General features: G+C 43.2%; 2 protein-coding genes across 2 annotated transcripts in view; one reads left to right on the forward strand and one right to left on the reverse strand.

Annotated features, from left to right (window-relative positions):
- The window catches only part of Rtca (RNA 3'-terminal phosphate cyclase), a 21,183-nt gene extending 4,328 nt beyond the window's left edge, over nt 1-16,855 (reverse strand). Inside the window, exons 1-9 of the mRNA XM_059266135.1 lie at nt 16,686-16,855; nt 16,495-16,595; nt 15,234-15,377; nt 11,452-11,575; nt 9,007-9,065; nt 7,190-7,331; nt 4,835-4,959; nt 2,839-2,897; nt 406-638 (exon numbers count right to left, since the gene is read on the reverse strand). Of these exons, the coding sequence (XP_059122118.1) occupies nt 406-638; nt 2,839-2,897; nt 4,835-4,959; nt 7,190-7,331; nt 9,007-9,065; nt 11,452-11,575; nt 15,234-15,377; nt 16,495-16,595; nt 16,686-16,730 (1,032 nt within the window). The 5' untranslated portion in view covers nt 16,731-16,855. The remainder of the gene's footprint in view (nt 1-405; nt 639-2,838; nt 2,898-4,834; nt 4,960-7,189; nt 7,332-9,006; nt 9,066-11,451; nt 11,576-15,233; nt 15,378-16,494; nt 16,596-16,685) is intronic.
- A 7,011-nt stretch (nt 16,856-23,866) lies between these two features.
- Nucleotides 23,867-59,082, forward strand: Dbt (dihydrolipoamide branched chain transacylase E2). The gene is made up of 11 exons (XM_059266136.1): nt 23,867-23,954; nt 32,737-32,860; nt 35,459-35,534; nt 41,382-41,563; nt 43,113-43,234; nt 48,141-48,357; nt 49,159-49,325; nt 52,304-52,381; nt 54,100-54,291; nt 54,412-54,483; nt 57,229-59,082. The coding sequence occupies exons 1-11, from the start codon at nt 23,904-23,906 to the stop codon at nt 57,394-57,396; spliced, it is 1,449 nt and encodes a 482-aa protein (XP_059122119.1). The 5' UTR covers nt 23,867-23,903; the 3' UTR covers nt 57,397-59,082.
- The last annotated feature ends 1,557 nt before the right edge of the window (nt 59,083-60,639 follow it).

The raw sequence follows: 60,639 nt of genomic DNA on the forward strand, positions 1-60,639 counted from the left end.
CTGGCTTACCCTGGTAATCATAAAGCCTCCATCCAGTAACTGATGGAAGCAGATGCAGAGATCCACAACCATGCATCAGGCCTAGCTCCAGGGAATTCAGTCGAAGAGAAGGAAGAGAGATTACATGAGCAAGGGGGGGGGGGGGGGTCAAGATCATGATGAGGGAATCTACAGAGACAACTGAGGCCAAGCTTGTAGGAACTCACAATCTTTAGACCTACAGCTGTGGAGCCTGTGAAAAAACTATATTCGAGCCAAGTATGGTGACATATATCTGTAATCCCAGCACTCAAGAGGCAAAGTGTATGCTGAGAATTCAAAATCAGTTTGGGCTAGAAGGCAAGATCCTGTCTCAAAAATAAATAAATAAAAAGTTCCAGGATAGACACATCTGAGCGGAAATACCTTGCATTGAGACCAAGAGAATGAGACAAAAGTGTCTGAATATTTTATGGCACAACTAAAGACATTTGTGTTCAACATAATTATGTTCCAATCCAGCAGGAAGGATGGTTTTGATCCTGTAGATGCCATTGCCATTACCTGGTCTTGTAGATACTCGTCCACAGTGCCACCATGTCTAAGATTTGCTAACAGCATTTCAGCAGCTTCAATCCCAACCTTGTCTGCATTCACACCTAAAACAGCAGGCGTAATCATAAAGAAAATAACAACAAAGTACTCCAAGTCACCAAGTTTAACGGAACTGAATAAGGTGACACATATTTGAAATCCCAGCACTTGGGAACCTACACAGGATTGTTCCAGGTTCAAGGCCAGCCTGGAGTGAAATTCTGTCCCAGAAAAACAAAAAGTTTAATTGGTACATCCCAATTAGCACTGAGGTAACTTTTTTTTAGGCTCTGAACTTAACCAATGCACTTTTTAGGAAGGACCTTATGTTATTTAATCTTCTGAAACTTGAGAAATGCCAGTGCGTCAATGCACAAGTGGAGGAAAAACAGGTTGTGCCTCCTTAAGAAATACCAACTATGGAGCCAGTGAGATGGTTCAGTCAGTAAAGGCACCTGCAGCCAAGCCGGACGCCCCAAGTTCAAGCCTCAAAAATCACACGGTGAAAAAAGAGAACCAACTCCTGAAAGCTGTCTTCTGACCGCCATGTGAGCTCTGTGGCATGTATTTCTTAAAAATACTACTCATGGGCTAGGGATGGGACTCAATGCTTGAGCACCTACCTTGAATGTGTGAGGCCCTCGCTTATCCAAACTATGAAAAATAAATACAAAAACAAAAAAGCAGGGATTGGAGAAGGATACACAGTCAAGAGCATTGGCTGCTCTTCCAGAGGACCCAGGTTCAATTCCCAGCACCCACATGTTAGCTCACAATTGTCTGTAATTCGAGTTCCAGGGGGTCCAACACTGTCTTCTGATCTCCCTGGGTACCAGGCACGAAAGTGGTAAACAGAGGTACATGTAGGCAAAACACTCATTATTTAATTTTTAAAAATTCATTATAAGGCCAGTTTATAACAAAGTTATAACCCAAAGCTATACCTCAGTTTCCAATCTAAAACTTGTGATTTACACAAGTTAGAATTAGTCACAGAAAATTTCATCAGAATATGAAGAATTTTTCCGTATCATCCTAAAAAGAACAGGTGACACTCCCAGAGCAAACATTTAAAGTTTAGTCCTTTCACTGCTGAACCCAGAAGTTAGGGAGGCTGACGCAGGAGGCTTGAGGTTGAGGGCAAGATACCATTCACTGCACACAACAAAACCCAAACAAAAAGATCCAAACAGGTGCTAACCATTCTGAGTACGTCCCTTGTTCTATTACTACTTTTCTATACATCCTAAGTTTTGGTACAAAGATAAAATACAAAATAACTCAATCAGAAGTAACAAAAGTCAAATTCTCCTATATTCTTTAAAAGAAATCCTTGGCTGCAAATAAAAATTTCTTAGGAACTCAGAATAAGGCATTTTGTATTTTATATCTTTACATTTACTGGATCATATATATAAAATAAAGTAAACACACACACACACACACACACACACACACACACACACACACACACACACCTTGAGAAAATTGTCTAGAAAAGCTGTACAGGAAATCATTCTTGCAAGATTCCTCCTCAAAATGTTCACAGGAAAGCCCCAAGCACGAGACAACCAGGCAAACCCAAACCACGAGGAATTCTATTGAGAAAAATGTCCTGAACTTTTCCAAATGTCAGTCTCATGAGAGTTAAAAATAAAAGACAAAGAATTCTGCATTAAAGACAGCCTAAGCTGGGCCCAATGGAAAGCTACCACAGAAGGATTGCCAGGCTGGGCTACGCAATGATTACAGGCCAACAAGGGCTAACCTTGTTTGAAGAAAACCAAATAAACTAATAAAGTAGAATAAAAGAGTCAATGACCATAATGGCTCAACACTATGTGAACATAAATAAATCCCACACTGCTTCTAGGCAACTTGTTTAAGTTAACGTGTGGGCATGTCTGTGCAACAAATTCTTCAGGTGTAAGGTCAGCATTGTGAATCTGTCAGTATTTGGAAATGCATGCTGCAATTTCATGACTGAGGCGTGGCACCCACAATGAATGTTGGAACAGTTCAGAAATGCACATAACATGTAGCTAAACAGTCACAATGTGCACCTAGGAGAAGGTGTATGAAGGACTACTTGAGGTCTGAAATTTTCTCAAAATACAAAGTTGGGAGAGATGAAAAATTTGCTGGCTCTAATAGTTGACTCTATCTTTTATGTCAGTCAGTCATCATTCTCAACAGCCTACCGTGAGGAGATAAAGATTCTTTTAATGACAACGGGAATTATAGACCCCTCTCCTTCATGTATACCTCTTTTGCCAAGTGATGATCCAGCAAACAAGCAGCCAGTGGATGTCTCAGCAACAATGCTACATAAGAGGAAAAAAAGTATAATTACCAACACTGTAATACTCTAAATTCCACGTAAATTACTGTTAAACAGGAAAATTAAATCTGGTCACCACACTGCAGTAGCGAACTCCTCCCATAGACAGTGACGTCGCTAACAATCCCCCACCAGCCCTCTAGGGGCAATGGAATTCCTTTGAGCAAAAATTCAGCAGATTCTACTCTCACACGTACAAGGTATTCATTCTGTCATTAGCACTAAGTGGTTACCCGCACACAGCGTTACAAAGCACTCTATGGTCATCTTAAATAACAAGATCTTCATACAGACTCAGTTCTGGCCGAGGTTTTTATTACACAGTACTAGAGCAAAGAAGGCAAGTGCTTACTTTAAACTTTGTAAACTTCTGAATGAGGTGGTGTGAAATGTAAGGATCCACAAAACATTGTACTTCTGCACCTCAAAAACATCAATTACAGAATTTTTGTAACTTAACTCCTAACTGGGTTAACATAGTATTTTTAAAAGACATCATTACCATACTAAGTATTTGTAAATTAATTTCATACTTGAGGTATCTTTAAAAAACTGGAAAATTTCTACTAGCATTAGCTTCAAAGATTACTTTCTGATTAGCTTAAATATTTACATTCAGGGGGCTGGAAAGACAGCTCAGTGGTTAAGAAAACAGCTCTTACAGAGGACCCAAGTTCAGTACCCAGCACTTACTGAGGGCAGCTCACAAGTGCTTAGAACTCTAGCTCCAAGAGACCTGACGCCCTCTTCTGTACTCCACAGATGCCTGCACTCATATGCACAGACCCACACATACACGTAACTAAAATAATAAATCTTAAAAGAAATTTAAGATCACTACAACTGTCCCTCAGTATTCACGGAGAGTTCATTCCAGGATCTACACAAGGATACTGAAATCCAAGGATGCCTAAGTCCTTTAAATGGTATTGTATCAACTAGTTCACACCTGTAACTCCAGCACTTGAGATGGGAGGCACCAGGAATACTGACAATCTGAGGCCAGCCTGGACTACAGAGTAAGATCTGTCACACCAAACCAAGCAACATGCTGAGCATGTGGCACATCCCTATCCTCCCAGAAAGGAGACAGGAGGATCATGAGTTCAAGGCTATCCTTTAACATACAGAAAGTTCAAAGTCAGGCTACACTACATGAGACCTTGTTTAAAAAACAAAAACAAAAGAGAAATGACGTAACCCTGACACCAAACTTGTAGGCACATCCTCCTTTACACTCTGAATCCTCTCTAGATTCCTTAGACTCCGACTGTAATGTACACACTTTGTTACAGTTGTTACACTGTAGTGTTTAAGGAATGACAAGGGGAAAAAAATGTCTGTATGCATTTAGAATATAAATCTGTTTTTCCCAAATACTTTTTTTTTTTTTTTTGGTTTTTCGAGACAGGGTTTCTCTGTGTAGCTTTGCGCCTTTCCTGGAACTCACTTGGTAGCCCAGGCTGGCCTCGAACTCACAGAGATCCGCCTGGCTCTGCCTCCCGAGTGCTGGGATTAAAGGTGTGCGCCACCACCGCCCGGCCATTTTTCCCAAATACTTTTATCTGGAGTTGCTTGAATTACGGTCATAGGACCCACAGATAAATGCTTACAAAGTGCAAGGATAACAAAATACCTCAGGGGAAAAACCACAATGACCATTTTTTTGGTGTTTTGCTTACGACTAATTTAAGGCAGTATCTTGATAAAAGCCCAGGCTGTCCTCAAACTTGTGACTGTTGGCCCTGTCTCTTGAGTTTGAGAAGTACAGCCACGTGACACCAAGCTTCCGCCAGAAAGTTGTTTTAGGTAGAATGTCCTTACAAATATGTTGTAGAACCCTCAACTGAGCAAACACCCTTCCACTCTGATGGATGAGGACTTCAGGCTTTCTACTAATGTGTAAGTCCACACTCTCACATGATCCCACTGCCGTTGCCGAAGGCTTGGTCCCTGGACTCCTGCAGAGGCTGGATGCTGACGTACAGATCCCTCATCTCCTTCCTGATGCATCGCACAGCTGCCGCCGCCATATCTTTTGCCACCTATTTTGGCAAATTAGAAAACAAGAACAAATTCATCCCTGGTTATTTGGACAATTTGTTTTTCAACTTTGTTGGGGTGTGTGTGTGTTGTTGTTTTGTTTTTTTGTTTTTTGTTTTTTCCGGTTTGTTTTTCAAGATAGGGTGGCCCTGGCTGTCACAATCACTTTCAATCCTTCAAAATTATGTAACATAGTTAACTTCTCCATGCATCATTTTAAAACTGCTGGAGAGAGCACTGACTTAAAAAATTTCAAAAGAAAAGACATTCAAATTAAGTTCTGGAGAACTGGAGTGATCGTTCAGTAGTCAAAAGCACTTGCTACTCTTGCAGAGGACCTGAGTTCAGTTCTCAGCACCCACAATGGGGCTAACAACCATCCCTTCAGTTTCTGAAGATTCCACATCCTCTTCTGACCTCAGTAGGTATAAGGAACACATGTGGTGTACATACATACATGAAGGCAAAACTCATACACATAAAAATAAAATAAATTCAGGACTGGAGCAATAGCTCCGCAGTTAAGAACACTGCCTACTCTTCCAGAGGACCCCCTTTTGATCCCAAGCAGTTTATCACCACTGTAAATCCAGTCCCACCCTCTTCCAGCCTCAGAAGGCACTGCATTGTGGGAGCCCATTTTCAGGTTTCCCAGTGGCTTTATCCAGCAGGTCTACATAGAGAGGATGATTGGACCACGGGCCTGAGTGCAGGTGTCTGAAATGGTCTGCACTTGGCTTTGCTGGGGGAGGTCTTTTGCTCCACCCCTTGGCATTCCTATAAATACCCTAGGGCAGAGACAGTCGAGGCCGGATGGAATAGGTTCCAGGCCCTCTCAAGGCTATCCTGTATTTTCCATCTGTTTCTCCCCCCTCTAAATCCTTCTATCTAATATTTCCTACTGCTCCTACTTAAGAGCACTCTGGGGAAATGTGGGAGTGGTAGGTAACCCACTCCCCACTGCATATACATAGAACAGATATACATGCAGGCAAAATACTCATACACACAAAAATAATAAAATAAAACAAAGTTTAAAAGTTGGGCGGTGGGGCTACACACCTTTAATCCCAGCACTTGGGAAGCAGAGACCAGCCTGGTCTCCAGAGTGAGATCCAAGATAGCCAGGACTACACAGAGAAACCCTGTCTCAAAAACCAAAACCAAAACAAACAAATAAACAAAAATAACAAAGTTAAAAAAACAAAAAGCAAAACAAAAAAGTTCTTCTAGGCAGGGCGGGGCACACCTTTAATGGCAGCATTTGGAAGGCAAAAACAAGTGGAACTCTGAGTTTGAGGTCAGCTGGTGTACCTGGTGAGTTCCAAGCCAGCCAGAGTTACATGGTAAGACCCTGTCTCCAACAAAACAAAACAAACAAAATAAATACGTTTCTTGGGCCATCTTGGTTGAGATGGCTTAGTGGGTAGAAGCACCTGCTGACATGAGCCGGAGCCCCAGAGCTCACATGGAGGAGGGAGAGAAACGCCTCCTGTAGGTTGAGCTCTTTCTCTCCACAAACACACCCTGGTGTGTGCTCCGACCCCTACTTCCACATGTGCACCATGGAATGCAGCCCAATCCCTGCTCACACAAAAGAGATAAATAGAGCTGGGTGGTAGTAGCGCACGCCTTTAATCCCAGCACTTGGGAGGCAGAGCCAGGCAGATCTCTGTGAGTTCGAGGCCAGCCTGGTCTACAGAGCGAGATCCAGGACAGGCACCAAAACAACACAGGGAAACCCTGTCCCAGAAAAACCAAAAATAAATAAGTAAGTAAATAAATAAAAATAAAAGAAAGACATAATTCAAAGCAAAAGTTCTCAGGCTGGGTATATAGCTCCGAGAGTAAGCAGTGAAACAAGTGTTTGCCTAACTCACATAAATCCTGGGGTTTACTGGGCCTGTAAGTTCAAGGCCATCATCAGCTATATCAGAGCTACATGAGTCCCTGTTTTGAAAAAAAGAAACTAACAACATTTTGGAGGCAGAGACAGGAATAACGCTGAAAGTTCAAGACCATCTGGTTTACCCAGTAAGTTCCAGGAAGCCTGGGCTATTTGTGAGACCCTGTTTTAAACAACAAAAACCTCAAAAGAAAGAAAAATAATCCAACAAAACCTCAAATTGTCTGAAACTCTTATTTTGAAAGAAAAGACTATTTTAAAAAAAGTTCAATGTTGCAGTACTATCAATGTGTCCATAGACTTCTAAGAGCACCAAGACAACTTACTTTTAGTGGCAAAACTCCAGCAACAAAAGCTCTCCCATAAATCTTGGTCACAGAGCCACGATCAGTCAGATTTATTGGGTCCAACTGTTTAACTGGTGACATTCGGACAATCACTTCACCGCCCCCCTTCGGGTAATAGCCCCTAGGCAAAGGAGAACAAATACCTACTGAGTACAAGACAAAGTAAAGCTTACAGGAAGGATACCAAAACCATATATAAACTAGAAATTCCATGAGAAGTCTAAAGAATATCTGCAGTCTCGGATGTCCACTCTGCGGTGTTAAGACACAAGTGACTAGTATGTGAACGTGAGGCCCACAGTGCTCAAAGGAATCATCACCCCAGCTACATGAGACCATTTCAAGTGCTCAATGGGTACAGCACAGTGACGCCCACTTCAGATAGCCCAGAGCATTTTCCTCACTATAAGCAACTTCACTCGAAGTGCTGTTTGAGAGCGAGCGTAAGTTCCGCAGCACTGGCTCTGCTAGTTTCTGTTTCCCAGGCCAAACACAGCGCTGGCAGGACAAGCATGCAGATTAATACCTGATGAATATACATGCCACTGAACACTAATAAAATTTTAGCTCAGATCTATTCATTTATTGCAGATGCTGAGAATTGCTGTGCTTCCATCCTCAAGAATCTCCAAGGAGATGACATAGTTTACAATCTACTAAGATTATAAGTATGGCTGCAAAGAGGTACCAACAGATGAGCAAGCGTGTATGCATCCATCAAGAGTCCAAATAGAAATTATTATTTTCCATTTTAAATATGATCCCTAATTTTTAAGTGAGCAGGGGATAAATAACATGAATTTAAAGGGACAAAGTAGTTGAAGACAGTGGGCAACCCACTGAGTTAGATATGACAATTTGAAAGTAGGAGGAAGCTGAAACTAGAGAGGAAAACTGGGGCAAGATCATAAAGCATTAAGCTCCAGGCCCAACACTTTACTCTTGTTACTGAACAGCAGACAGCTTACAGAGACATCCCTAAAGGCTGGACTTTCTTAGGAAGTCAAATGACTACGCTGTGGAGCAGTCTCTTTATGACCCCAGTCTACACAGCTGACCACTTTCCCTGTTCAGAGGCATGGATAACACAGGAGTGGATGACACAGGAGTGGATGATGACACAAGAGTGGATGACACACACATTGATAACACAGGAGTGGATAACACAGGAGTGGATGATGACACAAGAGTGGATGACACACACATTGATAACACAGGAGTGGATGACACTAGGTATGAAAATCCCCTCCGTGTAGAAATTCTCATAAAAAACATTTCTCTGCAGAAACAAATGAACACTGCAGGTGGCTGGTAAGGTCCCACAGCTCTGCAGTTTATCTTGAAGCCACAAAGTACAATTACTTTCTGTAAGAAATGTATCATGAAGCCGGCGGTGGTGCACACTTTAATCCCAGCCCTCAGGAAGCAGAGGCAAGAGGACCTCTGTGAGTTCGAGGTCAGCCCAGTCTACAGAGTGAGTTCCAGGACAGCCATGGCTAGTACACAGAGAAACCCTATCTCAAAAAACAACAAAACAACAACAACAACAAAACAAGCAAACAAACAAAAGAAGAAATTTATCATGAAAGACAATGCATTAACAATATTAGAGTGACAGTTCTCTAAATGTAACTTTTCCACTAATTTTAGAACGTGTAATAGATGAAAAAGGTTAAGGGCTGGGATGTAACTCATCAACAGGGCCCCCCTGGCCTGGCATGCACAAGCCCCTGGGTTGGACCCCCAGCACTGCCATCAGAAGGGTGGGGTGGGGCACTGAGGACTGTGTAACTTACCTCATTTTAATGTCGCAATTAAATTTGAAACCGAATTTCTCAACGATTGGCTTGAAAACCTGAAAAAGTCAATTGTTAGTTTAGCCACCGGTATGCACAGACTCACCAAGTTCAATTTTTAAATGAAAACACTATGCAGTGAGCTAGTCAGTAGGTGCTACAGATAAACAGGAACAACAAACACTGAGATCAATGCTACTGTTCACACGAAAAACCTGTTACACAGCTACTCGGTTAACCTTTAGTTAAGCAGGACTGTGCAAGTCTATCTAATAAGAACCAGCAGCTCCACACACTTGATCCCAGCAATGACAGTATCAACAGTGTGCACTAAAGACGCAAGAGGGCGCTGGTGAACAGCCTTCCATTATGCATTCTGTTTCTCAATGCTGCTAAATCTTAGATGATGCTCTACCCTCACTTTTTCTTATTTCATATTAGAAACATTCTTTTCACAACATCCTAAGTTCTTCCCAAGCAATATTTAAACAACATGATACCTGAGCAGAATTTATTGAACCATCCTCTAAGGCAGTGGTTCTCAACCTTCCTAATGTTGTAACCCTTTAATACAGTTTCAGTGACCCCCCCCATAAAATTACTTCATTACCACTTCATAACTGTAAGTCTGTTACTGTTATGAATTGTTACTATAACTATACAATATGCAGGATATCTGATATTCAGCCCCCAAAAGGGTTGTGACCCACAGGTTGAGAACCACTGCTCTAAGGTAGCATGCCTATGTATGCTCTCCAATGATAATCACAGTTTATACAAGGCTATGCTCAAGGATCTTAACATTCATCTTTCACAGTAGCTTCTATGGAGTAGTTTCCTCTATGTAAATTACTAGGTAAGGAGGAAGTGACTTTCATTACACATCTCACTGACTAAAAAGCTGATGCTGTCTATCAGAACGGAGTGCTTCAGAAGATGGTAATTAAGCCGGAAGCCCACGAAAACACATGCCATCTACTTGAGATTTGCTCCCTTCTATAGAAGGCTATCTCATGTGTGTAGGAGGTATAGACGGCACTAAATTTCTGTTTTACTTTTTCAAAGACAGGAGTGGTGATGTAACCCAGGGCAGAGCACTTGCCTAATGTGTAAAGCCCCGGGTTTTCCCCTCAAACATTTCAAAAACTCAAATGGGGAGGGGGCACTTAAGCACTGGTTCATTCACAGATTAAAACTTGGCCTTTACTGCAGTAACACTGTGAGTCTCAAATTTATTATGTAAGTGAAAAAAACTAGATCCAGGAGCTGGCACGGGAGCTCGGTTGGTAGCCTGCCTGGCTAGCATGCATGCCTGGCTAGCATGCAGGAAGTCATCTTCCAGCATAAACTGGCCATGGTGGTGCACACTTGCAACTCAAGCTCTGCAGGAGGAAGCAGGAGCATTGGAAGCCCAAGGTCACCCTCCCTACACAGCGAATTAAGGCCAGCATGGGATACATAAGACCCTGTTTGAAAAGAGGAAAAAAGACCAAACCTAAGGCTATACAGAGCATCACCACTTTAGATGACATTGTGAAAAAGGGCAAAAGTAAGAGAAAATAGAATAGTGGTCGCCAGGAGTTGGGACAGGACTGGCTACAAAGGTGTGTAATTTATTTATTTTTTTTAAATAAAACTATTCCACATCTTAGCTATGGAAATTGGTTCACAGGTACGTATGTATGTATGTATGTATGTACAAAATTCCTAAAACTACATTTAAAGGAATCAATTTAATTGTAAAGAATTATGCCACAATGAACCTAGAGCAAAAAACCCATTAATACAGATTAAATATCCTTCCGTGAAAATGCTCAGAACCAGAAGTGCTTTGAGCTTCTGACTTTTTCAGATTCTGTAGTATTTGTACACACACAGCAATGGGATGCAAACGTGAAACTCACTCATGTTTCACACCCTTTATACACAGAACCTGAATGAATGAAGTCACCTGTGCAGCGGAACCTGGGCTGTGATCACAGCCCATCCCAGGAAGTCAGGTGGGAACGCTGCACTTGTATTCCCGGGGGAAGGAGGTATGAACACCACTGCACTCAGGTGGAGGTCAAGAGGGCAGCTTTCAGGAGCCAGCTCTGGCCTTCCACCCTGTGCTCTGGGGGCTGAACCAGGTCATCAGGCTTGTATAGCACGTGCTCTGGCTGGCTCACTTAGTATTTCAGATCAGAGGTGCTCAAACTGTACTTTCCCCCCATTAAGCATGCCAATACTAAAATAAAAATAGGCGATTTATAGAATAATTGATACAATTCATATACTTTTAGGTCCTTAAAAAACTCAGTATGAACACTATCTTAATTTATAACACAAACCCTAAAGTGAACCTGATCTGTTCCCTCTCCTACAACAGGACTAGACAACACATCTGACAGGAATGTCCACGCAAATGTTCCAGACACATTTAGAGAGCGTGAGGTCGTCCCTTACCATCAAGGTGTAATCAATCTGCGGCGCCATCTCAGCGTTCGTTCCACCTTTCAAACGAAGTTCCGATGGGGAAGCAGCGAAGAGAACACAAGGCATTGAAACCTGCATCAAGAGGCACACACTCCTAAGGAAAAGGCAGAACACGCTTAACCGCACTGTCTTTGGAGTCTCGGAACAGCTGTTACCGCACACCAGTGACTCGGAGCTCAGACAACGGAGAAGTTAGAAAACAGTTTCTGAAGGGTAAGTCCTGAATCTTAAGGAACTATTTCAAAGTAGAAAGATGATAAGCAAACTGCATTGAGGTAATAAATCAATAGTTTAAGAGGCTTCAGCCTCTCAATTGTGAGGTCTTGGTTGAGTACCCAGCACCAACAAAAATATTAAATTAAAAATAAACACGTGGCAGTTTGCTAGTTCCAGGACAGTCAGGACTACACAAGAGAAAATACTACACAGAACTCTGTCTCAAAAAACCAAAATGAATAAATATAAGTACATGAAAATAAAAATGCGACTGGGTGAACCAAAATGAATAAACATAAGTACATGAAAATAAAAATGTGGCCGAGCAGCGGCGGTGGTGGCGCACGCCTTTAATCCCAGCAGTTGGGAGGCAGAGGCAGTCGGATCTCTGTGAGTTCAAGGCCAGCCTGGGCTACAGGTGAGTTCCAGAAAAGGCACAAAGCTACACAGAGAAACTCTGTCTCGAAAAACCAAATAAATAAATAAATAAATAAATAAATAAATAAATAAATAAATGCAAATCTACGGTTAAATTCAAGGTTAAACACATTATCTGTTTGACTCTGGCTAAGTTCTGATACTTCATGTTATCATTATTATTATTAACAATAAACACATAAAGAATAAAACCTTCAAATGTTTTCTAAAAGTTTTTTTTTTTTTTTTTTTTTTGGTGTTTTGAGACAGGGTTTCTCTGTATAGTTTTGGTGCCTGTCCTGGACCTCACTCTGTAGACCAGGCTGGCCTCGAACTCACAGAGATCCGCCTGGCTCTGCCTCCCTAGTGCTAGGATTAAAGGCAAGCTCCACCACTGCCCAGCTCTAAAAGTATTCTTGAAAGCAGTTTCTGAAAATGCATTCAGAACAGCCAAGACTAGAAATATCCACCTGCTTATACCTGGGTTGTTACCACACACAAGACACTGCTCAGACACCAAGTCACAGCCCATTCCTACAGCACAGAGTTCATGTGAAAGGATGGCCTTTTACAAAGACTGGAAACTGAATGTTTCACATGGAGTTTTCTCTTTATAGTCTACACGAAGAATCACATACAAAAAATTACAGAATGTTAGGTGTTTTTCAAAATGAAGTATTTGGTCAGATTTTTTTAAAATGAATGGTTACTGCCCTTCTTCAAAATGAAAATAATCACATCCCTAAGTAGGTTGCAGTTTTAAAGGAATTACATATATCACCTACAGTCAAAAAAAAATTCTTTAACATCATATAACAAAGATACAAGCACACTAAACTACCAAGTCTCTATTTCTGGGCCCTGACTGCTTCTCAAAGAGACTCTGCTGTCTGTCTGTCCACAGGTGTTAATAACACTTCTAATGAATCTTTTACTCTACAGGATATTATAAAAGTCTCTATTACTGATAAGCAGTTTCGTCAATTCTCTAAATACTCATTGGCTGAGGAATGCATGTAGTATTGGAAAAGAAAATACAGGCAATGTAATCGGTCCTCCTAAGAAGTGGAGTCAAGGAGCAAACAAAAAAGAGATGTTTAGCTTACTTACAAACCATGGTTCTAAGCAATCCAACATGTAAAGTGCTTGAACCAGACACAGGACAAAGCTCACAGGACTGCAATCACAACCAGGGATAAAATGCAGCAAGTGTGATAAAAAGTAAAATGGGCTTTCCTGCTAGGACTCTCCTACTGTTAATCTCCAATGTGGAACCAGACTATCAACTTCAAACTTAAAATTCTCTCACTTGCTAATATATTAGGAGGCAAGAGATGGAGAAATAAATGACTTAGCCAGGAAAGGCTAATGCCACAAGCCTAATGACCTGAGTTCAATTCCTGTAACCAAGACAGTAGAAGGACATAACTGATCCCCACAGGTTGTCCTCTGACCGCCACACACACTCCAAACTGTTCATGCACATATGTGAGCACATTCGCACACATGCACAAACACACAAATACAGATAAGTGAAATGTTTAAAAATCAGGAGGCAAAAGACTTAAATTCTAATGCCAATTCTTATCCTAACTCTAAGACCGTGAGTAAATCACTTAATACCAGTGGGGTTTGACTTCCTAACTCACAACATGGAAGGTCTGGAATAAATGCTGTCTCTTACAGCTTTAAATTCTATGACTGTTTTGGTTAATTTTTAAGAAGATAACTATGACTTTTTCTTCCTTGTTTGTACAGAATAGTAAATAATCTGCTAATGATAAGACACCTCAAATTCTTTCCTTACCTTAGGAAAGTTCTCTCTTGACAGATCTTATTTTAGACCCAATCACAGACTCCTTTGCACAGAAGTCTACTTATACCATAGCTCAGATCTCATGTTTCTAAACATCTTCCTAAAATAATTATAATTCAATTTAAAAGTTATTTCTGAACTGACAAAAGATTTATAATTATCGTGTCTTACTCTGTCAAACTCTTAATAACAGAAAATTACAGTTAAAAAAAAGGCTACTTGAGAAAGCTATCAGGGGCTGGGGATGAACCTCAGTGGCAGAGCACATGCCCAGCATGCTAGAGGCAATGGGTTAAAACTCCAGTACCGGGGGCTGGAGAGATGGCTCAGAGGTTAAGAGCACAGGCTGCTCTTCCAGAGGTCCAGAGTTCAATTCCCAGCAACCACATGATGGCTCACAACCATCTATAATGAGATCTGGTGCCCTCTTCTGGCATGCAGGCATACATGCAAGCAGAACACTCTATATATAATAAATAAATCTTTAAAAAAAAAAAAAAAAAAACTCCAGTACCGGGGGGCGAAGGACGGAAGCAATCAGCCAAACAGCTCACAAAAGCAATCCAAACACTGGTTCCTCTCCACATTCTGCTACTGTCATTCTGTTAATGTGGGATGATATGAGGGATACTTAGAAATTTGCTAAGATCTCCATTTCCCAAAAGGCTGGGTGGGTTTTTGCTGGGGTTTTGTTATTCTTGATTTGTTTGCTTTCTGGTAGTGGGAATTGAACCCCAGGACTTTTACATGCCAATCAAGCACTCCACCACTGAACCAGGCCCCCAGCTCCATTTCCCAAGGGGAAAAGGGAGTAATCAGGATTGCTAAAATGTTTAGACTTGAGCATTTTGCCCCTCCTGCAGTGCTAGAGATTGAACCCAGGGTCTTGAACAAGCAAGGCAAGCCTCGAAAACTACCTACAGTTGCACAGGTATTTATTAAGACAATAAGGGGAAACCAGGTACAGTGACACGTGCCTATAACCTCAGTGACACATACCTGGAACAGGAGAATCATGTTCAACGTCAGTATGGAAGATACAGGAGACCTTGTCTCCAAGAAAAATGATAATAATAATGCCTACAACTGCCAGGTGTGGTGGCACATGCCTTTAATCCCAGCACTCAGGAGGCAGAGGCAGGTAGACCTCTGAGTTTTGAGGCCAGCCTGGTCTACAGAGTGAGTTGCAGGACAGCCAGGGCTACACAGAGAAACCCTGTCTCAATCATCAATCAATCAATCAATCAATCAACCGAACCCACATCTGAATTGCAGTCTGGATGGAGTATTGAGTGAGACATACCCTGCTGTCTTCGTATCAGCTGTGTGGATTCCTCCTCTGATCTTCTCGGGTGTGAAGGTGATCTCTGTTGAGCCGATTTCTGCCCCCTCCAGGTGCCCATCACACAAATCTCGAACCATTTCCAGTCCAGACAAATGCTGAGGCCTTCAGGTCATAATACTGCATCAAAACGTGTGCGATCAGACTGTCTATGCCCCACTCTATGACACAGTTACAGAAGTAATGGCCAGAAAGCAAGCGTGGTGTCTTCAACAGCAGGGCTGCAATTGGCGTTTTTTAATGCACTTGGACTCACTGCTTATAGGCAACTTCTTAAAGGTTTCAAGACTGGATATTTGGGCTACAAACGCACGCTGATAAAATTGTTACAAATTCCAAGTGTGCAAAAAAGGAAAAATAAAACTACCTACGGCCGGGCAGTGGTGGCGCATGCCTTTAATCCCAGCACTTGGGAGGCAGAGTCAGGCGGATCTCTGTGAGTTCGAGGCCAGCCTGGACTACCAAGTGAGTTCCAGGAAAAGGCGCAAAGCTACACAGAGAAACCCTGTCTCGAAAAACCAAAAAAAAAAAAAAAAAAACTACCTACGAACCACCACCTGCCTTGCTTGAATTCCACTGAATAACCGATGGCACCTGTATGGCCTGAATTATGTCTCATCCCCTAAATTCCTATGTTGAGGCCTCAACCCACAAAAATGTGATCCTTTACAAAAGACCTTTTAAAGATATAATTAACTTAAAGGGAGGCTACGAGGGTGTGCGCTAACAATTTGACGGCTACTCTTATAAAGAGAGATTGATTGGTTAGGGCGACAGGGATGTTTGTTGCTCAGTGTGTAGAGTGCTTGCTTTGTATGGAGGGGGCCTTAGGTTTCACCCCCAGAACCACATAAACTGGGCATGGTGGCACACAGTAGTAATTCTAGCATTTAAGAGGTGGAGGCAGGAGAATCAAAAGTTCAAGATTATTCTCCCCATCTCAGGAGCTATGGATTACCCTAGGCTAGATGACATCTTGCAATAAGAAGAAGAGTAAGAATAAGATTAGAATTTACAGGGAAACACCAGTGGACAAACTACCCTGTATCCGTGCGTCCCAAGGACAACCCGCAGCCTGTCCTAGGGACAGGAAAGGAGGGCGAGGGCCGCCCTCTGGACGCTGCCCGGGGCATCCTCCGCCCCACAACCCAGGCTCCAATCGCGGGTCTCCCAGCCCAGCGACCTAGACTCCGGGGCCCGGCTCCCCGCCCGCCCGCGGTACCTGAGGCCCGGCGTGCTGCGGCCCGCGCGGATCTTCTGCACGCGCAAGGGGAGGCCCAGGAGGCAGCTCAGGGCGGTGGAGACCCTGAGGATCTGGCCGCCCTGCAGAGCACCGGGGAGAAGAAACGAGAGACGTTGAATGGAGGCCCCACCGCCCAGGCTCGCCCCGGCCCCACGCAGCCCCGCACTCACCCCTTCCATGATCCCGCCGTCCACCTCCACCCGCTGCCCCTCCATCGCTGGCGCGAGTGAGCCCGGCCCGCAGCGACCGCGCCCCGGTAGCAACGGGGAAAAGACGATGCGCCGCCAAGCCAACAGCCCGGACACTACGCTTCCGGGCCGAGCTGGCCGGAAGGAGAAACAATTAGAGCCTCCGGGGAAATCCCTCCGGCGGGAACGAATCCCGCTGTGGACCTGGCCCGCAATCCGTACGCATGCGCGCTGCCCGACGCGCAAAGAGGCTGCGCAAGGAGTAAGCGGCCAGGATTCCCAAATTCGCAGGGAGCGGGGCTGACCGCCAGGGGGTGACACAGCAAAACCTTCAGGTTCCAGAGACCTTTCCCCAACAGGTACATTCTTCAGTTGTCCCTCAGGCTGGTGTTTTTAATCTCTCTCCACAATCGTGTGTAGCTCAGAGTGTACCCAAAAGACTGGGAAATGAGTCTGAATTGTGTGATGTAAACATCACTCTCTCTTAAACTCAGTACTGTCCTAACTCAATATTCTGAAAACACGTTAATTACTTAAACCCATCTAGAGCATGCTCCAAGATACTAATCAGGGAAGTACTCATAGTTGAGATTTGGAATGTTAGCTATGGTTGTATGGTTACTTGACTTGTTACCGTCAGAGCCTGGGCTCTGGCAGCCCTAACAAATTAGGTTCAGCCATCCCTCCTCAGTAGCCAATCCAAGAAATGAGTAATAATGAAAAGCAGAAAAGGGAGATTTGTTAAATATGGTCCCACAGGGAAGAGGAAGAAATAGACCAAGTTTACCTTCAGGGTCCGGATGTAAAGTTTAGGTTTAAGTAGGGGGCAATAGAGATGCACAACTAAGCAGGCCTGGGCAAGGTGTGGTCCAGGCTAAAACTGACCTGTCATTGGTTCAGTCTCTCCTGAAAAGTGGTCTAGCAGATTTTAGAACTGTGAAATCTCTTCTTGAGAGACAAGCTTCCCACCCCCTCTAGCTGGCTGAGGACCCCAGCTTTTCCCTTGTCACAGAATAAGACTCTTAGAAAAACTAATTTGTCTCATAGTCTGCTAACCAAAGTGAGAGGCACAAGCCCCTCTTAAGTATGAAGAAGACAGATTAGAGGCCTAAGAGCCTACAGGAAGAGATACCAGTGATGTAATTCTACAGGGAATAAATAATGAGAAGTTGAAACAAGGCTGTGGCTTTGGGAAAGGAATATAAATGTTGTACTTTTTTTAAATTAGTTTTTTATGTGTATGGGAATATTACCTACACATGCATCTGTGCACTGTGCTTGGTGCTCACAGAGGCCTGAAGAGGGCATCAAATTCCCTGGGGCTGCAGTTAGATTATGAGCCACCAAGCAAGTGCTAAGGATCTGACCTGAGTCCTAAGGAAAAGCAGCCATCTTCCTAGCCCATGCGGTACCTTGATGATCTTACATATTAGATTCCTATTGCAGAAACATAACCTCCTCTGGAGAAAGCTTATCCTTTTTATTTTTATTTACTTATCACAGTGCTGGGGACTGATGTTGAGGTTTCTTGCATGCCAAACACTCTACCAAAGAGCTGCAGTCTCCGCCCCAGCTTATGCTTTCTAACTTGGCTCTGATCTGTTTGCACCATTTTAGCTTCTTTTGGTGGTAGAAGGAAGTGGAAAAGACAGAAGTAAAGTGTAGAAACCATCCAAGAAACTATAGATAATATTGTAACCGACCTTGCAGGAATGGGTAAAGTCTACAGAGATATTTGGAATTGGGATTTTCCCAGGAGTCTTATGCTGGAAAAAGGAGACTAAAGCCTGATGCCAGCCAGAGAGAGAACTTGTCTGGACAACTCGTCAGACCATCCTGCAGGAGGGACTGGATCTGAGACAATGTTGTATCAGTGATGGGCAGGACCACACCTTGGTGGGACTGCTTAGCTATATGCACTTCCAACCTTCTACTTTAAACCTAAACCACAAAAATGGACTTGGGGGATGTCTTAGTTGGGATTTCTATTGCTGTGAAGAGACACCATGACCATGGCAATGCTTATAAAGGAAAACATTTAATTGAGGTGGCAACTTACAGGTCAGAGGTTCAGTCATCGTGGCAGGGAGAATGATGGCATGCAAGCAGACATGGCACTCGATATATCTTGATTAGAAGGCAACAGGAAGTGGGCTGTGACACTGGGAGCAGCTTGAGCATAGGAGAACCCAAAGCCCACCCCCACGTGACACACTTTTTCCAACAAGGCCACACCTCCTAATAGTGCCACCCTCTTTGGGGGCCATTTTTTTTTCAAACCACCATAGTGGGGGTCTTTGGATTTTCTTATTCCTTATCTCACCCAAATGTGGCCACAATGAAAGAATAAATATCTGTCTCTCTCTCTCTCTCTATCTCTCTCTCTCCCATTTTTGTCCCCCCTCCCCCTCCCCTCTCCCCTCTTAGTCTCTTAAAATGGCAAAATGGCTTATTGAAGATAGGCAGAGCCTGGCTTGTTAGGGCTTCCAGGGCATAAGCTCTGACCCTAATAACTCTTATAATAATAATAATAATAATAATAATAATAATAATAATAATAAGCTTGTAGAGTGCTATGCTAATGACCACAATAAAAGTTGCAGGGTTGGTGTTCCAATAAGGGATCCAGGTCCAGCTCTACATATGCATTCTAAATGAATTTCAAAAGAACAGATGTACAGTCAGACTTGGTAGTGCATGCCTTTAATCACAACACTTGACAAAAGCAGGGATCTCTGAGTTTGAGGTCAGCCTGGTCTACAGAGAAAGTTCCATGACAGCCAGAGGTACACAGAGAAACCTTGTCTCAAAAACCAAAAAAGAAAAAAATGTGCACTTCAGAAACAAAAATTATCCCAGAAGGAAAGTCTGAGACAAGTAAAAAATGATGAGCTGAGAAATTGTAAACATTACATAGGAAAACAAAACAATGTAAGTCGAGATGTGGCTGACAAAAATGAATCCCCTGATCTCTATTTAAAGTCAAAGCATAAGTTCAAACAAACTGATAGAGTTAAGGCTGTACACACTAGCTGGGAGCTCAAGGCTAGTCTGGTCTACAGAAAGTTCCAGGACAGCCAGGGCTAGACAGAGAAACCCTGTCTGGGAAAAAAAATTAAAGAAAGAAAGATTGTTGATACAAAATCTCCAAAGGGAATAAGAAGTTGCCGAAAATTATCATGCTGACCCTGTAACCTGGCTTTATAAGGATCCCATCTGGGTGGATCAGCGGCCACTTACAAAAGAAAAGATAGTAGCTGCCTCAGTGTTAGTCTCGAAATGACTGGAAAAGGGTATAGAGAAGAAGATCACGGGCCATGAAATTCTCCCATTTTTGTGATTAAGAAAAGGTATGGAAAGCAGCATTTGCTGCAGACTTTCTATTGACTTAAACCCAAGTCTGAGCAGTCCTCTCTGGTGAATACCCCACAACACCTTGACTACATGAGCCCTTCTCTCAAATAACTAACTAAATAAATAAATAAATACAATTTGGTATTAGACTTAAATTTTAAAAAAGCATTGTCATTGACTAAAAACAGTCAAAATAGAGGCTACATGATGTTTTTTTTTTTTTTTTAAAGTGGGCTGGAGAGATGGCTAGGAGGTTAAGAGCACTAGCTGTTCTTCCAGAGGTCCTGAGTTCAATTCCCAGCACCCACATGGTAGCTCACAACCATCTATAATGAGATCTGGTGCCCTCTTCTGACATGCAGACAGAACACTGTGTGCACAATAAATAAATAAACCTTTAAAAAAAACGCGCTATGCCATCAGGTAGATAGAAACCAAAGCCATCATGAAACAGTGTGTGAAACCTACCAGGATGACTCATAAGGACCAGTGTTTAAGGATGTGGAGAAACCAGAGAATCTTCATGAACTATTGTGGATGGGAATGCACAATGATACAGTCCCCTTGGAACACAGCCTGGCAAACTCTCAAAAGATTAAACACTGTATTACCCAGGCCTTTAGTGATTCTGTCCCTGGCAGAAGTTAAACGTTTGAGTTTGAGTTCCAGGCCAGCCCGGTCTACAGAGTGAGTTCCAGGATGGCCAGGGCTACGTGGAGAAACCCTGTCTCAAGGAAGGAAGGAAGGAAGGAAGGAAGGAAGGAAGGAAGGAAGGAAGGAAGGAAGGAAGCCTACACAAAAGCTTTTGTTTAAATGTTCAGAAACAGCATTATTTACTACAGTCCAAAGCAGAAATAACACCAATGTTATAAAAACAAAACAAAACAAAACCACACAACAACAAAAACAAAGCAAAAACCAAAAAACCCACAAAATCATTGAAGTTAGAGCTTTCAGGTTATTGTGTATATGAGAACTGGAAATTGTCAAACAAAAACAGCACGGAGTCTCCGTTTTACAGAAGTTATTGCATAGTTTAGTGAGCTCCTGCTCAAGTCAGCAGGAAAAACCACCAAGAAGTCTGGGATGGAGCCCAGTTGGTAGAGTTGGCCTGGCAAGCACAACAGGTCATTTTTGCCACAATGGTGTGTATTCAAGGACCGGGTGCTGCATGAAACCCTGTCCAAAAAAAAAAAGACTAAATCAATAAGAAAACAAGGAAAAAAGGAATACACACAACAGAGAGGAAACAGGCTAAAAGCATGAAGGAAGCGTTTGAAAACTCAGTAGTCAAGGTAGGTGTGGGTGACACATGCCATCAGTCAACCAAGGCAGGTAGATTTCTGGGAGCTTGTTGTACATACCAGTTCCAGGACACCACGGCTACCCAGTGAGACTGTGTCTCAAAAAAACCAAAAGAGAAAAAACAAAGAACCAACAGACATGTTAAACCTGCTCAACTTTATTGATAATTAAGAAACTTTAAATTAGCACCATAATACTATGTTATAATTAAATATTTTAAGTCTGTCAAATGAGAAACAAAGAATAGTCCCACATACAGCTATTACACGAGTTATTTTGTCCAATTACACTGCAAAGCAATCTAGCATTATCTAAGTTAAAGCTGAAGATAAACATTATCTGTCTCAAAATTCCACTTTTTTTTAAAGCTGGGATTGATGGTTCTGGTCTGTAATCCCAGCTACTAACCAGGCCAGGAAAGCAGAATTATAAGTTCAAGGCCACCCAGATAGTTTATAGAGATCCTGTATCAAAATAAAAATAGTAGATAGACAGGCAGTAGCTGGGGATGAGGCTCAGTGGTTGTAGTAGAATATTTGCTTAGCTTGCACAAGACCATAGGTTCAGTCCTTGTCTCTGTCTGTCTCCCTTCCTCCCTCCCTTGGTCCCTCTCTTCCTCTTGGTCTTACTAACCAAAACACTGTTGGCTAGTCCAGAATTGCATCACTTGGTGCTTGTTAGAGATACCCCATTCAGATCTAGTGAATAGGTTCCAAAACACCACTACAAAGAAAGATAAGAACATGATCAGATAGGGAAACAGTGTCTCCTGAGAGATATGATGATAAAGGAAAGAAGTAACCTAGTTGTTTCCTGAAAATAAGATAGAATTAAGAGAAACCCAAGAGGAAGAAAGTTACATAGTTATCAGTCAGAAGTGAATTATTCACGTCATTGGGACAACTACTGCCTCTCATATAAGCAGGAGCATGTGGGATTATCAAGTCTATTCAGTGTGCCAATAAAAAGTTTAATGTGAAAAGTTTTAAAAATTAAGTTCTTTTGATTATTGCAGATTATTTTTGAGTGGGGGCTAGTGTGTAGAGACTTTGTGTAACATCCCTGGCTGTCCTAGAAGGCACTTTGTTGACAAGGCTGGCCTCAAACTCACAAAGATACACCCGCTTCTGCCTCCCAAGGGCTGGGGTTAAAGGCCTGTGGCAGCACATCCAACTGTTGCAGATTCTGATAAAGGCAATGATTTATACTTATTGCCTACAGTAGATGTGCTACACTGATTGACAAAAATAGTGCGTCTGTGTGAAGTTAAACAAGTGTGAAAAACCTGAGATTTTGTTCACAACCACTGATTTTCCAGTGCTGAGGAAACATTGCCCCTGCTTCCTCCCATTTTATTCTCTCGAATCCCTTAGACATCGGTGCAGATTTTTAAGAAGCAAGAACAGTTGAATGTCTCTGGACATTTATACAGATGTATACATGTATATATATACCACCTATTAAAGAAAGCTCTAGTTCCCTCTCATTCTCTCTCCCTCTTTGTTTTGTTTTTAAAGAATGGATCTCACTATGTAGTTCAGGCTGACTCGCCTTTGATTCACAATACTGTATCTCTAACTTCCCTCCCCAGGAGCACCCTCACAGTGCTGGATTTCTGATGTTCCCTTTACCACTCCACTTGTGCTCAATTTGACATTTCCTCAAGAGGCAAAGCAATTCAGGCTTATAAGTTTGTGACTCATTTCTTATGCTAGGCTCTGCATCTGACTACATTCTCTAAGATTGAAAGACAGTGTGACAGCATGTGTATTTTAGATGTGAGAACCCAATTTTGACAACCTCAAGGACATTATACAGGAGGAAGAAATGCTAGGCATGGAGAAGTGTTCCAACATGGACTTATGAAAAAGTCGTGCTTCAGAACATCGCTACAAAATATAGAAACATCCTATTATTCTGCCTTCAGTGTAGTTACAGTGCAACACCAGGAAGGACATTTTGCCACTGACCGCTCAGGTCTTCAATGTGTGTGTGCCCTTAATTAAAATAATAATAATAATGATAATAATAATAAGAAGAAGAAGCATCTGAGTGTGTGTGTGTGTGTGTGTGTGTGTGTGTGTGTGTGTTGCACACATGCATGCAGGTGCTAGAGATGGTCAGAAGAGGGCATCGGATCCCCTGGAACTGGAGTGAGTTGTAGGAGACTGTGAGCCACCTTATTTGGGTGCTAGATATTGGACCTTCGTCCTCTGCAAGAGTCATATCTGCAGCCCTAAACGTGATTTTTCTCCATTATCTGGACTAAAAAGATGATTGTTGGTGCGCGTGTACTTATGCAGCATCACCTGGCCTTTTGAGCCGCCCTCCTCCCCACGTCTACCCTCTCCCCCAATCCTCTTCCACAGAGCCTTGGGGCTGCAACCGGCCCCGCCCCGCGCCCTGGTTGGCTGCTGGGTGGGAGGCTCGTTCCTTCGCTCCCATTGGCCGCTCAGGGAGGTGCGTCTCGCGTCTCGGGATTGGTCGCTCGGAGGAGGTGTCTCTCCTAGCCGGGCGGCTGGTGGCTATTTCCGGAGTAAGATGGCTGCAGCGCGTGTGCTGGGGACCTGGAGCCGGAATGCTGTCAGACTGGTAAGCGGGATCAAGTGGGTCTGAGGTTCGTTAGGAAGGAGTGATTTACTAGATGTCACCCGGAGTGGGGCGTTGCTTTCTTCTTCGAGTGCCACGCGTCCTGTGAGTAAGTGATGGAAAGATGCATGCAAACAGAAGGGCAGCGAAGGCGGCGCGCCAGCCAGGCTGGAAGCAAACTCCCTGCTCTTACCTGGGCGCGCTCCTGTGGCAAATGCCGTTCCTCCCAGCGGTACCCACATCCCTGCCTTTCACCTGCTTACCTTTGCTTGAGCACCTTGATGGCAGGCAATGTCATAGGCACTGCAGACACAGAGCTACATTCTTTCCGGATTTATTGTGTACACACCACGCGCCTGACGTGGGCACTGTTAACCTGACCTCAGGCAATTTTCAGTGGAGAGGAAGAGAAGGGGAAAGGAAACTGTACCCTCTAGCTTGAGATACACTCAGAGCTGTCCTTCTCTCCTTGGTCCACACTATATGCCGTTCCAACTTTTTATCATTGATTACCACCTCCGTTTGCCTGCAGTTTCCCCTACTCAGAAGCCCTCAGCAACAACGGTGGATCTATCTATCCCATTAAATATTCTGTTTCTTCCTAATTCTATAACTTCTTGAATACCCACTTTTCCCATTTCCCTAGATATTTCTGCAGTGGTGGCCTCCTGATCTCAAAACCTTTCCCCAGCCTGCTGTATGTACTGGGCACTGGGGATATAAATACAACACAGACAGACACCATCCCTTTCCTCCTGAGATTGTAATCTAGTGGAGGAGAACAGGGGAGAGGCAGGCCGGGAAAGACAGAAAGCCATGGCTTTAGGACACATCAGAGAAGAACTATTACAGGACAAGTGCTCAGAGCTACAGTGGCACATGGGGGTGACCCCTGTGGAGGAGTGGGGCTCAGAGAGGAATTCCTGGAGGCCAGTGAGTAAGGAGAGTGTGAAGGGGAAGTAGGAGGTAGCCAGCAGTAGAGGACACTTGTCGGCAGCACCTTACTAGGCATTATTAGCAACTCTTCTTTTGAGAGCTCTTGGTTCTTGACTTCTGAGACACCAGCTTCCCAATATTATTCTTCCTACATCATTTGCTGTTTGGTTCCACTGCCCTCTTTCTCCAGTTTCCAGATGCTGTTTTAAATACAGTCATATACTTCACAAAGACATTTCGGTCAACAGTAGTCCCATAAGATTAACGACAGATCTGAACACTTCCTATGACCTTTTCCATGTTTTGATGTGTGTAGATAGACACAATGGTGTTACAATTGCCTACAGAGTTCAGTAGAGTAACATGCTGTACAGGTTTGCAGCATAAGAGCTAGCATATAGCTTAGGTAGGTAATAAGCTAAGCCATTTGGTTTGTGTAAGCATAAGGTGTGCACATAGACTAAACCATCAGATGATGGAGTTCTCACAGTGCTGTCATTAAGTGGTGTATGACGGCTTCCTTTCTAAAAATGCTGGCTTTGGTCCTCTGCACTTTTCCTACTTCCTGCATTATCTCTCCCACTGTGCTAATGGTTTCCTGATGTTCCCCAGTCTTCCAAATGGGTCTATGGAAGGCTGATATAGTCTGCTGTCCAAGAGATCTCCCATTGCATGATATGAGGTGTTTTTCCATTGCAAGTAACACAAATCCAATGAATGAACAGGACATCATCTATGCATACAGATGACAGCTGACAGATGTGACTGTCATGATCAGATCTGATGTTTCATCAGTTCCTTTTGACCTTTCCCATATGGCCATGAGGAAGCTGCAACAACTCATTCAGTATTTAAAGCTGGAAGGAGGAAGGAATACTACCAGGCTGACTTAACCAGCTAGAACAGTGTTACTTGACTACTGCTAGCACAAGGGAGCTTGGAAAAGCTAGCCTTCAGCCATCTCACAGTGTGCCATAATGCCTCAGGGATGCAGACTCTGGACTCCAGAATAGAACTCTCAAACCTGTTTCTCTTGATTGTACCTTCTACCTCTGAAGAAATCTAGCCACTATTCACCACCTCACTCTTAATTGCAGGTGTCTTAGTCTTTCCTAATTGGGGCTCTTGCCTCTGATCTGCTCCTTTTGTAGTTCATTTCCCATAGACTAGGTATAATGAACTTATTAAATAAGATCATGCCATGTTCTTGTTTAAGACAACTCTTTTTTTTTAATGCCCACAAACCACATGGCCTAGGAAATTTATAATCTGGCTTCTCCGACCTCTCAAGCTTCATTCTTTATTAAAAACCTGTCCATTCTACACTTTATTATCTTCTTACCCATCTCTTTTGATTTCCCTTTCCACATCCTTAATTGTTCCTCTTCTAGTTTCATGCCCCCATTTTTTTTGTTTTGTTTTTTGTTTTGTTTTGTTTTGTTTTGTTTTGTTTTGTTTTGTTTTTCCAAGACAGGGTTTTTCTGGATGTCCTGGAACTCACTTTGTAGACCAGGCTGGCCCCAAACTCAGACATCTGCCTGCCTCTGCCTCCCAAGTGCTGGGATTTAAGACATGTGCCACCACTACCACCTGGCTTATGAGACAACATTCTATATTTGCCTTAGTGAGTATAGTTTATTTCACTTAACGTGATGATTGCCAGTACCATCCATTTTTGTGAAAATAATAAAAAAATTTTTTCAATCTACCACTTTGCTGGGCATTAATTAATTATAAACATCAATGAACTAAGATTAGAATAAAAGTAACACTTTTCACACACAAACACACATTACTCATTCAGGCCCCAACTCCAACTGTGCCCACTTGTTGCACACTAATCTGCATGAGAACTCTGAAACAAGGAGTTGAGCACACACTGTGCTCTCTTGAGTCCAGACCTTTGCTCATATATTTTCTCTGCCTTGAAGACTCTTGCCTCATCTGCAGCACTTCTCATCTCCTGGGTTACTCCCACTCAATCTGCAGTCTTACTTCAGACTAACTCTCTCCAGAGGTTACCTTAGCACACCCTGTTGTAGCAGTGTTAATGGCCTGTGTGTTTCATTTTACCTTTCATCTACTAGTGTCTTAGTTAGGGTTTTCTATTGCTGTGAAGAGACACCATGACCATGGCAGCTCTTATAGAGGAAACATTTAACTGGAGTGGCTAGCTTACAGTTCAGAGGTTCAGTACTTTATCATCATGACAGGGAGCATGGCGGCATGCAGGCAGAGGTGGTGCTGCAAGAGTAGCTGAGAGTCCCGCATCTTGCAGGCATCAGGAGGTCAACTGACTCACTGGGCGGTATCCTGAGCATAGAAAACCTCAAAGCCCGCCCCCACAGGGATACACTTCCTCCAAAAAGGCCACACCCCCTCCAACAGCCACACCTCCTAAAAGTTCCACTCCCTATGAGATTATGAGGGCCATTTACAGTCACTACCATAACTAGACATTGCATGTGGGCAGGAATTGCATGTGTTTCCTTCTATATGTAACCCCAGTATTCTGCACACTGTGAGAGCACATAAATATTGGTTGAATGACTCAGTATAAGAAGTTTTTGTTTTGCTTTTTTGTTTTTCAAGACAATTTCTCTATGTAACAGCCTTGGCTGTCATGGAACTCTCTATTTGTAGACCAGGCTGGCCTTGAACTCACAGAGCTTCACCTGCCTCTGCCTCCTGAGTGCTGAGATTGAAGGTGTGCACCACCACACTCGGCATTTGTTGAGTTCTTTGCTTTTTTATCTTACACAAACACTTTTAAGGGAGGGGGGCTTAGTACCTGTGGTAAATTAATCCTATGCAAGGGGTTTTATGTCTAGTTTCCTGCTTCGCTAGGAGTCATACATTTGGTTCCTAATATAGTCAAAGTGCACCATTGAATTTAAATTTTTTCATAGTTATTTATTTGTGTGTGGGGGGGAGAACACACAAGTATCATGACATACACGTGGAAATCAGAGGACAAGTTGCAGGAGTCAGTTTTCTCATTCCACTGCTTGGGTTCTGGGGATCGAACTCACTTTCTCAGGGTTGGCTGCAGGAGCCTTTACTCACTGGACCGTCTCACTGGGTTATATTTTTCAATGGGATTTGTCCTCCTGTTCAAAAGACTAAGTAATTTGAGCTTATTTATTTACTTCTTTATTATGTTAATCAGCTAAAAATCTTCACCTCCCTCTTTTTTTCCTAGTTGTAAATATTAAATTATTGATAATAATGAATCACTAGGTATAAATTGGAATTACCTCAGGCACGTTGGGCCAGATAATCTCAACAGAATTGTGTCTTTTAAGTATTGTTCATGACTCAGTAGCAGAGGTTTTGGTTTTGCTCTTTTATCTTAGTGCCTGTGATAAATTATTCATATGCATGGGGTCTTGCTGTGTCGGGTTTCTGCTTCTCTAGGAGTCATGCATCAGTGCCTCAAATATAAAGCTCTGCAGTATGCCCTTTAAAATCCGAGGCTTTTCTGGGCATGATAGCACATGCTTTTAGTCCCAGAGCTTGAGAGGCAGAGGCAGATTTCTGTGAGTGAGGACAGCCTGGTCTACCCAGGGAGTTCCAGCACCCCAGGGCTACATAATATCTTAAAAAAAAAAAAAAAAAAAAAAAAAAAAAAAAAGAAAGAGTAAGGCACCAAAGACCAGTCTGTTTCTATGGCTTTGCACTGTCTGGAGGAAAACTAACCTCTACCTTCCCGTTCTTTTTTTTTTTTTTTTTTTGGTTTTTTGAGACAGGGTTTCTCTGTGTAGCTTTGCGCCTTTTCCTGGATCTCGCTCTGTAGACCAGGCTGGCCTCGAACTCACAAAGATTCACCTGCCTCTGCCTCCCGAGTGCTGGGATTAAAGGCGTGCGCCACCACCGCCCGGCTACCTTCCCGTTCTTAACTAGTGTGATTCTATGGGGGAGGGGGAGGGGATGCCTCCTCAGGTTTAAAAATTCATTTTTCCTCCTTTCTGTTGCCTTTTAGTCTCTTCACTTTTGCTGATTTTTTTTTTTTTTTTTATCTCTCCTCTTTCTCTTCAAAGCCATCCAGCTGCTGTTAATCACACAACGCCCGTGGCAACTCAGTTGCCATTTCTCAGTCCTTGGTGATTGGCTTCAGGGGCCTGTGTTCCATGTGTCTGTCCACCTTGGTCCTTCTTTTCTCTCCAGACTTTACCTATAGTAACCCAGCCCCGGAGCTAAGTAGACTGTTTGCTAACCCTGTCTGTAATGTGACCCCAAAGCACACATTCCCACTCCTTATCCTGATGTTCACGGATAACTTAGCAACCGTCTTGAGTATGCACTGCTTTCCTTTACAAATCTGATCAAGCCAGAGCAAGCCACTCACTGCTCCTGCAGCCATGCGAATCAAATTCTTGCTGCCGTTTCTGTGTTCACACCGCTTCCTGTGCCTTAGAAGTACCCTTCTGCTCTTCGTTATTCATACTTACTGCGCAAGGCCCATTTGCAATCTTCTCCAAGGTCAAGCTAACCTCCCCCACTACTCTCTTGTTTTGTTTTGTTTGGGTTTTTTTTTTCTTTCTTTTATTTATTTATTTTTTGGCTTAATTTCTTATTACAAATAATAAGAGCATACATGACCATGCTTGGGAGAAAGAAAGAATTGTTTCTCCTACATCATGCCTTGGAAAGAAAGGATTCTTTCTCCTGGCAACATGATATGTTAGGAAGAGCCTAGGCTTTGACATCAGGTTTACTTGTCTTCAAAGCCTGATTTTACCCCTGAATTGCAATATAACCTTGGACAAATAACTTCACCTCTTCCGTCAACTTCTCATGGGAAGGTAATAGTGTACCTCTTCCAGGAGACAGTGTATAGGAAAACTTCCAGTCCCTGGTGCATAGTAAGAAAGCCCTCAGTGCATTCTAACTGGGCAGCTGGTGACCCCTGGTCTGTTAGTAGTTCCTCAGTAAGAGCTGTGTTGTTGAAGGGAGCGCCTTCTGGAGGTAAATGTTCTTTAAGGGTTTTAAAGTGTGAGGTGTATTATTTAAATCAAGATGAATTCATATACTTCATAATTTTCATTAGGCATCTCTACATTTTTTATCTGAAGAAGCAGAGGTGATTATTTCTTTTTTCTTGACCAAGAGCCAGGGTTGAGAACATTGAAGGAAAAAGGAAAGACAAACAAAACTGGGCGTTTGGAGAAGAGAGTCCGGTCACTGCTCAGTTTTTATCTGTCAACTTAAGTGATTTTAGTTAGGCTTTGTAGTTCCTAACTATTACTCTCCATAGGAACTAAATATAGACACTAGAGACTGGGGAGATTGGCTTTGCGGGAAAAGGCACTTGCCACACAGGCCTGAGGACCTGACTTTGATCACCGGAACCCGGGTCAAAAGCTGGATGAAATCATGCACATGTGTAATCCCAGGACTCCTGTGGATAAATGGGAGGCAGAGACAGGAGAATGGCGCAGGAGCCTGCTGGCCAGCTAGCCGGAAGTATGCAGCAGGGCAGAAACAGTAAGAGAGACCTTGCCTCAAAACAAGGCGGAAGGACAGAAGTTTTGACTCCTGAAAGTTGTCCTCTGACCTCCACTTATGTGCACTCACATTACACACTCACCATAGACACACACACACACACACACAATAAAGTTATAAAAGTGAGTTATCAGGTGGGAATGGGAAGCTGCCTGTAATCCCCACATGTGGGAGGCAGACAGGGAATCCCCAGAGCAAGATGGCTAGCCAGACTAACTGAAATGGTGAGCCCTGGGTCCAGTGAGAGACCCTGCTCAAGTATATCAGGTGGACTGCCATTGAGAAAGACAGTCAGTGTCAACCTCAGGCCTCCGTGTGCATATGCACACATACATATGTGGACACTCAAACACATGCATGTGCACACATACATATGGGGGGAAGATAATTTAGGATGAGTTCTTTAAGGTAAAGACAGGCTATGTAATTTAAGAAAGCAACCCTCAGTTTTTCTGTGCCTTCAGAAATCAGAAATAACTGCCACTTAAGAATTTAAATCAAGGAGCTGGAGAGATTGCTCAGCAGTTAAGAGCACTTACTGCTCTTAAAGAGGACTGAGTTTGGTTCCCAGCACCCATGTGGTGGCCCACAACCATCCTTTACTCCAGTTCCAGGGGATCCAACCCCCTCTTCTGTCCTCTATAGGTACCAAGCACACATGTGATACACAGACATACATGCAGGCAAAACACTAATACACATAAAATAAAATAAATAATTTTTAAAATTATAAACTTAAATACATTCCATAGTCAGACTTTTGATTTTATATTGCTTACTATTAGAAAAAGAATAAAATCCTTACTTATAAATACATATTAAAATATGACTTGTAGCCGGGCGGTGGTGGCGCACGCCTTTAATCCCAGCACTCGGGAGGCAGAGCCAGGCGGATCTCTGTGAGTTCGAGGCCAGCCTGGACTACCAAGTGAGTCCCAGGAAAGGCGCAAAGCTACACAGAGAAACCCTGTCTCGAAAAACCAAAAAAAAAAAAAATATATATATATATGACTTGTAAGTATGGTGGCGTGTGCCTATAGTTCCAACTGTCTGGGAGGCTGAGGCAGGAAGATCACTTGAGCCCCAGTGTTCAAGACTAATGTGGGCAGCATAGGGAGACCTGTTGCCACACTGCAAATAACTATTGTACACAACTAATGTGATGTTCTCTAAGCAAAAGTTCCTTCTATATAAATGTAAGTTTTAAATACATAATGGTATTCTCAAAAACAGGCTAGAAATTCTTGTAATTTAAAAGATGAGGTTGTTATTTGATATTAATAACATTGAAAGGTTAACTTTAAGAATAAATTATAAGTTAAGGACATTTAGGTTTTGATATATTAGTTGAGTGTACTTAGGCCTATCATACTAAGACATTATACAAAGTAGTTAACAGAGTCATCTATAAATTAGCATAAGAAAACCAGTGAGTGTGCTGGAGAGTAGGCCTGCAGTTAAGAGCACTGGCTGCTCTTCCAGAGGACTGGGTTTCGATTCCCACATGGCAGCTCACAACTATTTGTAACTCCAGAGGATTCAACACCCTCTTTTGGCTTCTCTAGGCAACAGGCATGCACAGAGTACACATATTATACCTGTAGGCAAACGCTCAGACACATAAAATGGAAGGGAATATCTCTTAAAAAGGAAGAAAACCATCTGGGCTCCTTAGAGAAAAAGTGTGCCAACAAGCCGTGGGTTCAGTCCCCAGTACTGAGAGGAAAAACAAAACTTTTAGACATGTAAGTGTTTTTCATTGTCTTAAATGCTAACAGTGGCTGAGGAGCTTTTGTCGCTGGTTTGTTTGCTTGTTTGTTTCTGCGGTCCTAGGAATTAGGAATGCCCGCTGAGTGCCTTGCCACTGAGCCCCAGCTTTCCCTCATGGCATTGTTCAGGGATTCTTGCAACTGAAGCATGCCCACTCACTGAAGTGTAAGGAGCTGGGGACAGTGTTTTAAACATACAAACATATGTGCCTCAGTGGGTGCAGTATGACTTATGCTCATGTTTTCTCTATGGTAGAGTTTGAGTTCCTTTGATTGCTGGGACAGAAGCAATTTAGAAAATAATCAGTTCCATCAGTTTGATTGTTCCTGCTGCTGAGTATTCTGAATCTGCCTAGATAATTCAATATTGACATGAATATCAGCCTAAAACAGAATGGGATGGATTTCAGTGTGTACTTAAACAGCCATTAAAATAGTTTGTACTTTTATTTGGGGTGTGTGGGGTGAACCCACAGCTTTCTGCATGTGGGGCACACACTCTGCCGATGAGCTTTACTCCCAGCCTCCGAGGATTTATAAATGCTCTTTTTGTTTTGTTCTCTCGTTGATAGGTTTGTGTTCGCTATTTTCAAACATGTAATAACGTACATGTTTTGAAGCCAAAATGTGTGTGTTCCTTCAGTTATCCTTTGCTCAAACATAATCAACCACATCGCTCCCTGAGAACAGCAGCTGGTAAGTACACTCCCCGAATAGCACGTCAAATATTGTTATCTCTGTCGCCTCCTTCTTAGTAATGGAAGACTTCCCAAAGTCAAGAGGTTGATCCTGTACTTCTAGCATGGCTCTCCCCACCTCTCTCCATTTCCTCTTTTCTTTCCCCCTCACTCAATAGCTGCCCTTAATGCTGGCGTCTTTCTACAGTTGGGGCTGGGTTATACCTGGTCGTCTCTTCTTTATTCTCTGATTTTCTAGGTGCATTCATTAGCACTGATGTGACCTTCTCAGCTCAGGTAAATTGCTGACTGAACAGAGCATCTTTATATCCTTGTGCACAATCATTCTGTTTGTGAGGTGAAACTTAATCTGTTGTTACGATGGCATGATGTAATCACCCTGACTGCCCCTGAGTAGAGAGTTCCCTGGCCTTTATCTACTTACCTTTGTCCCAGCTACCCAGCCTCTGTAAAGAACTTGAGGCCTCAAGTATTAGATTTGGCAAAGGCATAAGAGCTTTTTTTTTTTTTTTTTTTTTTTTGGTTTTTTTCGAGGAAGGGTTTCTCTGTGTAGTTTTGGTGCCCGTCCTGGATCTCACTCTATAGCCCAGGCTGACCTCAAGCTCACATAGATCCGCCTGGCTCTGCCTCCCAAGTGCTGGGATTAAAGGTGTGCACCACCACCACCTCCTGGCTGGCATAAGAGCTTTTTTTTGCTGGTCTGTTGAGAACCCTGACAAAGAACCCTAGATTTCAATATGTACTTAAGCATTTGGCAAATACAGGGGCCCTGGCAATGGAAAGCAGGGAAATTCTAGGCAGATTCTGCCAGATTCTCCATGCTTTTAAATGCCATCAGCAATAGTGTTAGACAATGTAAGCTTTCACTCCCCACTGTTTTTAAAAAGATTTGTATCTATTTATACACACACACACACACACACACACACACACACACACACACACACACATATATATATATAAAACGTACTCGCACTACATATTTTTTATCCCTAGCACCACGTATACAATATATATAGTAATTTATTTTGGTAATTGTATAGGTGGAAAGTGTGTATGTGTGTATGTATGTGGTGAGTGTGTGTGTGCGTGTGTATGTGGTGTATGTGTATATATGGGGGGGTGTATGTGGTGTGTATGTATATATATATGTGGGGGGTGTATGTGGTGTGTGTGTGTATATATATATATATATATATATATATATATATATATATGTGGTGTGTGTGTCTATGTGTGTCTGTGTGTCTGTGTGTATGTGTGTGCTCATGGTGCTGGAGATAAAACTACACTCACTCTGCTCAAGCTAAGACTTCATTTTCTATCCCTGATCACTTGTTACTTCCCAGAGGAAGCAGAGACCACTGCAGGAGGAACAGCAACTTCCTGCTTTGTCCTCTGAACACTCCTCATGAACTTTAGGTCTCTCTGTTTATCAGTTGCAGGTTATGTGAGCTGCTGTGTGGTGGGTGTTTGTTTGTTTGTTTGTAGACAGGGTTTCTCTGTGTAGCCCTGGCTAACCTGGAACTCACTCTGTAGAACAGGCTGGCCTCAAACTCCCAGAGATCTGCTGCCTTTGCCTCCTGAGTGCTGGGGTTAAAATGTACACCACCACCCCTTGGCTTCCTGTTTATTCATTTTTAGCTATGAACAATGAGAAAGTTGCTCATCTCTGTTTCATCATCTGGAAAAAGAGAGCAACAACAGCATTTAGTTTAATCTCCCTGCCGCGAGCCTTCATTCAGGAAGTGTGATCACCTGTGTGCAAGGCACTGCCTTAGGGATGTATCAGAAGATGAAACAGAAATCTTTACATTGGGCACACTAAACAAGACAGGGTGTATGTTTAAGTACCTACTGTCTCTGGTCATTCACCTGAGTCTTTTTAGTTTCTTCCACGTTGCCTAATGGAGAGAGGAAAGAAAAGTCTTAGGGATAATTTGGCAGAACATAATTTGGACATATTAGAAATGTTTAGGCACGGTGGTGCATGCCTGTAATCCCAGTACTTGGAGGCAGAGGCAGGGGGATCTCTATGAGTTCAGGTCAGCCTGGTCTACAGAGCGAGATTCAGGATAGCTAGGGCTGCACAGTGAGGTCCTGTCTCAAAAGAACAAACAACAATAATAAAAAAAAACAAAGCCTAAAAAGAAGAAGGAGGAGAAGAAAACTTTTCCAAGCCTTCCTGATAAGCAGTAGCCTGGTTGTAGTCCTAAGTTTGAAGGATGGTTAATAGAAGGGAGAGATCTAGTTGAAAGCAGGGCTTTTTTTATACATCAGTATTGTTTCAAGCTGTCGGAAACTTCTTAGGAGAGACATTGTCACCCTACCAAAGGGCATTATTTGGGAAGCTGAAAACATGAGTTCTGTAGCAATGGATCTGTGTCTTGGAGTAACTTCCGTAATGCTTTAATGGTTATTAAACTTAGAAATTGCTGGGTTGTTTTTTTTAGTTTTGGGGGTTTTGTTTTTTTGTTTGGTTGGTTGTAGGATGGAACAATTTCTGCTCTACTTGAGAACATATTCTAATTTTAGGAATAAAAGTAGCTATTGATAATCCATATTTAATGAGATCATTTCTCATTTATTTTTGAAGTGCTACAGGGACAGGTTGTTCAGTTCAAACTCTCTGACATTGGAGAAGGGATCCGAGAAGTAACTATTAAAGAATGGTAAGTTAGTCCCCAAGTAATTTTAAGTCAATGTAAAATTAATTGAATATGCAAAAAGTAAGACTCAAATTGGGAAACTTCTTTGTGACATACTGGTAGCAGAAGTTATTCCTCAAGTCTCTTTCTTTGATGTGATTTATTAACGACTGTTGCTTTATTTTTTGTGTATGAGTGTTTGTCTGCTTGTGCGTCTGCAGCATGTGCATGCCTGATGCCCTCAGAGGCCCGAAGAGGCTGTAGAATCCTCTGGAGCTGGAGTTACAGATGGTTGGGAGCCACCATGTGGGTGTCAGGAATTGAACCCAGAGCCCTTGATGACTGAGCCCTCTCTCCTGTCTCTTTATCTTTTAAAAAAATCCTTTAACTGTCTATTCTTTGCTTCAGCTAAAAAAGAGATTGCTTTCTAAGAGATGGTTGATACAAAACCAGGACAGAGCAGTAGTCAAATCCAGCGCAGCGAGCCTGCAAACTAGGCACACCACCTCTGAGTTACACCCAGCCCACCATGATTCTGGAAGAATCTAATGTATGAACTAGCTCCCAATTTCCTTCCTAATATCTTAAAAGCAATCCTGTTGTCTAACGCTCTACCACACTGAAAATGGTTTTCAGTAAGAAGGCGTGGTTCATGTTAGCTGATATACCTTGCCTGTAGGCTTATGAGACACTTTACCTGAAAGGCACAAATCAAAAAATACTCCTGAAAACTTAAAAAATTAGGACTGGAGGGATGACTCAGTGGTTAAGAACATGAAATGCTCTTCCAGAGGTCCTGAGTTCAATTCCTGGCGTCTACGTTTGGCAGCTCACAACTGCCTATAACTTCACCTCTGGGGGGAGCCTGCACCTCTGTCTCATACTTACATGCCCCCCCTCCCATTATAACAAAAACTTTAAAATTACATAATATAAATAAATAGATACCTACATACATAGATGCTTGGAACAAAGGAAGAAACCTTCTACTGCCTTTGACATTCTCCGCCCTTTTGTGTCTTTTATCTTTTGAGAAAAAAATACCTCTTGGCACTGAACTAAGTTTTGTTTGTTTGTTTGTTTTTTGTTTTGTTTTCTTTTTTGTTTTTCAAGACACAGGATTTCTCTGTGTAGCCTTGGTGGCTGTCCTGGATCTCGCTCTGTAGACCAGGCTGGCCTCGAACTCACAGAGATCCACCTGCCTCTGCCTCCCGAGTGCTGGGATTAAAGGCATGCACCACCACCACCCGGCACTGAACTAAGTTTTAGAGGTTTTCAGAAGTAGCAGTTATGATGATTAAAGAAAATTCTCCCCCACCGTAGTTCTTCATTTTTCCCCTCAAGATAGGGTTTTGCTCTGTAGCTGAAGCTAGTCTCAAACTTGCCATCCTCTGCCTCAGCCTCCTGTGCCCTCGATGCTGGGATATTGGTTATGTTCCACTGTGCTTGGCTCAAATATTCTTTAAAGAACTGGACTAAGGCCAGTGAATGCCATTTCTTCCACTTAGCATTCTTTGCTTTGTAAGCAGAAGATGTTAGTAACAGTTGTCTTTCCTGGCACTCTGTGATTGTGACTGAGCCATGGACTCAGAAGCGTCTGGCTCTGAAACTTGTCATGCACCTGGTTCTCTGCTGCTGAGCCACTGTGTCTTGTGGTGTGGAATCAGGGAACAGTCATGGCTCTTCCAGCTCACAGTGGCTGTTAACAGTATTAAAATGTAATATGTAGGCAATGTCTTACCTCTCCAAAGGACTGTGCACATTTGATTTATTGATACCTTACTTCAAGACCAAGTTTTCTTCAGACTAAAATAATTTTAACTTATTAATTTCTATCTTATTAATTTTGTAGATCCACGTGCATAGTGAAAGGGTTAAGGCTCTTAGAAGAGGAAATTATTTTTTTCCTAATGAGAATCTTAAGGCCAGGCCTGGTTTTCTCAGCTACTTTGGAGGGTGAGGCTGGAGGATCTCAAGTTTGAGGTAAGCCTGCACTACACAGAGAGGATCTATCACCCTCATTCCAAATTTAAGTTTTTTATTTTTTATTTTTAAGATGGGGGGTATCTCGATACGTAGCCTAGGCTGGCCTTGAACTTGTGATGCTCCTACCTCTGTCTCTTGAGTGATGGGATCACCAGTGTGCCTACCATGCCTGGCTCTCAAACTTTCTTAAATGACAAACATGTCACATGTTTCCCATGAGTTCTTGAATTATTAAGAGCTTTCTTGACTAGTGTTTATTCTCTAACTTAACATATATATATATAAGTGACTCAAGAAAAAAAAATATGCATTATGTTATACTTGGAAAAATGCTTAAAATAGGATTTTATCTGTAGAACAGTGTGCCCTACACTAAAAATCCCAGCATTTAGGAGGCTGAGGCAGGAGGATGGCTCTGAGTTTGAGGCCAGCCTCAGCTATATAGTGAGCTATATAGGACCCTGGAGAGAGAGAGAGAGATCCATACAGTTGAATCACTTAAACAAATCCATTCTACTAATGCTTGCTTTTTTTATTGTCCTGTTTAAACCTTTTATATTTTGTGTAGTTACTGTTAAGGTAAGATTTTTGTCTGCTATTTTGTTGATGTTTTATGTGTTTATGTTTATGTATTTCTTCTCATTGCTACCTTCGTTTGTGTTAATTAGCTATTTCTAGTGCACTGTTTGAATTCCCTTTTAACCTGCCTGTCATTACCTTTATTGTTTTTATTTATTCATGTGAATTTGAGTTACTGTTCCACATTTCTCACTTCAGCCAGAAGGATTCTTAACATTTCTTGAAGGGTGAATGTGTTAGTCACTAGTTTTATCAGTTTTAGTTCTGGAAGATACTAATTTTACAAAAGGTTTATTTCTATTATTTTTAAATGTGTGTGTGTATGCACAAGAGTACAGGTGCCCTCACAGTGAGAATCATCAGAGATCCCTGGAGCTGGAGTTTGTAGTTGTAATTCTGAACGGTCTTATTAAATAAGAAACACAGAGCCAAATGCAGAGTTAAAAGCCCAAGAGGTCAGAGCAGCAGCCAAGAGCTAAGACCAAGACCGACTTCTTACCCTTCGCTGTTGCTGTCGTCCTTCCCCTGAGAAAGAGACCTACTTCCTGTGTGTCTGTATTTTTATTGACTTTCTGTTCTGCCTTCTCATTGGTTGTAAACCCAACCACACGACCTCCTCGTCACTGCCTGTCTATACATACCTCCAGGTCTCTATGGTTGGTATTGAGATTAAAGGCATGTGTCTCCATGCTGGCTGTGTCCTTGAACACACAGAGATCTGCCTGTCATGTGATCGGGATTAAGGGCATGTGCTACCACTGCCAGACTTCTGCTAGATGGCTTGCTATTAGCTCTGACCCCCAGGCAACTTTATTTATTAACATATAAATAAAATCACATTTCTGCACAAAAAAATTTCACCATAGGAGTTATGGGTGGTTATGAAACACCTGATATAGGTGCTGGGAACCAAACTTGGGTCCTCTTAACCACTGAGCCATCTCTTCAACTCCTCCTTAATTTTCTAAAACTAGTTTTGCTAGACGTAAGATATTTTATTTTTTAGACAGGGCCTCCCTATCTAGCCCTAACTGGACTGGAACCCACAGAAATCTGCATGCCTATGCCTCTTGAGTGCCGAGATTGCTACAGCAGCTCAAGATAAATATAACATTAAAAAAAACCTTCTGTATTTATTTACTTAATTTAGTGTCTGTGGCTGTTTTGCCTGCATGTATGTGTGCACCACATCCCTGCTACCCACAGATATCAGGAGATGGTGTCCGATCCCCTGGAACTGTAATTACCTGTTGTCAGCTACCATGTGGGTGCTGGGAACCGAACCTGGACCCGCTGATATATGCTCTTAACCACTGAGCCAAATCTCCAGCCCCCTAATGTAGTGTTGTTAAGGACAGTCTTTTCTTTTCACGCACTCATTGACTGTGCCATCTCTCTGCCTTCTAGAATTCTTGTTTTCTGATTAGAAAGCATCCATTAATCTCAGGAGCCTTCCCTATAAAGATGTGGTTGTTAGCAATAATCTATAATAATCTTTTGGACAACTTTGACCAGCAACTTAAAAGAAGGCTTCTCATGCTGGTGTTGGGCTTTCGTTAGATGGTCTTTGGCTCTTGGAGGGAGTATTGTCAGCCAGAATAGGAAAATGTCATTTAAACTATTTATACACAGACTTGTGTGTATTATAGGTTGGTTGGTTGGTTGGTTTGTAGGTAGGTAGTTAATAGTATGTTCCTTGTGGCCTTTTCTCTTTTTTTTTTTTTTTTTCTGTTTTTTTTTTTCGAGACAGGGTTTCTCTGTGTAGTTTTGGCGCCTGTCCTGGATCTCGCTCTGTAGTCCAGGCTGGCCTCGAACTCACAGAGATCCACCTAGCTCTGCCTCCCGAGTGCTGGGATTAAAGGCGTGCGCCGCTGCCACCGGCCCTTGTGGCCTTTTCACACACCCTTATTTTTATTTTGCCTTTCTCTCTCTTTTGTATTTACCTCCCTTCCACCTCCCCAACTTTTCCTTATGAGATCACTTGTGCTCTGCTATTCCCTTCTCTCCCTGATTTTTTTGCTCCCCAGCTCTCCCACCCCAGCACGGTCCCTCCACAATATGTACTCATTCTGAAGATTTGGATATTGGAGCTTCTGATCAAAGAGAACATAGGATGTTTGTCTTTCTGTGTCTGGTCTACCTTAGTCAATATTTTCTAGTTCCGTCTATTTACCTGCAAAGTCCATAATCTCATTTTCTTCACGGCTGAGTAGTATTCCACAGTGTACATGTACCACGTTTTCACTCTCCTTTCATCGGAGAAAGGACGTTTAGTTCCATTCCCTGGCTATTATGACTAGAGCAGCAGTCAGCAATGAGCTTGCTGAGCAAATACCTGTGACACAGGACCTGACTCCTTTGCGCCTGGACAGGGAGGAGTGTGTCTGGGTCGTACGGGAGATTGACTTTTAGCTTTTTGAAACCTCTCCACAGATTTGAGATTTCCAAAGTGGCCGAACCAGTTTTCAATCCCACCAACAGTGAAGAGGACCCCCTCCCCCACACTCGCTCCAGCAGTTCTTGTCAAGTGTTTCCTTGATTTTTGCCATCTTGACTTGAGTGAGATGAATTCTCACAGTTTTGGGTTGAATTTTCCTAAGTGTTAGGGACATTGTCTAAGTTCTTTATTTCTTAAGGCTACAGCTGTACTAGGCAAAGAAGACGACATTAGGCAAGTTAAAATCACAAAGGATGCATATTGAAGACATCGTCGTCGTCATTATCATTATTGTCATTTATTTCTAAAAACTGTTCATTCTTTAAGTCTGATAAAAAGCTAATACAGGTTGAATATATTTTATCTGAAATGTTTGCTACCAAAATTACTTCAGATTTTGTATTGCAGAGTATAGAATACTGGCTTAGGCTTTATCATTTGAGCATCCAAAATCCAAGATTTTGAGTATCACTGTTTGGACAGAAAGAAATTTCAAATTTTGTATGTTCTAATTTCCTCTAAAGTGATCCTCATTATGTAATATTATGCAACATGAGGAAATACCACTTAAATGTAGCATTTTAAGAACTTATTTTCTCAAAAAAGTGGATCAAGCAGAAAACCTGAAATAAACCTGGAAGTACAGGGTTTAGTTTTGGCTTTTAATTTCAGCATTTCAGTAAGGGGTTTGTTAAAGAAACTCTGAAAGCCATTTCCATCTTTTCTAAAACATTTCTTTGTGCACCCCCTGGGCATCAATGGTGGGCTGGATGGCTTTTTGTGTAACATTGCGGTATTTACATGAACATGCAAGGATGACTTGTAATCGTGACTAGTCATGTAAAAGTGTCCTTGTCTCTTTCTTCCAGGTATGTAAAAGAAGGAGATACTGTCTCTCAGTTTGACAGCATCTGTGAAGTCCAAAGTGACAAGGCCTCTGTCACCATCACCAGCCGTTACGATGGCGTCATTAAGAGGCTCTATTACAATCTAGACGACATCGCTTATGTGGGGAAGCCACTGATAGACATCGAAACCGAAGCCTTAAAGGGTAAATGTGTTCTGCTGCATTTATTACTGCCATCCTTTTGTTGTGGAATCCCAGTAAAGTAGTCCTTCCAGGCTGGCTTGCCGCTTCCTCCTGAGTGCTAGGGTTAAAGACATATGCCATCATGTCCTGCTGTGGACACTTTTGAGGGTGAAAATGTGTTCATTATCGTGATCATGGTAATGATTCATGGGTATATACATATTTAAATTTTACCAAACTCTCTATTTTACATATGCAGTGTATTATCACAATTATATCCCAGCAACAAAATATCTCAGTTATATCCCCAACAAAATTGATGAAATGGGGATCTATGCTGTGAACTTAGGAAGTAGTCTGGACACTTCTGTTGCCTACTGATTTTAGTTTGTGTGTGCATCTTTTCCTTTTGCACTTTTACTCTTTTATAATTTTAATTTTCTTCCTGGCACAGTCTTTTAGAAGCTTGAATTATATTACTTGTGTTTTATGTTATTATTATATTTATATCTATTACCTATGCATGCACATTCAGCCACAGAGGCCAGGGATATCGGATCCTCTAGAAGTGGAGTTACAGGCAGCTGTGAGCTACCTGACATGAATACTAGGAACCGAATTCCAGTCCTGCAAAGCAGTACCTACTCTCAGCTATGAGCTGACTCTCCAGCCTCTAATCTAGCCTTTGAGACGGAGGAGCAGAAGGACCAGGAGTTCAAGGTCATTCTTGGCTACTTAGTGAGTTCAGAGGCCAGCCTGGGCTACATAAAACCCTGTATCAAAAATAAAACACAGGGCTGGAGAGATGGCTCAGCGGTTAAGAACACTGGTTGTTCTTCCAGAGGTCCTGAGTTCAATTCCCAGCAACCACATGGTGGCTCACAGCCATCTATAATGAGATATGGTGCCCTCTTCTGACCTGCAGGCATACATGCAGGCAGAACACTATATACATAATAAAATAAATCTTTAAAATAAATAAATAAATAAATAAAAAATAAAACACAGTGCTGGGTATAATATTCTCTCTCCCAAACTTCACCCCAGCACTGAGATTCTGGATGACCTTTCCCCTAACATCTGTAGTGCTGGGAACTGAACTCAGGGCTCATGCATACCAGGCAAACGGTCTACCACCAAACAATATCCCCCTAGCCCTGTTTTCCCATCTGAAGTAGTCCAGAGTTTTAGTCATAGATTACTCTGTGTGTGTGTGTGTGTGTGTGTTGTATATACTTGTTCATGTGTGTATGTGAGCGTGTATGTGGGTGCCAAAGGTTGATACCAATGTCTTCCTGAGTCGCTTTCCACCTTATTTTGAGGGACTGTGTCTCTCACTGAACCTGGAGCTCATTGATTCATTTCTGCTTTCTGGGGAATGAGCTCCAGGAATGTTTGCCTCCACCCCACTTCCTCCACAGTGCTAGGGTTACATTTCCGTGGGTGCTGAGGATCCAGACTCAGGTCCTTATGCACTCAAGCACTTTACTGACTCAGCCGTCTGGCCAGCCCCAGCGCTGAGCTTTCTAAAGAGATGCTTTTGACTGAAGTTGTCTAATCTTGCTTCCAGATTCAGAAGAAGATGTTGTTGAAACTCCCGCTGTGTCCCACGAAGAACACACTCACCAAGAGATAAAAGGCCAGAAAACACTAGCGACACCTGCCGTTCGTCGTCTGGCGATGGAAAACAACGTAAGTCGTCTTAGAATTGAAGTCTGAGACTACATAGAAAGTATACATTTGTATCTCGGGGGGGGGGGGGGCAGCTCTCTGTAAAGTGGTTCAAGCTGAATAATGGACGTGGTTGCTATAGTAACGTGGTCATGGCACAAAAGCACTTGGGAGGGGACAGGAATGATGGCGCAGCTGTTAAGGGAATTTGCTGCTCTTCCAGAGGACGCAGGTTCTGTTCCCAGCACCCACAGTGGACGGCTCACAGTCATCACCTGCAGCTCCCTCTCTGGAGCATCTGATACCTCTTCTGGCACCTAGGAACACTTCCAACATATGTGACATAAGTTCACACAAACACACACCAATAAAATAAAAATAAATCTTAAAAAAAATAAAGAACTAGGAAGAAGTGACAGGACAGCATGAACTTAGTACTTAATTGAATAATGTGGTATTTTATTCTCTCACAGAGCCCAGTAGCAGTAACAGCTAACTGTTGTTGGTTGTTTTTACCCTTTTGGGGGGCCCACCACCAAACTCCCAAATAAATCACACATGGAGGCTTATTCTTAATTATAGATGCCTGGCCTTAGCTTGGCTTGTTTCTTGCCAGCTTTTCTTAACTTAAATGATCCCCTCTACCTTTTTGCCTCCAGTTTTTCTTTTTCTTACTTCTGTAAATCTTACTTTCACTCTTACTCTGTGACTGGCTGTGTGGCTGGGTGGCTAGCTCCCTCGTGTCCTCCTCCTTTTCTTGCTCCTTCTTTCTTCTCCCAGATTTCTCCTTCTATTTATTCTCTCTGCCTGGCAGCCCCACATATCCTTTCTCCTGACTCACTATTGGCCGTTCAGCTCTTTATTAGACCAATCAGGTGTTTTAGACAGGCACAGTAACACAGCTTCACAGAGTTAAACAAATGCAACATAAAAGAATGGAACACATCTTTGCATCATTAAACAAATGTCCCACAGCATAAACAAATGTAACACACCTTAAAATAATATTCTACAACAGCTAACATTTCTCGAGTCTTTCTGAGTACCCGTGTCTTGGGGCTGGGGAGATAAGCAGTGAAGTGCTCACTACACAAATCCAAGGACATGAGGTGATGTCCCCTCCCACATAAGCCTGGTGTGGTGGTGCACACATGCAATCCCAGCGTTCAGGATGGAGTTAGGATCCCTGGGGCTCACTGGCTGCCAGTCTGCTCTAAATTGGCAAGCTTCAGGCTTAGTGAGAGACTCTATGTCAAAAAATAAGGCAGATGGCTCTTGAGAAATCATACCAGAGGTTGACCTGTGGCCTTAACATGCACGGGCTCAGGTGTGTGTGTGTGTGTGTACCCACACTCACATGAACACACACAGGGGCACATCAAACAAGCAAACACATACATACCATACTTTAATTCAGGTGCATTAGAAGCACAGCTTAAGAATCCACATGCCTGCGACTGAATTCTTAAAGAAAAAAAATCTGTAAAGGGAATGAAAGGCTAGCAACTGGAAGCGACTAAAAATGGAGCAGTCGTGGATGTGGTAATAAAAATCTGCCAAGCTACACTCTGCTGAGACAAGCAGACTTGCGCTGTCTTGTCCGTCTGGGTGTTAGTCAACTTGCCATAACTGCAGCACAAGGCCTGAAATAAGCCGTCTAATAAAGGAGATGTTTAATTTGGCCCGGTTTCACAGTTTTCAGTTCGTGACCAATCGGCCCCCGTGTTTTAGGTGTGTGGGAGTCCAGTGCATCATGGTAGGAGTGCAGGGGGAGGCAGCTTACTCTCCTCGTAGCTGAGAATTGAAAAGGTCAACCCAGCTGGGCGGTGGTGGCGCACGACTTTAATCCCAGCACTCGGGAGGCGGAGCCAGGTGGATCTCTGTGAGTTCGAGGCCAGCCTGGTCTACGGAGCAAGTTCCAGGACAGACACCAAAACTACACAGAGAAACCCTGTCTCGGGAAAAAAAAAAAAAAAGGTCATCCCAAAATCCCCTTAGATGACACACCTGTAGTAACTGGGGAGTCTCCCAGTAGACCCCAACTCAAAGTTTCCACCGCATCCTAACACCAGCAAATTAGAACCAGCCTTTATTTTATTTTATTTTTTTTAAAGATAGGATCTCATTACATGGTGCAGGCTGGCCTCAAAATCACTATATAGCCCAGGCTATCTTCATAATCTCTATTCTCCTACCGCAGTCTTCAGAGCACTGGAATTACAGGCATTCACCACCATACCCTACTGAGCACAAGCCTTGAACACAGCCCTTGGGGTCATTCCAGATCCAAACCGTAGCCTGTTCTGTGACTGTGGCAGGTAAAATGCCAGGCAGCAGGGCTCCCTGACACTAATAAGTGCTTCCATGTCTCGGTCAACTTCCGGATAAGGAACTACTGTGAGACCCAGAGCAGAAAAGGGGCCAATGCGCTTACAGAGCTGACAGGGCACTGAAGCCAGAGGTTAACAGAGAGGCTGTCATCTCAGAACCAGTGGTGGCACTTGTTGGTTGTCTCAACAGTCATCACAGTCGTTTAAGCACGTGTGTGCGAGGCGCTCCATATGTCATCTCTGATTCCTACAACAGCCCTGCAGGGTGAGAAAGGACCGAGAGGGGTGTTCACGTTTCCACACCCAAAGTAAACAACAGAACTGGGAGTTTGAGGGAAGTTCTGTTGACACAGCCTGAGTTCTTCCCACGCTGGCCAGCAATGCAGAGAATTTCTGAGAAAAGTAGTTGTTACTGGGGGGGAGGGGGTTGTATCATGCAGATGTGTAATTGAATTGTAGAAATGTTACTATAGATCCCAGACAGTTTTCCCTGTGAGGAACATTCAAGGACACACTCTATGATGTGTTCTGCCTTGTGTACTCATGGGCAAACACTGATCTACACCCCTACTCCCTTTTAGGGGGAAGTTTTAAGTAGATGCTATGTATCCTAGTCTCATCTGGAACTTGATATTGTAGCCTAGCCTGACTTTCAATTCACAATCCTCCTGCCTCTGCTCCTAAAAGCTAAGATGATAGTCCTGTGTTTCCACGCCTGGCTTCTCTGTATCTTTTCTTTCACTTTCATATTTTTTGTTGTTGTTGTTATTTTGGATTTTTTATTCTGCTCTCCTACAATACATCCCAACCACAGTTGCCCCTCCCTCCACTCTTCCTGAATCCACGCCTCTGTTTCCCTTCAGAAAAGAGCAGGCTCCCTGGGATATTGACCAAACACATCATAACAAGATCCAATAAGACTAGGCACAAACCTTCATATCGAGGTTGGGTGAGGCAACCCAGTAGGAGGAAAAGGGTCCCAAGAGCAGGCAACAGAGTCAGAGACACCTCTACTCCCACTGTTAGGGGTCCCACAAAAGCACCAACCTACACAACCATAACATATGCAGAGGACCTGGCACAGACCCATGCAGGCTCCGGATTGCCGTGTCAGTCTCTGTGAGCCGCTATGAGTCCTGCTTAGTTGATTCTGTGGACCATGTTCTCCTGGTGTCCTCAACCCTTCTGGCTCCTACAGTTCTTCCCTCTTTCTTCCTCGGGGTTCCCTGAGCTCCAACGGGAGGGGCCCAGTGGAGACCCCCAATTTGGACTCTTTCCCCACCTAATATTTAGCAGTGGGTCTCTATATCTGCTCCCATCAGCTGCCTGAGAAAGCCTCCCTGTGATGATACATTGTGTACCCTAATAAAATTTGCCTGAAAATCAGACAGACAAAGGAACAAACCACTGCCACATCTCACCTCACCAACTCCTCAGTCTGAAAAAGCCTCTGGCTGAAAGGGGTGCTTCTGCCGAAAAAGCCTTTAGTTCCTGTCTCCTCACACCTTATTTACCTTTCCCTGCTCAGCCATCACTTCCTGGAATGAAAGGTGTGTGACTTCCCAGTACTGGGGTTAAAGGTGTGTGCCACCACTGCCTGGCTTTGTTTCTCTCCTAGACTGAGTCAATCTCATGTAGTCCAGGGTGGCTTTGAACTCTCAGAGATCCAGAGGATCTCTGCCTCCCGAGTGCTAGGATTAAAGGTGTGTGCCACACTGCCTGGCTTCTATGTTTAATCTAGTAATTTACTCTGTTCTCTGGTCTTCAGGCAAATTTTATTAGGGTATACAATATATCACCACACCTATCTGATGATAATTGAGCTAGGCACCCATCTAGCACATTATATTTCTTAAAAAAAAAATCGGTATATATTAATTATACAAACTAGAGGGTTTAATTTATAAGCAATAAGAATTATGAGAGAAGGTCTAGAGAGATGCCTCAGTGGTTAAAATCTCCAGCTGCTCTTCTAGAGGACCCAGATTCGATTCACAAAATCTACATGTCAGCCAACAACTAGCTCTAACTCTGGTCCTAGGTGATCTGGAGTCCTCTTCTGGCCTCCTTGGGCACCAGGCACACAAGTAATACATAGATATATGTGCAAGCAAGACAACAACAAATAAAGAAATAAAAACTCATGAAAAACAAAAAAGAATTGTGAGAGAGCAGAGCATGGTGGCACACACCTTTAATCCCATCACTCAGCAGACAGAGGCAGGTGAGTCTCTTAAAAAGAGTTCAAGGCCAGCCTGATCTACATAGTGAGTTCCAGACCGGCCAGGACTACACAGTGAGATCCTGTCTTGAAAGAGAGAGAGAGAAAGAGAGAGGAAGGAAGGAAGGAAGGAAGGAAAGAAAGAAAGAGAATTATGGGAGAGAATTAGAGATTTAAATGGGTAAATGAACAGCAGTGTGCTAAAGGTAACAGCCACTTACACAGAGGTCCTGAAGCTGATTTCTCAAAATGATGAAAATGTTGCTCCCTCGAACTAAGTTATTGGGCAAAAGTTTTTACCTTTAATTGATTGCTCTCCGTTTTTAAATTTCAATGACAGATTTGTTTTTTAGCACTAAAATGTGTTATATTTTAGATTAAGCTGAGTGAAGTTGTTGGCTCAGGAAAAGATGGCAGAATACTTAAAGAAGATATTCTCAACTTTTTGGAAAAGCAAACAGGAGCCATATTGCCTCCATCGCCAAAAGCTGAAATAACGCCGCCTCCACCACAACCCAAAGACAGGACCTTTCCCACGCCAATATCAAAGCCTCCAGTCTTCACAGGCAAAGACAGGACAGAGCCCGTAACAGGTAACGGTAGAGGCAGTTCCATGAAGCTGTGCTGATTTGTTTCACAGAAACTACCTCAGGGGATGTGTGTTCATCGTATGATGCTTTCCATTATTTTTTGAGCCAGGGTCTCACTATGTAGCCCTGGAACTCTATATGTAGACCAGGCTGGCTTCAGAGGTCAGCCTGCCTCTGCTGAAGGAGACCCTTGCTGTGGGCTCCCTCCGGGACCTTGGATTAGGCACAAACCATAACCTGTTTTCACAGAAAGATAGATCCGTTTTAAGTGGGGAAGAAAAGTTGAAGTGGCTGCTTTCTGACTCAGGTAGAAAACAGCAGCCAGTGACCTGCAGGTGTCATTGTTAAGAGGAAAGAAGGAGAGGTCTGTGTTAGAATGGGCTAGGATGCAGTGGTATATCTTGACTGGGCATGATAATTAGGGGAGCCAAAGGCATTTGATTGCTGGACTTTAATACTTTGATATCTGGAGATTGGTAGTTGGCCTCAGGAGAAGGGAGTGTTCAATGAAAGGAATAGACCTTGGGGACTAGCTTTAGGAATGTAATGTAACGGTTTTTTAGCAAGGCAGAGGGAATTAGGAGAAAGGCAAGGCCTGCCAGAGCCATAGTCTAATGGGCTAGTGTCCCCTCATCTGCCTCCCAAGTGCTGGGATTAAAGATGTACTGCCCAGCTTTCTATTCTTACTAACAGAAAAGTTCAAACTCATTGTGATATTATAATGATGCAATCCATAATTTTTCTAATTTGTATTGAAAAATAACATATTATCAGATTTATATAAATGGATTGAGTTTCTTCTAGGCTTCCAAAAAGCAATGGTCAAGACCATGTCTGCAGCCCTGAAGATTCCCCACTTTGGCTATTGTGATGAAGTTGACCTTACTGAACTGGTTAAGCTTCGGGAAGAATTAAAACCTGTTGCTTTGGCTCGTGGAATCAAACTCTCCTTCATGCCCTTCTTCTTAAAGGTGAGTGTCACTCATTCCAAGCAAGACCCTAGAGGACACTGCCACTTGTTTGTAAAGATGTAGTAGTTAATCGGTTTGCATTAAAATACTGCTTTGTACCTCATCATCAGACTTAGAAAGAAAAGTCCAAACCCACTCTCTCTTCGTTTCATAAGAATTTATACAGTTGAAATCAGTGTTGTATTTTTTATCTACTTACCTCCTTTTTTAAAGATTAGTTTTATTTTATGTTTAAGTAACATTTATCTATTTATTTGTTGTGTGTCTGTGTGCATGCATGCATGCGTGTGCATTGTTAAGAGACTAACTAAGAGAAATCCCATAAGACACCACCAGTCACATATGTAATCAGCAAGAGCATTTAATAAAAATTCCAGCATGCAACGGTCAACCATCTGACACAGTGGCACGTGGCTCACAGGCTCCTTTTAAGCAGGATTAGGGGAATTCCAGGTTAAGTAAACTTTGAAGTGATTGGGTAGAGACCCTTTTTGGTACAGGAATCATTTTTTGATTGGCTTATGATATCTTAGCAGCAACTGTGGCTGCAGTGTCTGGGGTCTGTTTGACTGAAAATAGCAAGAACAGTTCCTGTTTGTGGCCAGGTAGGACCCTGATTGGCTGACTGGCTACCAGGCTGGACATACTTCCTGGGGGTCTGATGGAAGCCAGACATGAGTCAACATAGGATGGTGGGGTAATATGGGGCAGAAGTCTTAGCAAACTGGCCCCTGGAAAAAAAACAAAAACAAAAACAACTGGCCCTGTTAGGGTCAGTCCTGTCATAAGAGGGGATGGCCGTTTCATGCATGAGTGTGTGTTTTTGTGTTTGTGTGCTCAAGTGCACTCAGGAGGACAGCTTGCACGAGTCTGCTCCTCCTTCCACCTGGTGAGTCCCAGGGATTGAGCTCAGGCTGTCAGGCTAGAAGAAAGTGCTTCACTCAACTCACTGAACCATCCCGCCAGCCCAAGATTTCTTTCTTTCTTTGTTTATGAGGCAGGGTTTCACCAAGCAGCCCTGGCTGGCCTGGAACTTACTATGTAGACAAGGCTGCTTTCAAACTCACAGAGATCAATGCGCCTCTGCCTCATAAATGCTGGGATTAAAGGCATACACCACAATACATGCCTATTTATTTTTTAAGTGTGTGTGTGTGTGTGTGTGTGTGTTCATGCAAGTGGCCACAGAGGACAGAAGAGCGTGTCAGTCAGATCTCCTGGAATGAGTGTTGACAGGCAGTTCTGAGTCATTCAGCTTGGGTCCCAGGAGCCAAACTGTTGGTCCTCTGCAGGAGCAGCTCATGCTCTTAACCACTGAGTTATCTCCCTGCTTTAGACTAGGAGAATTGTGCCAACAGCTGAGGAAAGCCTTGCATTCCGAAAGGGTCGTAGGAAAGTTCTGGTTTGAGCTAAAAGGAGACTTTGCACTTTGCAGTGGGTGTTTATTTCCATGTGTCCAGCACATTCATGGGGGCCTTCTGAGAATCATTTCCAGGGCTAGGCCTTGAGACCGTCAGGCTTGGGTGAGCATGCTACAGACAGTTACCCTGAATTTTCAGAGCATCCCAGACATGGAGATAATACTGTCCCCACTCTCCTCTGAAGAGGCCTCAGAGAGGTTGGGAATCTTGTCAAGGACATTAACTAACAAATTAACTAACAAACGGAAAAGCCACATTTCTGGTCTGGTCTGGTCTGGTCTGGTCTGGCCTCCCACTCAGCGTGACTCCTCCTACCCTTTCATCAGTCTACCAAGATGAATCAGCCGGGCGGTGGTGGCGCACGCCTTTAATCCCAGCACTCGGGAGGCAGAGCCAGGCGGATCTCTGTGAGTTCGAGGCCAGCCTGGGCTACCAAGTGAGTTCTAGGAAAGGCGCAAAGCTACACAGAGAAACCCTGTCTTGAAAAACCAAAAAAAAAAAAAAAAAAGATGAATCATCCTTCAATCAAATCGTATCACTTCTTTTCGATAGTTTCCACTCAGTGTCTTTAGGATGCTTTCCCAAGTCCTAGAGTGGCATACACGTTTCTCCTGACTACCCCTCCAGTCTCCTCAAGACCACTCCCCATTTTAATCACCTTGAGCTATACATATAGTTGCTGGATTATGCAATTTTACCTGAAATACCCACCAAGTGTCTCCCCCCCCCACCCCATCATTTCGTTTTGTTTTGCTTTGTTTGTTTTTGAAACAGAGTTTCACTAGCTAGCCCAGGCTGGCCTGGAACTCACAGTCCTGCTCCAGCCTTCCAAATACTGGGATTATAGGCATGAGCTATCTCACCTGGCCTCCTTTTTCAAATATCTGTGCATCTTAAATATCAAATCAGTTCAGTATTGACTCCAGAAAACGTCTGTGGCCCTCCGGCGTACGGGCAGGAGAGAAATGATATAAAGAGAAAGGAAGTATAAAGAAAAGCAGGGGAGAGAGTCAAGGGGGCAAACGGATTTGCACCAGCAGGGTGGGCTCCAGTACGAATTTGAGTCCGCTCTGCCCTTGACTAGGCCAAGGGCACCTGTGCACACTGGCCTCCAATGGTCACTTTGCAATCATTGTGTATTCTTCCTACAGAGAAGTGGCCTACCTGCCTTTCTGTGTTTGAATTCCTAATCTACTTTTGAACTACTGACTTGCTTCTCATAAAAATCTAAATCTACGTGTTAGTGAGGAAATCGCTTGGGACTGAGACACTTTCTTTGGTACTTTGGCAGCCTGCATGGTTACTTTGAAAATTCCCTTCACATTTGCAAGTGACCCAACCACTTTATCATTTGTTTTTAAATGAGGAGGGCAACCTAGTTTCACCAAGATTGGGATAAGAGTGGAAGTGATAAAGCCAGCAGTGTGTGGCCTTGAATTTACACTCAGCCTAAATGAAGCATTCTCTTCCCCTCTCCCTTCCTACCTCCAGTGCTTCAGTCCTCTATGGATGCATGAGGCAAGAGTACTCACGTGACATTGTCTTTCTCTTCCACAGGCCGCTTCTTTGGGCTTACTACAGTTTCCTGTCCTCAATGCCTCCCTGGATGAAAACTGCCAGAACGTCACCTACAAGGTTGGCCATGCATTGTGAAAATCCTCACTGTAATAGAAGATGGTGTACGTGTACTTGTAGGTTAGAACCCTCTAGGATACTCAAACAAATGACCCCTTTTCGGACAGGAGTGAAAGGTATAGCATAAGCCGTTTAGCTGAAGTGCAATCTGTTAGCTTTGTTTTCACTGTTTATTAAGGATTTTGTCAGGTGTGGGTGTGTTACTCACTCTGCTCAGCATCTCAAAAGAATCACCTCTCTCAAGAATAAGTTTCTGGAATTTCAAGGAAGAGAGCCGTCTTAGTTAGGGTTCCTATTGCTGTGACGAGACACCATGACCACGGTAACTCTTATAAAGGAAAACATTTCATTGAGGTGGCAATTAAATATTATAAAATAAAATATTTTCAGAGGTTTAGTCCATTATCATCATGGCAGGAAGTATAGCAAACATACAGGTAGACATGGTGCTAGAAAACTCTACAGGCAACAGGAAGTGGTCTGAGACACTGAGTGGTATCTTGAACATATATGAGACCTCAAAGCCCACCCCCACAGTGACACACTTCCTCCAACAAGACCACACCTACTCCAACAAGGCCACACCTCCTGATAGTACCACTCTGTTTGGGGGCTGTTTTCTTTCAAACCATCACAAGAGCAAATTTTTTTTAAGTATGTGTAGGTAGGAACATATTTCTTCATGTGGGAATGTGCCCATGAATACAGGTGCCTGCAGAGGCCGGAGGCATCGGTTCATTTGGGTGGAGTTACAGACTATCGTGAGGCTCCCGATGTGGATGCTGGGAAGTTAATTTGCGTCCTCTGGAAGATCAGCAAGTGCTCTTAATTTCTAAGCCATCTCTTCAGCCCAAAAGAGAGTAATTAATAATATATATATTTTTAAGTAATACATTTGACTCCAGTTTGAGGGAAATCTTCTGTTTGGACTGAAAGTTTCTTCCAACAGAATTCTTACAATGTTGATTCCCATATTCATTCCCCATTAGCAGTACTCAGCTAGCAGTAAGCGTAGGGGCTGCAGGGAGGTAGCTGAGTGGCAGAGTGCTTACCCAACATCACCAAAACACAAACCAAAAGGTTTGTTTTGTTATTTATTTTGGCTTTTCAAGACAAGATTTCTCTGTGTTGTTTTGGTGCCTGTCCTGGATCTCACTCTGTAGCCCAGGCTGGCCTCGAACTTACAGAGATCCACCTGGCTCTGCCTCCTGAGTGCTGGGATTAAAAGCGTGTGCCACCGCCACCCGGCTTAAATTATTATTTTTTTAAATTTACATTTATTTTATTGAGGGCAGGAAACCGGTGCCACTGTACGCACGTGAGCGGAGGTCAGAGGACAACTTACAGGAGTTCTTCTCTCCTTTCACTGCGTGGGTTCAGGAGTTTGAGCTCAGCTTGGCAGCACGTGCCTTTACTCATAATGCCCTCTCATCCACCCAAACTGTTTCTTCTAAACGACTTCTGCTCTGTTGAAAGTAGTGACGGTTTTGTCTTGTGGCCTTTTGGCTTTTTCAGATGTGGTCTGGCCATGTGGCACCAACTGGCCTCAATCCATCAGTCTTTCTTCCTCAGCCTCCTGAATATTGGGATTACGGTGCACCACGTGCCTAGCTTGGTGAAGTAGTTTAGTATCTTTGTTTTAGAGAGAGTGGAATTTATTTTTTCTTTGTTGTAAGCTTATGTATTAAAAGTCCTACTGGGTAATATTTATTTTTTAGGCTTCTCACAACATTGGGATAGCAATGGATACTGAGCTGGGGTTGATTGTCCCCAATGTGAAGAATGTTCAGGTCCGCTCTGTGTTTGAGATCGCCATGGAGCTGAACCGCCTCCAGAAGCTGGGTTCTTTGGGTCAGCTCAGTACCGCCGACCTTACCGGAGGGACATTCACTCTTTCCAACATTGGCTCAGTAAGTCGTGGTGTTCAAATTCAAGAGTGTAACTTGCATTTCTGAGCATATGCTCAAATAAAATATAGCTTGTCATCTGTCAGGCATTCCCTGAAAGCTAAATTTTCCCATTCTTCTCAGATTGGTGGAACCTATGCCAAGCCAGTGATCTTGCCACCTGAAGTAGCCATTGGGGCCCTGGGAGCAATTAAGGTATGTATAGTGAGGAGCTGCAAGACAGTTTCGGCAAGTTGGAAGACTGGACATGAACACTCAGCGCTGAAGGTTTTCCTCCGCCTTCTAGTTTGAGTTTGGGAACTTTGGCTCAGTGCGCCTATTTCTCTTCTTTCTTTCTTCTTTTTTTTTTTTTTAAATGTGCATTCATGTTTTTGCCATGGGTGCTGGGTCCCCTGGAACTGGAGGTACAGGCAGTTGTGAGCTGCCATGTGGGTGCTGGGAACTGAACCCTGGGTCCTCTGGAAGAGCAGTTAATGCTCTCAACCACTGAGCCATCTCTCCACCCCCAGTACGCCGGTTTCTTCCCTGTTTGAGTTAGATCAGAGGTCACTGTACTGTCCCAGCTGGCTCAAACTCTGGATCCTCCTGCCCCACTATTCACCCACTGGGATTACAGGTGTGTGCCACCACACCTGACAAAATGCTGATTGGAAGGCAATTGTATTTTGATCAAGAATCTAGGTGACTCCAAAAAAATGATCTGTGGCCATGTTTTAGGATTTTAAAATAGGAGTATAGGGTTGTGACTCTCTCTCTCTCTCTCTCTCTCTCTCTCTCTCTCTCTCTCTCTCTCTCTCTCTCTCTGTATGTGTGCGTGCGTGCGTGCGTGCATGCATGAGTGCTCCACACATACACAAGGGCTACACACACACACACACACACAGCACTTGTGTGGTGGTCAGAGGACAACTTCAGGAATCAGTTCTCTCCTACTATATGGGTTCTGAGGTTCAAATTCAGGTGCTAGGGCTTGGCAGCAAGCACCTTTATTTGTAAAGCCATCTTGCCAGGCCTGTTAAATCTAATCATAAGTTAGAACTATATTTTGTACATTTCTTATTTATTAATAGCTGAGGGTTTTTGTTTTCTTTTTGTGTGAGGTGTGTGTGAGTGTGTGTGTATGAGGTGTGTGTGTGGTGTGTGTGAGTGTGTGTGAGTGTGTGAGGTGAGGTGTGTGTGAGTATGTGTGTGTGTGTGGTGTGTGTGGTGTGTGGGTGGTGTGTATGTGTGTATGAGTGTGTGTGTGTGGTGTGTGAGTGTGTGTGTATGAGGTGTGTGTGAGTGTGTGTGGTGTGTGTGAGTGTGTGTGTGTGTGTGTGTGGTGTGTGTGTGTGGTGTGTGGGTTTGCATGTGTGCATGTCTTCCTGTGCTCGGAGGCTAAAGTATGTGGCTGTCCCCCTGTATCACTCTACGCTTTGTTCCTTTGACCCGTGATCTTTGCTGAACCTAGAGCTTGAGTTTTCAGCTAGGCTGGCAGCCAGCAAGCCTCAGCCACCGTTTGTCTTCGCCTGTTCCGGGCTGGGTTTGCAGGTGTGTGTAGGGCACACCCGGGTTACTACCACGTGCTGGGATCTGAATTCTAGTCCCCACGCTGGCTCAGCATGGCTCTTGACTGTTGAGCCATCTCCGTGGCCCCAGTAGCTGATGTTGAATGTACATTTGTTCTGTTATTCCCTGCTTCTTGGTACCAAGGATGGAACTTGGTGCACGCCAGGCAAGCACTCCCGTCAGTGAGCTACCCCCAGAGCCCTAATGTATGTTTTTCAGAATAGCCTGTCATGGCTTGGGATTTTCGTTTTTAAGATGGAGAAACCCTGCCTTTCATGACATGCTCTCTGTCACCTGCTCTGGAGGTGACTGAAAGGGCCTTGGAGTCGGCACAGAACATACCCAGACACCAAATTCTCAACACAAAGGAGATTTTATTACCCTGGAGGGACGAGAGGTAGGGATTGCCTCTGGATCTGACAGAGACACACAGCAGGCATTTCTGCAGGCCTGGTTTTTAAGGAAAAAAGAGGGAGTCTGTGTTAGGGTGAATTGGTGTGTCCTGATTGGACGTGGTAGCCAGTGTAGCCAAATAATGAATTTTAGTTGCTGGACCTTGGAGTTTTGATAGTTAGACCTTGATGATCAGTCTCAGGAATGAGTCAGTGGCCAAATAAGGGAGGAGACCTTGGTGGCTAGCTTTAGGAATGGAATCTAACAGTTTCCCAGGGGAGGGGGAAGGGGGCGGGCAAGCCCTACGGGCTCCATGTTTGCCGTGCTCGGCCTGTTAGAGAGCCGTCAGTGACGGTATCTCCCACCTTCGCTCTCTTCCCCCACAGTAGCTGTCAGACTCCCTTGTGTTCCTCCAACACTCCCGTCATGCCCCAGCTCTTTATCCGGTGGCCATGTGCCTCCTTGCTGCCTTCAGTGAGGAGTCCAAGTATTTTCCTTGTCTCGGTTGTCTTTTTTGTTTTTTGTTTTTTTGTTTTTTGTTTTTTGTTTTTTTTTTGAGACAGGGTTTCTCAGTGTAATTTTGGTGCCTGTCCTGGATCTCACTCTATAGATAAGGCTGGCCTCGAACTCACAGAGATCCGCCTGCCTCTGCCTCCTGAGTGCTGGGATTCAAGGCGTGCGCCACCACCGCCTGGCTCGGTTGGCTTTTTGTAAGAGTTTGTAAGAGTAGTTAGCACACGGTGATTAATACAAGTTAACTATTTAATGTAAATATTGTATATGAGGCAGGAGATACCTTGAAGAAGTTAAAGCTTAAGACATATCCGCCCAAGGGTGGGGGAAAATAGGAGGCAGCCTTTTCAGAAGCCCTGGGGGTGCCCACTTGTTGGCGGGGAGGAGGGGTTCTGGACCTTATACCATTATTGCCAGATCTTCCTTCCACTCCGAGGCAGGGAAAATTTACCCTTGTTTATTTTTAGTTTTTTCCATTACTTGTAGGCCCTTCCCCGATTTGACCAGAAAGGAGACGTTTATAAAGCACAGATAATGAATGTGAGCTGGTCAGCCGATCACAGGATCATTGATGGAGCCACAATGTCACGCTTCTCTAATCTGTGGAAATCCTACCTGGAAAACCCGGCATTTATGCTGCTAGATCTGAAATAATGCAAATAAGACATCCTTGAACGGTTTGCGTTTCCAAAGAGTTCGTGAGGCCTGGCTGTGCCAGCATGGATTCTTGTTAGAGTTGCATTAGAAGTGACCTGAGTTCCCTGCTTAAGGCTCTAGAGCACAGTATTTATCACTGTCATGCTAGGCTCTGCTGAAAATGAACGATGGTGTAATGATTGTCCTGGGGTATCATGTTGTGTAGGTCAGAGGGTGACTTCTTAATATGGTGCTGAGATCTTTGTGTCAATGAGTTGAAACAGGCAGCAAACAAAGTTAGTGTTACTAAAAGGCAAGTAGCAATATACACGTGGTATTTGCCATGTTTCTTTCTTTTTTTAATTTTTTAACTGACTTTTTTAGTGAAACTTTTAAATTATACTTTACTGGGGAAAGAAATTTATATTCCAGTGTTTTCCATTTCCCTACAATCATGGTAACTGTTCTACCAAATAAGTGCAATTCTGCTTATCTTTTCAGATGATGAAGTGTACTCTTGCCTTGTGTATAAAGTATCATCTGTAAATGACTTAGAGCTAAAATTAGCATTATTTAAAGGGGAAATTCTAATCTGCTCTTAACTATAGTTTTACAACTGTAACTGTCAGTAAGGCTGTGACAGGTAAACGTTTTCAATGGATCGACTTCTAGAGCTGTGGTAATGCTTTGGCATTTTTCTGGGAAATACTTGACTTTCCAAACTCACTTTGTGACATAAAATGTCATAAATACAGCAGCCATTGACTTTTTTTTAATGCTTAGAGATTTGTTGCCTTTTAATTTTATTGATCGTCAGCTAAGCACAAGAAAGAGACTTGGAATCTGTTCTGTTCTCCTGACCCTCAGTAGGAACAAGAGTAGGGAAAGGGTCAAATGGGAATTGTGGACTAAAATTAGTTTATACAGAAATGCTACTAAAGGTCCACTTTAATCAGATAGCATCAGGATTAATCTAATTCAAGACTGGGCACGCCTTTATTCCCAGCACTTGAGAAGCAGAGACAAGTGGATCTGAGTTGGAGACCAGCCTGGTCTACACAGTGAGTTCCTGGACAGCCAAAGATACATAAAGAGACCCTGTCTTTAAAAAAAAAAGAATCAAATTCAACATCTTGAAATCTAGTTTGTTTGTTTGTTTTCTAATGTTATCTAACTGGATATATCATGACAAAATTACTTGTTAAAATGAAGTTTTGTGAAAGGAGGAAAAAAGATCATTTCAGTGCCTCTTTGATTTTTTTTTCCAAAATTCAAATACTTTATAAATCAAGTAAATGCTGATAATTTGGAAAGTCACATCATGAAACCATTATTTTTAATAAAGAACGTTAACAAAAGAAAACCAGTTCGGAGGCAGGCTTTGTGCCGTAGGCCTGCAACCCTCACGGTTGGGAGGCCAAGGCAGGAGAACCTGAGTTCGAGGTCATGCTAGGCTACATAGTGAGACCCCTCTGAAGAAAAGGAAAAACTGCAGACAAAATGGAGAGTAACAAACTGGTGTCTACAATCTCAGCACTGCTAACCTTACAATGTATGTATCTGTATACACAGGTATTCTTTTATAAAAATGAGATCATAATGTATCTACTATCTTATAGTTTGATTTTATAAAATTTATCATTATATTATGGACACCTTTATATGTCAATAAACAGTTCTACATTATCATACTTTATATAACTTCACGGTAACTCATTGTGTATATTATTTTTTTACTATTTATTTATTTAATGTGTGTGGGGGGGGTTGCATATGCCATAGCTCCTATGTGGAGGTCAGAGAACAGCCTGTAGGAGTCAGTTCTCTCCTACTATAATTTTGATGTTTGGGTAGTTGCTTTTCCTTTTATTTATGTTTTTATTTTGTGTGTATATCATTGCATATATTTATTATACATTCATAAATTTAACATTGAACCGAGGTTGGGGACCACTGTAATCCAGGAGGATTGCGGGTTCTAGGTCAGCCGGGCTACATAGTGAGACCCAGCCCCCACTACCCCCAATTAAATACCTACTATAGTTTTAGTATGGAGCCAAGCATTGGTCATGTAGTGCACACCTTCTCGGCCTCTTCCATGATCACGTTATAATCTGGTGAAGGTGACAGATATTAACTAGCTAAAAATATATACAATTACACCACCATGATGGACAACCAACCAACAAGTAGGGTGCTATGAGCCATGTAAAAGAAGCTGTCCATGTCGGGGAGAGGGGGAAGATGGATATCCCCTCATTCAACTCACTCCCCATCCAGGCAGCTGCAGAATTTAAAGTGAAGGATAACATGATGAGTAAAAGTTTGCTCCTTATTTGAAGAACAAAAAACCCTAGGAGACAGGCATGCTGTGGGAAAACAAGCATGCCACACGCTCACCTAAAGATTCAATGTGACTGGCTCAAGATGTTTTCTCTGTTACCAGAATAAACTTGGAGCAGTCCCATCCCAACGCCCCTCTGTTAACATCTTTTCTTAATTGTCATCCGTTGAGAACAGTGAAAAATTCACTTCCTTTTGTGTGCAGGATCTTGGGGAGAGCACATGTCCTCGGAGGAAGTCAGGGAGCCCAGAGCATGGTTCCAGCAACATGGCTGAGCCATAGTAGCAAGCTGGGGCTGGGCTGGACACCCTGGGGCAGGGGTTGGGTGAACAGAGCCCTTGCTGTGCTCCTAGAGCTGAAATTAAAGCACTGAAGCCCGAAAGTTCAAGTTCTTCATTAACATGGAAGTAATTGAGATCACGTGGTGCATATACCTCTGGTGGGAGGGGAAACCTGAGTCACTGCCGGGGAAGGGGGGGGGCTGATGAGAAAGGCAAGGCTGCACTCATTCACTGTGCAGAGGAGACACTGCGGAGCCTTCCTCTGACCTTTGCTGAAGAAGAAAGTTTGAGAGACTCAAACCAGAATGTCCATCATGGAGTCCCCAAGGCAACCTACACTGAAACGTGTGTAAGTTGTGGTTGGGTTAAAAAGGCCAGGGGAGCTGGGCGGTGGTGGCACACGCCTTTTTTTTTTTAAAGATTTATTTATTATATATACAGCGTTCTGCCTGCATGTGTGTCTGCAGGACAGAAGAGAGCGCCAGATCTCATTATAGATGGTTTTGAGCCACCGTGTGGTTGCTGGGAATTGAACTCAGGACCTCTGGAAGAGAAGTCAGTGCTCTTAATCTCTGAGCCATCTCTCCAGCCTGGTGGCACAAGCCTTTAATCCTGGCACTCGGGAGACAGAGCCAG

This window comes from Peromyscus eremicus, chromosome 6 (genome assembly GCF_949786415.1).
Source record: "Peromyscus eremicus chromosome 6, PerEre_H2_v1, whole genome shotgun sequence".
NCBI lineage: Eukaryota > Metazoa > Chordata > Mammalia > Rodentia > Cricetidae > Peromyscus > Peromyscus eremicus.

Excerpts from the sequence above, each read along its gene's own strand:
- Dbt (XM_059266136.1), top strand. The coding sequence starts at position 23,904 with ATGGCTGCAGCGCGTGTGCTGGGGACCTGGAGCCGGAATGCTGTCAGA. Across the intron at positions 43,235-48,140 it reads GTCTGGCGATGGAAAACAAC|ATTAAGCTGAGTGAAGTTGT; the intron begins GTAAGTCGTCTT and ends GTTATATTTTAG. Across the intron at positions 48,358-49,158 it reads CAGGACAGAGCCCGTAACAG|GCTTCCAAAAAGCAATGGTC; the intron begins GTAACGGTAGAG and ends AGTTTCTTCTAG.